General features: G+C 41.7%; 1 protein-coding gene across 3 annotated transcripts; it reads left to right on the forward strand.

Moving 5' to 3' along the window:
• The first annotated feature begins 435 nt into the window (after positions 1 to 435).
• On the forward strand, positions 436 to 25,385 carry LOC138366636 (peroxidase-like). 3 transcript variants are annotated; one of them, XM_069327815.1, is made up of 16 exons: positions 436 to 590; positions 4,053 to 4,225; positions 5,195 to 5,366; positions 5,859 to 5,993; positions 7,447 to 7,601; positions 8,813 to 8,960; positions 10,821 to 10,932; positions 11,415 to 11,550; positions 13,565 to 13,671; positions 15,376 to 15,562; positions 17,787 to 17,913; positions 19,397 to 19,517; positions 20,902 to 20,992; positions 22,635 to 22,810; positions 24,562 to 24,652; positions 24,773 to 25,013. In XM_069327815.1, the coding sequence occupies exons 1-16, from the start codon at positions 545 to 547 to the stop codon at positions 24,875 to 24,877; spliced, it is 2,082 nt and encodes a 693-aa protein (XP_069183916.1). In that variant the 5' UTR covers positions 436 to 544; the 3' UTR covers positions 24,878 to 25,013. The 3 variants fall into 3 exon arrangements, with proteins under 3 accessions (XP_069183916.1, XP_069183915.1, XP_069183914.1); XM_069327814.1 differs by having other exon boundaries at positions 11,433 to 11,550; positions 24,562 to 25,385; XM_069327813.1 differs by having other exon boundaries at positions 24,562 to 25,013.
• The last annotated feature ends 46,704 nt before the right edge of the window (positions 25,386 to 72,089 follow it).

A 72,089-nucleotide genomic window follows, 5' to 3' on the forward strand; every position in this document is an offset into this window, starting at 1 on the left:
ATATATATATATATATATATATATATATATATATATATATATATATATATATATATATATATATATATATATATATATATAAATAACAACTGTTTTCTTAGTTATAAATATTTAAATATTTAGGATAAACTTGGTAAGAGAAGAGAGTATATTCCCACCTTGCCCGAAACACTGTTCCGGACCAAAGAGCCAAAGCTCAACCCCCGCAAGCACAATTAGGTGAGTACTGTGAATATTAGTGGCTTTAGGTATTGTACATACTAACTATATATCTATAAATCCAACATTATATTTGTAACTCACCTATTTATGTAGTTTTACATGAATAAACATTTTTATTTGATATTTTTTTTGTATTAGTAAGGCAATAATAGGGCGATGAAGTAGGTGAGAATTAGTAACATTCCCCGCGCCTGACTAACCATCACGGGCGTGGGGTTGAGAGCGGGCCTTCCCCAGGGCGGGTCACTCACTGCTGTGGATCAAGACGGCGCCGCTCCTGTCTCTCTCTGTCTCTCCCGCTGCTTCTGTCAGTGTGGCCACCATGCTTACGCCCTGGGCATTAACGTTGTCTCTGTTAATAATTCACGGTAAGTGCCGTTACAGTTGTGAGCGTGGTGTGTTATAATGTGTGTAGTATAGGCAGGTGCCGGGCAAAAATGGTGGTGCTGGAGACTTCAATGCTTCGGCAGGAAGTAACAGGAACAGCAGCAAGTGGGGAGGAATTTTTCACCCTATTTGATGTTTAAACTAGAGGCTGAGGCCGCCTTCATGTGTGGCAAACAGCCCATTAAATAGAAGTTAAGAGAGAGAGGGAGAGACGCCATGGCATCCTCTACGAGCGTCTCGGGAGGGTGCAGATGTTCGATGACTCTTGAGGGAAAGTTTGTGTTTGTCAGCATTGTTTACAGTCTGGTGTTGTCTTGAACAGCTGTTGTGTACACCGGGTGTGTACACCGGGTTATATACCGGGTGTGTACAGCGGGTGTGTATACCGGGTGTGTACAGCGGGTGTATATACCGGGTGTATATACCGGGTGTGTACAGCGGGTGTATATACCGGGTGTGTACAGCGGGTGTATATACCGGGTGTGTACAGCGGGTGTATATACCGGGTGTGTACAGCGGGTGTATATACCGGGTGTGTACAGCGGGTGTATATACCGGGTGTGTACAGCGGGTGTATATACCGGGTGTGTACAGCGGGTGTATATACCGGGTGTGTACAGCGGGTGTATATACCGGGTGTGTACAGCGGGTGTATATACCGGGTGTGTACAGCGGGTGTGTATGCCGGGTGTGTATGCCGGGTGTGTATGCCGGGTGTGTATGCCGGGTGTGTATGCCGGGTGTGTATGCCGGGTGTGTATGCCGGGTGTGTATGCCGGGTGTGTACAGCGGGTGTGTATACCGGGTGTGTACAGCGGGTGTGTATACCGGGTGTGTACAGCGGGTGTATTTACTGGGTGTGTACAGCGGGTGTATATACCGGGTGTGTATACCGGGTGTGTATACCGGGTGTGTATACCGGGTGTGTACAGCGGGTGTGTACAGCGGGTGTGTACAGCGGGTGTGTACAGCGGGTGTGTACAGCGGGTGTGTACAGCGGGTGTGTACAGCGGGTGTGTACAGCGGGTGTGTACAGCGGGTGTGTACAGCGGGTGTGTATACCGGGTGTGTACCTATACAAGGCGTGTGCACCCAGCTGACACCACTGTTAAAGTACAGTTAGTAGTTGGTTGAGTACTCTTGGTGGGGGGGTTGGGCCGTGACGGGTCAGCTGTGGTACTCGCCTATTTGTACTCGCCTATTTGTGCTTGCGGGGGTTGAGCTCTGGCTCTTTGGTCCCTCCTCTCAAATGTCAATCAACAGGTGTACAGGCTTCCGAGCCTACTGGGCTTCTATCATATCTACACTTAAAACTGTGTATGGAGTCAGCCTCCACCACCTCACTGCCTAATGCATTCCATTTGTCAACCACTGACACTAAAAAAGTTCTTTCTAATATCTCTGTGGCTCATTTGGGCACTCAGTTTCCACCTGTGTCCCTTATGTTAAATAACCCGTCCACCGTCTGGTGGGGGGGGGGGAGAGGGTGACAGGTCTGCTGTGGTGGGGGGGGGGAAGAGAGTGACGGGTCTGCTGTGGTGGGGGGAGAGGGTGACGGGTCTGCTGTGGTGGGGGGGAGAGGGTGACGGGTCTGCTGTGGTGGGGGGGGAGAGGGTGACGGGTCTGCTGTGGTGGGGGGGGGGGGGAAGAGAGGGTGACGGGTCTGCTGTGGTGGGGGGGGGGAGAGAGGGTGACGGGTCTGCTGTGGTAACCGGTCCCAGGGTGGGGAGGACGGGTCTTCTGTGCTAGACGGTCCCAGTGGGAAGGGGGGGTTGGGGTAGACGGGTTAAAGTATGTTCGAGACAAGAAAATACATCTCAAAGGGATAGAGTAGATTAGGCTGGTTCTACCCTCCCTTTCCAGACGGGTCTTTTGTGCTAGACGGTCCCGAGGGGAGGGCGGGTTTGCTGTATTTACGGTCCCAGGGGGTGGGGGGGAAGGGCCGGTCTGCCGTGTAGACGGTCCCAAAAGGGAGGAGGGTAAGAGAACTGCAGTAGTGTAGGTCCCAAAAGGGGGGAGGGTAAGGGAATAAAGGGTGAGGGACTGCTGTATGGATGGACCCTTATCTCCCTCCCCCCCCCCCTTCCCCGTGCACACAGTCATTTTGCCTTGCCACCAACCCGTCTAGTTGCTCTCCCCTCCCCCACCTAGTGACCGTTCATTCTCCACACCCTCACAAAGTCAGCCCCCACAACTTTCGCATACAGCTATGATGAGACAGCAGTTTGCTGGGTTACATAGCAAACTGCCGCTGTGTGACAGTGTAACTGTTCTTGCCGCCTTACTGTTACTGGTAGTTTCCAATTGAAATCATGCATACGAACATTTTCTCTTGGACTACTTTTTCAGGAAGCCAAACTATACATAGGTGTCGGTTCCTATGCCGGTATCTGGAAAATGACAAGGCATTTTCCAGTTTAGTGCCTACAGTAAGCCTATGGTGGCAAGGCATATTCTCGTAATTGCGACATACCTCTCCGGTATGATAACGATTTAAGCTCGCGTCCTGGGTAAGGGGGTGAGGGGGCGGAGGATACCAAGGTAATCCAGAGTAGTATCGCATTGGTGCCACTAATACTATATAAATCACAAAACTGCTTTGAAATGAAATGTCAAATTTCGTACGTAGACTTGCACATAGGCCTATGTCAATTTCCATAAATTTAAGTGGTAAATAAAGAAAATGCCCTTTCGAAGGTTTGTGAAATGTCTGAATGGGATTATAATTTTTTTTAATAACTTTTAATAATTTGAAATGTATGAAAATATTAAAATATACATAGACAAGAGACTGAACTTCAGCACCAACATAAAACACAGCCAAAAAAGTCTCAAATGATCGGTATACTTTCTAAAACCAGATGTTATGTTCCAAACTCTGATTTTCTCTCATTATACTACGCACTAATCTATCCCTATCATACATACGGTATCTGTGCAGGGGGGGGGGGGGTTCAACCACTGCAAACTACCTCAAGCCCATCATAACTCCCTGATGAAGTAAATAATAATAAATAATAATAAATAATAATAATAAATAATAAAAATAATAAAAATAAATAATAAATAATAAAAATAAATAAAAATAAATAATAAAAATAAATAATAAAAATAAATAATAAAAATAAATAATAAAAATAAATAATAAAAATTAATAATAAAAATTAATAATAAAAATTAATAATAAAAATTAATAATAAAAATTAATAATAAAAATTAATAATAAAAATTAATAAAAATAAATAATAAGTAATAATAATTTATTTATTATTAATAATAATAATAATTACTGTATTAATATTATTTATTTATTTATAAATAAATAAAAATCAATAATTAAATAATAAATATTAACATGTTAGTGATGTAGAAGGCATTATAGGCTAATTTTACTTATCATTTAAGATTTAAAAGATTTTACTTAAAAAATGATTGTGTTGCAGGAGTTGCAGCAAGTCGAGAGAGTGAATGCATCGAAGTTGGATTCGCGCGAGCGGCGGGGTCCAACCTGAACCAGGGGTTTGATGCAGCCAAAGAGGCAGTGGTGGCCAGGTGGGCTGAGGAGGACACTCAAGGACGACCCAAGTACACCTCTTTCTCTCCTCTCCTTAAGAATGTACGTAGCCTAGGAGTGGAAAGCACAGCAATGCTGTTCAGGCTGGTTGTAGTCCTCAATACTGAATTGTCACAATATTAAGTAATCGGCTTAAACAGGTTTTCTGTACTAGTTTATTGTGAAAGTTAACAGCGTTAAACTGTACTAGTTCTTTCTTCAGTTACTGTATTAGTGTATTGATGCTGGAGAGTAGAGGTAATGATTGGATTTCTATATATATGTACTGTATTTGAGAACAATTACTGTAGCCTTGTATTTACCTTCCATACAGGGATTAAAGTTGTAACAAATTGGTTAATTTTTTGTAATTAAATTTAATCTTAATTAGTCCTTAAACTGTGTTACACAGCTTTACAAGAAATGATAAAGACTGTTATTTGTAGCCAATCCCGGTTTTACCATAGGCTGCATGGCTTGGTATTCACAGGCTTTCTGGCAAGTTAAAGAATGTAAATCAAGCTTTCTTTTTAAATATCTTCATACAGAATATTTATACTTTTCAGGATCAACTTTGTCATTCTTTGCCGAATGCATTCTAGTAAACTCATTCATTCTGTAGTACAATAACCAAAACTGAACTTGTTAATCTAAATTGGGCCCAACATAAGCATGATATATCTTAAGAATGACACTTGACATTTTATTGCTAATGCTTCTAGAAATAAATCTCAGTATAGTATACTGTTTGCCTTACTTCAAACATTTATGCAGTGATTTTTTGGCTTTAAATTCTTACTAATCAATAACCTCAATTTTTTTTTTCTCCAATTGAACCTCACACTTTCAAAACCATCCAGCTGATATCATGTAACACTCATCATTGGCCTCCATGTACTGCAAAAATAAGCAGATGCCACCCATACCTCTGTACAGCTCTAAATTATTTATCATGATTGTAATTTTGGTGTTTAGTTAAAAATTGTTTTTTCCTCCTATATGCTTGGTGTTGGTAAGTGCTGCTTCTTGCAGGTGACGCGGACGGCACAGCTGCTGGAGGAGGCGTCGAAGGTGGTGGTGGAACTGATTCGTAAAACCCGGGTGGGTAAGAGGTGTCGGGGCGTATGGCTGCTCACTGGCCTCGAGAAGCATGTCATTCCCCTCATTAATCTCGACAAGCCTCTCGCCGAGGATCTGGGACTAGGCAAGTGCCAGGGGTTTGTAGTAGATGAAGGAAGGAAAATAAAGTATTTGTCCTAAGTAAATGCCATTTTTGTCGCTTTATTTTTTAATTTGCCATATTAGATTTGAGCACAAATGCACGACACTATAAAAAGTATTTTATATACTGTAGATGTTTTGTTGATTTAAATAAACAGCTGTGCTTTGTACAGGGTCTCTCAATGTTACCCAACATTAGACAGTTTGCTTGCTGGGCATGAAGGCGAATTTCACGTGCAAGTTTAATGCGGATGAAGTCATAGTTGATATACTGTACAGTACCTGTAATAATAAAATGTCATTGGGTCTCTGAATGGAAAAACACCAATTAAGAGTTGGCAGACATCAAAGTATGGCTATGTTTTGGCACTTTGTATGTTAGATTGCAAGGCTTTAATATACTCTATTAAGTTGTGCATGTATAACCTAAGCTGATTTTGAATGACAGTGTAACTTTTGGGTTATATTTTTTCAGTAATGTCATTTCGTTGCATGGTTGGATCACCATACCCCAACGTGGATGGTTCGTGTATCAGCCAGGAATCTCCTGACCTGGGGTCTGTTGGATCAAAGTTCCTCAGGCTCCAGCCAGCTGTTGCTGCCAAAGATGGTAAGTCGAGAAATATGGTTAATAACCGGAATAACTAGCTACTTGGTTTGATTACTGAATGTATCAGCTATGACTAGTTCTCGGCTCAGTTTTATGGTGTAGCCTTAAAGTTGAAAGGCCTCCAAATGCCAGTAGATTATTCATAATTTACTCTCATTTATGGTTCATTGGGCTCCCTTTCCCTTGGGCTCCACCTTCCCCTCTGTATGGCAAAATTGTCATTAATTCTGCCTGTTAACATGCTTGTCAGATACCCACAAAACATGCCAACCTCATCGCCCAAGCATTGCTAAATTATTTCAGTCAACGATATGTTAAATTTTCCTTGCTTTGTCACATTCTGCATATCTATTAGTCTTTTCCTTTCTCAGCACAAGATTTGTCTCATTTCTTTTAAAACTTCACTCAATGTTTAGTTCATCTAAACTGGCTTTGAACTGGGGCGGGAAAGGGGGAATTATTTAACATGACAATGCTGACAGTGCAGAAATTGGACCATAAGCAATTCTGGCTGTTACTGGACAAGTTTCATTAGAATATCTTGCTGGATTTAAATAAATCTCTAAAAGTTTGCATTTGCTGGGAGCACTTGTAAAATGAGGCATCACCAATCACTTCATGTTGGTATACTGCACTTTCATTCTTGCAAAGCCACCAACACTCATAGCATTTCAGGCAGTTCCTTAATCTAACAGAAGGTAACCTTATTAATAGGTACATAGTACTGTAGCAAAATTTGAGTTCATCATTACAATATAAACGCTGCTTTCAGAAAACACACGGTCCTCCCTCCTTAAATCCCTAAAGATGAACCCCCCCTCCACACACTCTTGTGCCATTTACATTTACAAAACCGTTCTTAAATGCAAACCGTTCTTAAATGCAAACCGTTTTGAAACTTCCTGGACTGATGTAATAGGAATTATATTCACCACACCAGAAATATATATCTTTGATACAGTATACCCAGTCAAAATTAATCTGTGTAAACACACTATGCAAATAAAGGGACCTAATCTATGGAACTCACTCCCTATTGAATTGAAAAACTGTCCAACTTTTGCCTTGTTCGAAAATCAAATCAAAAGGTACCTAATTTCATCTCCATAGTTCCCTACCTAGTGCTTTAAACTCACTGTAGCTAGTACTTCCCAATCCCCCAATATATGTACCTTAGCCATATAACTTTACCATTGTAATCATTGCCATCATCACACATCATGGTTGTTATATTGAATACTTATTTTACTGCTTTATACCTTGAAATAATCCTCATTATGCTATAATGTACCTGTTGATAACCCTCAAATTTTACTTTAATATACCTACTAAACTTTGTCAAATTTTTTTACAATGTACCTGGGTCTCTCAATGACCCCAGGTACATTTAAATTTTTTTTTTTAAATTTGCTAGAAATTATCTACTTAAAATTATCCAAAACTCTGCCAACAGGATTTGCTCCTCGGGAGTCTGTGAATGAGGAGAAGACGCTGCCCACAGCCCGCCAAGTGGCGCAAGTGCTGAGGAAACACATAAAGAAGCCACCTGTGACTGGCATTTTTTCTGAGTGGAGCCACTTCATCCAGAGAGACATCTTCAGCATCCCAGTAGGTTTCCCCAATAAAAATATAAAATTTTTTGCTTTCCTTATGAACTAATTTTTTGACTTGGCATAATCAGTTTAGCACTCATTAAGAAAACTTTTTCATGTAAATAGTCTTGTTTTCTGGGTTGTTTCTTAACTGGTGCACTGTTGGTTCAGCAAGGAATAATAAATGTACATTTCAAAATAAATTAAATTTTAAATTTTCTAATGTTGATCTGACTGTGACAAGTTTATACCCAGTAGATATCCTAGGAAGCATTTCTCCTCTAGTTTTAGCACCAGAGGTGGGAGACGTGTACCTGGTAACTACATTATACAAGTTTAGTGATGGATATCTTGGAGAGGACCAAATTTATGTAGTAGCAATTTTGGCTTGACAAGTTTTTTCATGAGGTATTGAACAGCTTGAGGATAAATTCTCCACCTTGAGGATTGCCTCCACTGCCTTATCACATGTAGTAAGAGGTTGTTTGCTACAGTTGCATTCTATCAGTGCTCCTCTGTTTCCTTTTTTTTTTTTTTTAAACCTTGTCAGTAATGTTGTCCGACTCCTCTAAGTCTCAAAATGGGGTACACCAGAGATTTGTGCATATTTAGGTATTTGTTAGATAAGGTGTTTAGGATCTGTTGGCAATTATTTGTATTGCATGGGTGAAGCATTTACAGCATAGTGGTTCGAACAAATCGGCGAACCCCTTGTTCCGAAAGTGTTTGGACGTCATTAGTTGGTAGTCTTGAGTAAACCATTTTTCATTTGAATCCCAAGTGGGACAGAAATTGTCTGACTCCCTTCCTATCGGCTAATGCCCTGTTCACCTAGCAGTAAATAGATACCCAAAAGTTGACCTGTATCCTGTGGAGGGTTAATAATTTGACCTTTGGTAGGACTTCAATAAATCTAACATGCACATACAGTATACATTGGCTGCCTGACACAATGAATTATTTGGTAATTCGGATGTTTTCCAAGTAGTATAGGAATGCAGTAAATTTAGCATGTCAAAATCTCTCGGCAAAGAACCTGGCCATTCCTGGTCCTAAATTGAATTCGTGTTTGGGAAATGGGGTCATTTGGAAAGGGCAGGGAAGTGAGGGCAAAGTGGGAGCCATAGAGAGAACATATAATTATTGTGTGTAACAAGGGTGATAATAAATAATTGCATGCAAAGTATGTAAATGAGATCTAATAATCTTCCTGACCATTTTACCCAGGAGTCACCATTGGCAGAGGATGTGGACTGCTGCCTGTCTCCAGAGGCAGAGGATTGTGCACCCATTCCTGTTGGCAAGGAGGACCCAATCTACTCTGTCCTAACTTGCATAAATTTCAGAAGATCTGCTCGAGCACAAGCAATCCTTGGTTAGTCATTGGGGATTTAAGGTTTTGACACAACCCATCATGCTTGCCTTGCAAACCTGTTTTTTCCAAATGGAGGGGGGGGGGGGGCTACAATACTGGTAGTGTGAATTTCTACTAACAATAGTTTTGTTTTCTGGAGGACTTTTTTTTTTTTTTTTTTTTTTTTTTTTAAGTAATTTAAAAAGTTTCAATAATACAGCTAGGAAATCTGGGTTCGAAACCTGGGTGCGACAGAAATTGTTCGGGTTCAAGATCGGCCAAAAGTACAGTTTCTAAATTAAGCAACAGACATGTGGAGAGCTAGTGTCATAATTCATAATTTTTTTTCTTGCACACTGGCCCCCATCCAGTGGGCAGCGGTGGATTTGTTACAATCACTTACCTACTACCTACAGTTGGCAAACTGGGGATACTTGACTAAAATTTCTGGTAGCAGATCATTTTGAATGAAGTATTTACACATCTTCAGAAAATTTGTTATAGAATTCTTTGAAATCGGGTATCATTTTGCACTCCATCCCATAGTGATGTAGGATGTGTGAATAATTTTGTTGACACAATTTACATTTGGTCAGGTCTACATCAGCAGATAATGAGAATTCCTAGAAATACTTGTAACAGTCGGTCCCAAAATTGGCATTTCATTACATTTAATGCTAAAAGAAAGGAAAGGAATATTGATACAAAAAATAACAATTTACTCTATTACATACAATGATAAACAAATAACATGAAATACACACAAAACTCCCCCAGCTTTAAACACTTGGTTAACACACACAAGCAAGATTAATACATATAAACTTTTGTTAACATAAAAATATGGGCGACACTGAATATATATACATTGAACATTACAACATGAACACAAAGCATCAGAAGAAAAGTGTCGCGATGAGGCCATAATGTGTAATCCCCGAGCACCTGAGAGACTGATGAGATGACTGGGATCAAGGGTACTTGTACCCCTGACTGTGATGTCGCATCCTTTATCAAGGTGGGCTATAACGGATCACCTGGCTGCACCTGCAGTGGGTTTACGAGCAGGGTGGAGAGTACACTGGTAGGGTTGTCTAGATATTCATCTGGAACTTGATGGCACTCCATACCAGATGTTCTATTGGGTAAGTCAGTCCAGAGGAAGTATAGTAGTCATGAGTAACCTTCCAATGACGAAAGTAAGAGAAGAGGCAGTTTTCCCAGCTATGCAGGGAAATTGTAGCAATAAGAAATGCAATTGTGCATAATGCCAAATGCATTGATGGGAGATCACACTGAGTGGGAGTCATATTGCATGTGTTCAAACTAATGCTAACCGTGTAGGGTATATTTTTAGTACAGTTAGTTTGATAATGGGTTTTAATTTTCCCCTTTAATATGGTGACCTTTGGACCACTTTGTATTATATTGTCATAAACCTTGTATTAAAACTTTATTTACAGTAAGTAGACTCTTCCCAGGAAAGGTTGAGAGCCTCAGGTCTAGAATATAAAGCTTGATTTTGTAGGACTTTCAAATTATGTATTAAACAAATTGGGAGACATTAACTACATACTTAAAATTTCCAATGTAACTTGCACAAGGTGGGTGGGGACACCTTGAGAAATCAAAGTTAATGTAGGATAGGCAATGTAAACTTTCCTACATTCGTTAATAAATCCATGGAATCTACCACCATCTAAGTAGATGAAGTACATGCATCACCATCTGTAGCCGTGTTATCTTCTGCCATATCATTCTTACCCATTATCTTAAACGTTTACTTGTACCCCCTCCTCCCTCCAGGCTGCACTTTATCCTCCAAGTTGTGTTTATTTCCTTTAGAGTTTTGTAGAGTGAACTTTCTCCAACCTTTTGCAGGACATAGAGAATCTTTCTCTTTCGTCTCAACATACTTGGATGCTACGCCTCTCTATGGACCTACAGACAGGGTTGCCTTCAATAGGAAGACAGGATACTTTGGTTACCTCAAGTAAGTTGGCTTATTATGTTTTGGTTGATCCATGACATTTGTTTAACCAATTGGGAAGGTGTTACTGTGGTGGGATGATTGGCTAGAGGGATGGTTGGATTAGTTAAACTAGCAAAGCTAATACTACTTGTGCTTTTTCTACATGGGTACAATAATTCTAATGCAATGGTACTAAAAGATTGTCTAGTAGTTAAATTCACTAATGTCACTACACTAGCACTAGCTTTGAAATAAAGAATGCTAGGACCTGGTGTTAAGATTATGAACATACTGTTGGCACAGCTTGTGCCAGTTTCACAATACTAAAATATCTGCCATGGTTAATGTCCCTCACATGTACAACCTGCCACATCTATGGTTGTGTGACTGTAATTTTGTGCTGTGGCCTGGGCAGTGACCCCTTCTGCTATTTCTGAAAATAATTATAAATTTCTTAGTGGTTTTATTTAATTTTTTTTTGTATATACAATGTCAGTTTGCAGTCCCTTTTTGATCCTCAGGGGTCCCGAGTCTGACGAGAAGACGGAAAAGGATAAACAAGGGGGAGAGAAGAATGTGAAATGTGCCGCGCCCGAGAACATGAAGGGATGCTTCCAGCTGCAGGAATCCGATGACTTGGCAAGTTCAAAGCTTTTCTAGTCTAACTTTAGCATGTTTAACTACTTGTTTTGTAGTGTGGCTTGTAGAGGCAAGTGTCCTTTCCTAGGGAGTTTTTTTTTTTTTTTTAGTCAACTTCATTTATTATGCACCCCATACTCATCTTGTGGGCGGCAGTGGAAAGTGTTAGAGGCACATAATGGGCTCAGGGACTGAACTCCACAATTCATTTGGCTAAAAAAGTTACAATCTTGACGCGCTAGTTACAAAATTCAGTAAAAGTTGTCACATCAACAATGGGTTCGAGATCGACCACAGGTTTCATGAATGGCTCATCAAAATAAATCATAAAATACTTGCCTTTAATCATATTTTCACAAGAATATGGGAAAATGTCTAACACCAATATTCATATCATAAAATGTATGCATTTCTGGTATAAAATTGTCAATCTTCAAACACAAGAAAACCTCTGCTGCTTGTGGTCCACCACAGCTCCATCTTATGATAAAACTTGGTTGGCTTGGAGATGAAGCGGTTCTACTGTGTATAGGGCAGCCATGAACAGTTAAAATTGAGGCCACTTTTACCTCTATTTCTCCTGGCTCATCACATGCCAGGATAAACCTTTGAAAAAAAAAGTTTGCTTTGCAGGGCGAACTACTAACACTGTAAACCTCAACCTAGTAACACAATGAGAACTGCTACCACTAGCTTCATCTATGCTACTATTATCTGAACCAGTCAGTCTGAAAAAAGGAATCATCATCCATGTACTTAAGAGTGTAGAGGAATGGCAGGTGGCACAGATGGTGAAATGGAACTAGGGCAGTGGTGTTGATCTGGGACACAGTGGCAGTAGTGTAATCCTCACACTGGACATGCTCACTGTATGGTGTTCATATCACTGATATCCAACCTTTAATAGATCATTAGTCTCCGTGGTGTAGTGGTAAGATACTCGCCTGGTGTTCTGCGAGCGCTTTGTCATGGGTTCGTATCCTGGCCGGGGAGGATTTACTGGGCGCAAATCCTTAACTGTAGCCTCTGTTTAACTCGACAGTAAAATGTTTACTTGGTTGTAACAACGATTCTTTGTGGGGGTCGTATTCTAGGGACCTGCCCGAAACGCTACGCGTACTAGTCGCTGTACAAGAATGTAACAACTCTTGTACAGAGATATGCTAGGACCTGTGTTGTCTTGTCTATATCTCCAAATAAAAAAAAATTGGGTTTTGTATTGTCAACATCACTGTCAAGGTTCAGTTTTTAAAGTACTGTACCTGACATATTTCATCCTCAGTAATTTTTCTTCCATGTTACCTAAGTTTGACCAGGAGCTAGATTAATGTTAATCAGTCATGGTTGCTCAGTGCAAACTAATCCTGCCTGCAGCCGTAGGGTAGGGTATGCTGGGAATCTCTCTCAAGATGGTGGATGGTTACTGGAGACCTCAGCCTTCCATTGGCTACCCAGGCCATTGCAGGAGTTATGAATTGTGTGTTATACCTACAAACAAGTTTTGTCGGTGCGCATACCACCTGTGAACCGAGACATCTTGGTGAGCGCAGTACGAGGGGGGGAGGGGGGTTAGAATCTCTTCCTCCAACTAAACAAGCAGACAATTAAATCACAAAAATGTGGCTGAAGATATGATGACCAAACCACACACAAGAAGCAGAGATGACGATGACGACGTTTCCTCGTCATCAATCTACTAGATATTGGTCCAGGACAGACCGAAATGTCGTCTCCTCATCTTCTAATGTGTGGTTTGGTCATCATGGCTTGAAACAAATTTTGATCAACAGAGTTTAAAAGTTTTTAAATTTTATTTCCATTAAATTTGCAAATCTCTCATTTGGTTTGATACTTTGATACCACATTTTTAATTGTAATACTGTGGCCCCTAACCGTAAAATTTGCTGGCCATAAAAGTTGAAACCCAGACTTGAGTTAGTGCTCTTCTTGTAGTCCTTAGCTTTGATAGTCCTCCAAGTCTCTAAAACTAAAATTGTTAATTTTTGTCTCGTAGATTGAAGACTTGAAGCTGCTGCTTGTACTAGAGCATAACAGACTAGCCGATGCCTTGGCCGAAATTAATCCTCACTTCGATGATGCTCTTCTGTATAATGAGGCAAGGTCAGTATCAAGGTGGTGGTAACTGTTGTGTATCTATGCATTACATAAACCAACAATAACTATGCATCAACATGCCAGATGCATCCATTGTAAGATGTATTTGCCGTCAAGAAGCAATTTTGTCATAAATTTACTGGAAATTGGAGTTTTGAATTATGAAAATGGTGAACATGTAAGAAATTAGATTTTTTAGGTACTGTATTTAAACTTTATTGATTTTTATGCAGGTCCTTAAGATGACTAAAATGTAAGTGTTACAGTGTAGCAGAATTTGAGTTCAACATAATTAATATAAATTGCTTGTATAGATTATACTCCTAAAGTTGCATGTCTTTAGGTACAAAAATTAGGCTAGTGGGGTAGTGCAAGATAATTTCCCACCTTGTGCTCAAAACTCTAAAGAGAATGGACTTGGGTACTTTTTGGTTTTACTTTTGAAGGAAGTACTGTAAAGGTTGGACATTTGTTTGAATTCATAAAGACAAACCCTCATAGACTGGGTCCTCTTATTTGCATGGAGTGTTTACAGATTGTCAGACTCTAGGAACATCAGATGTTTATTTCTGGTGTGGTACTCCTGGGTTCTATTACATCTATTAAGAATTTCAAATCACGATTAGCATTTGGGATTAAGGTTTTGTATAGTGTTTTGTGTATGTGTAAATAGCACAAGAATGTATGGAGTGTGTTTAGCAGGTTCAGGGATTTATACAGGGGGTGGGGCTGTGTTTTCTGAAGTGTTATAGCTCTGATAGCAGATTGTTGCTGGGGGGGACGATGAGTTTGAGGTAATTTTCAGTGGTTGAACCCCATGCACACATACCATATGTTAGATATGGATAGATTAGTCAATACAGTAGTATAGTGTAAGAAAAGCAGGATGGGGAATATCTGATTTTTGAGTACCAATTTTTTTTTTTTTAAGACTTGGCTGTGTTGTATGTGGTTGCTGAAATATAGTGTCTTGTCTATATATAGACCAGAAATTCCCTTATTTTTAATGTTGTTGACATTACCTCTGAAGGTGGATTTGGTTTGATTTACTTCCAAATAAAATGTAGTACGTCTTTTCTATGTTTGGTAAGTTTGTTGGTAGACATCCATGAGTGGAATATTTCTTTAATTCATTATTTAAGATATTAGTGTGTGGGGGTTGGGGGTCTGAACAGATGAAGGTACAGTAGTATTATCAAATAGTATAGATTTAAGAATGTTAGAGACGGTTGATAAATCATTGATGTACTAGTATTTAAGAAATAGGAGAGGTATAAGATGCTGTCCTGTGGCACTCCTACGATTAATGGTAGAGTTGGGCAGGTTTGTTAATGGATACATATTGGTGTCTGTTAAGATATGATCATATGTACAGTAGTTCAGAGCAATACCTCGGATTACATAATGATAGTTTGAGTAGGAGGTATTTATGGTTTACGGTATCAATGGCCTTTCTCAGGTCAATGAAGAGGTCAATTGGAAACTCATTTTTGTCAAGGGCTGTGTAGATTATATCGGACTAATAATGGGATTAATAAAAATCGTTTTGGGAACAGAAGCCAAACTGGCCAGCACTATGTATGTTGAATTTTACAAGGTAGGAGTATAGCAGTTTGAAAATAATTATTTCAAATATTTTTATAGTATCGGTAGGTTTGATACTGGTCTGTAATTGGTTTAATGACTACAATTAAACTGTAATGTATGCAGACGGATCCTCATAGCGGAGTATGACCACATCACCTATGGCGAATTCCTGCCGGTACTAATGGGGAAGGAAGTGGTGAAGAAACACTCCCTCAACCCTGGTGCTGAAGGAATAGCTGCTGGATACATTAAAGAAGTCAACCCAGGCATTCTTAACTCCTTCGCCCTGGCCGCCTACAGGAATCCTTCTGTGAGTGTTTTGTCGAGGTGCTAAGTTTTATAACAATATCTTGGTTTTTATTAGTATGTACACAGTGAAGTCATTTTTGAGAATCGGTAGGAGCCGTGAGCAGGATTTGAATCTCTGCTCTGGGTGTACTACCAAGTAAATGCTCTAGACCACTATACCATGACAACATAAGCATTGCAACTTGGGATTCAACTGAATTCTCTAGGATTTTTAAGGCTTCCACTGAAGCCTCAAACACTAGAGGCTTCAGTGAAACCTTGCACCACTACAAAATATGTATCTAGAACCACCTTTAGATGTAGTTATCAGAATTTTTTTTTTTTAAGTTTCTCATAATTTGTAGGTTGTGTGTGATCTATTTTCTCCTATTCCACATTCCATAACATGGCGCATATTCACCTTAAATTCCATTTGCCAAATGGTGCTCCATACGCTTATTTTGTGTAGGTCTTCTTGAAGGGCATTACGATAATAGTAGTGTGTTCTCAAATTGTTAAAATGTTGTCTCCGATCACTGGAAACTAAAAATATTGTATGTGACATACTTTAGCTGTGATGGAGCTAAAAAGGTGAGCAATTTATTGGCACTGAGGGAGTAGGGGCCTGGACACGCTCATCCCAGCCACCCTATGGGGCAGTAGTGGGGCTGCGAATATAATGCTTCACAATTATTTCGATGTCTCGTTCGTTTCTTCGCAGTTTTTTTTGCTGTAACATTATTCAAAAGTGTGTAATTCATGGAATTTATATACAATAGTTAAATGTGTGGAACATGGCTATGCTAAAAAATATGGGGCTCATATATGTTGACACATATATTATATTCTTAGATCAATCAAATAGTGTTCTTGCTGTTTTTTACGGTATATACACACGTTGTATATAACTACCGCTATACATTTTTCTGCACCATAATGAACCACAAACATAATGTATTGAGAGTTTATATACAGGTATACAGAACAGGAATCCAAGGTCAGCCTTGCAACAAATAGCCTGTCGGTCACTGCCGACAGGGTGCGGCAGGGACTGCCCCAATACATTTTTATACACATATTTCGGTGTCTGTAAATGGTTTTATATCTAGTCTTTTTGCAGTGATATTATTCACTAGTGTGTGATTTATGGAATTGATATAGTTAAATGTATGGAACATAGGTATGCTCAAAAGTATTGGGCCCATATATATGGTGACACGTATATTCTAAGATTAATAATTTTTTTGCTGTCATTACATTATATACTGTGTACACATTGTATATCACAATCAACATTTATATGCACCATAACAAACTAAGCAGTTCTGGTGGGTATGGGGATGAAATCAAAATACAGCATGGAGCCACATGATATGAGCAAATGATATCAGTAGTTACATGATGCATGATAATGCCTCCATTATTCTACACATCTTATGACTAGCTACAAAAATGCCATTATTACCACATTCCTGTCAAAATCCTGAATAGGAATCCATTTCCACAAGGTTACATTGTGAAAGAACATGGTTGTTTCATGGTGAAACAATGGGATGCAGGATGTAGAAAACAATAGCTAGGTGCTGTCTCTATCTCATACTGTGAATATCATAGCATTGTGTTCACCGATATCTAAATGTTGTACAGTCTTTATCACAGTCAGGATCATCTATGATACTACAAATGGTAAATGGTTAAATTACCTAATTTATTCATCATTATTTAGTGGTGCTGTGGCTCCTGCTGCATGTACCAGCCTTGGTTGCTTTCTCAGTACCGAGGCTCTCAGTCAGCATGGATGCTGGCCATTTTTTTTTTTCAAAAGCTGGCATCTGTTTACTGGTACACAGGATGCCATCCCTGTGTACTGCGGGACTTTTGACTTGTTTCCTATACTGTACTTAAAAGCGTTGTATAGGGAATATGTATAAAGGTGGCTCTGTGCAGTGCAGTGGTTAAATCATTGTGCAGGCTGCCACATTTTTTTTAGGGTTGGCATCTATCTGCCTCGAAAATTAAGTAATTTACCGTATCAGGTGTGCAATTGGGGTAGCCTGGTGGCAATACTTCTGTGGGGAGTAGAGCATGTAGCAGTGACTGGCTGACCAGCCTTCTCAAAATTGCATCTTCTCTTTGCTTCGCTGCTATACGCTGCAATACAGGGTGGAGACCCTGTATTTTCAAAAATGGAGTGTGGATATCGGGGTTTAATTTTCAATTCAAGCTAATATCTAGGTTTTCTACAGATGCACACAGAGTGGCAGTCAGAGTGGGGACGGAGCAACATCATGGAGTCGATGCACTATAATTCTATCCGTGAGGACCCTTACCAAGACCTGTTGGCCATGGACGTACAGAGGGGCCGTGACCATGGTTAGTATCGAAGTAAAATGGTGGTGGTGATATGAAGAGATGAGACAAGTGGGGGTGTGATTATGGGGATGCTGTAGATTATTGTAAGGCAGAGAGTAGTTGCCTACACTGAAAGCACTCTGCCTTCCAACTACAACTTTGCCATGCCTACTACAGTATAGTTTTGAGTTAAGAAAGGTTTTTCTTTCTACGAAAGATTTTTTGGGTAATGGCTAAGATACCGAGATATGGAGTGGAGAAATCAAATTTGAAGGAATATTAGAAGTGCAGGTAGGATAATTTGTGCTAGGTTGGATGTAAAGAGTGTCTGTGGATCTATCGGAAGTTATTTGAGGGATGGCAGGCAGTTAAAATTTGGAGGTATTGTATCGAGATAGAAATATCTTTAGCATGTATATGTAAACTATTCATATGGTGAATTGAAGCCAGTACATTTTAAATGAATTGATAAGTGATGAAATTACTAATGCCAAAAGTACCATGAACATCTGACAGACTAGTCACTTAAATAATTCAGTTTCTTAATGAGTCTTTTTCATTTGTGTTAAAATGTTGACTATTTTTTAAATTACCTTCAAACCAACTCTGGGATATGATATCTAGACAAAAAATAAATACCAAATATGAATCATTAATTGTATTCAACACACTTTTGTATTAGTGTTGTATTGCTAATTTTTCTTAGCTTTATAATGTTCAAGGTCTGACCCCAATGAGAAATTTCCCAAAAGTTTCAGTAAATTTGGTTTAATAATAAGTATGCCCATTACAGTACCTGTAGCTCAAAGTGACTGCATAACCTCCCTGGTAGGAATAAAACTGCACAAAAATAACAGCAAATAAGTTTAATACTTGTAATTACATCAGTGATTTAAATCACCCCAGTGTCTGGTGAACATTACAGGCAGGTTTATTCAAATAAAAACATCACTAACATAGTCATTACCAAACAATATCAAAGACCACTGGTCTAACAAATCAAATTTATTGTATACAATTCATTCCTGTAAATATTAATGTCTATTACTTGGTATGATCTAGTTACAGAAAGGGTCTTGGTGTTTTTTTAGTCATGAGCTCACGGCCATTTTATCCTTCCATAACCAGCATCCCGACCCAACTGCCACCTTGTGGCTGCTTGTTGCTACTCGTACAGGGGTCATTAAATAAGAACACTTTATGTACAGTAAAAACACTGCAATATGTTTTTACTGCATATATTACTTTACTGCATAATTACTACACTAGTAATTACAATTTCATTAAACATGCTATTTACACACTTCATATAAATAGTACCACATTATTCAGCTTCTGAACTCATAGGCTAATTCACTCATATTCCTAACAAATTACAATATGGTCTTAAAAATCCATAACATTTGGATAGTTAAAATTGTGTATAGAGCCAACTTCTCTTGGCCTATGTTTGAACCACTAGAAAATGTGTTGGTTGTCACTGAATCTGTTACTGGGTTTACAGGTCTGGCTGGGTACAGGGTGTGGCGTAAGTTCTGTGATGGTGACCACTCTTACGATTCCTTTGAGGACCTTAAACGAGGACTTCCCAAGGAGCTCGTAGAGGATCTTAAGTCCCTCTACCAGTAAGTGCCCAACCCATTTCCTTGACATTTTAATATTCTTATTATGAAACTTGTTTTAATTTACAGCATATGTGGATGTAAAAATTATTTACCTGAATTTACCAGAGGGGCCACTAATGCTAGTGGCATTGACAAGGACAGGAAATAGATGGCTTGCCTAAGGGCCCCTTCACCCTTCCCCTCCCCCCGCCATTTACCCTGATCTTTTCCAGTTGGATTTTAAAATTTAACGGTTTTGGCAATTATGGTTTCAGAGGTAAGGCAGTTTCATGGGTTTATTACTGTGGTGAGAAAGCATCTCCTGTTCTCAGTCTTTGAGCCGAGTTGATCTCAGTTGTAGAGCTTGAAATCGTTGCTCCTTGTTCGTGTTGCATCTGACCTTTTGAAGAAATTGTCAGGATCAACATCCTCCAAATTGTTCAGCATTTTAAGTTTCAAAGAGATCTGCCCTGTCATGCCTGGTTTGCAGTGTTGTTAGCCCTGTTGCCCTTAACCGTTCTTGATACGAGAGTTGGCTTTGCTCTGGAATGATTTTTCTTGTCCAGTGTTGCACTTTCTCCAGAGCAGCCGTTTCTTTCTGAAGATGCCTCCATGCCTAGATGCAAATAATCCATGTGGAGGCACACCAGAGACTTGTACAATTGAATGACAACCTTCATTTCCTTTAAGGTACGCTTGATTATTCCCAGGGTTTGGTTAGCTTTTTATATTACAGTATTTTACTGCTGCTTGCACTTGTGCAACATTCGGTGAATGATGAATTTTGACTCGATGGTCCTTTTCTACATCAATCTGCTGCAAGGTACTGTAATGCTGTTAATTTGGTAGTTGTGATGTGGATTCTAATGCCCCACATGCAAAGTCTTGCATTTATTTATATTAAAAAGCATTTGCCAGTCTTCTGACCATTTGTGGAGCTTGTGTAGCTCTATAAGGTCTTGATATCATTTTAATTTAAAAAAATTAATGAATTAAAAAACAGCATTCAATGCTGTTTAAAAAAAACAGCATTGAATGTATTGAAAAACCAGTTTCTGGGTGTGCCCCAGAGTCTCTATGAAGCTATCTATACTGATATAGTCCTACAGTATATTAGTTTGTGTCATCAGTTGCAGAGTTCTTGCTGAAATACATGTTAAGAACCTCACGCTTACAACTCCCTGATAAGAGAGAGAGCAAGCTTAGCTGCCAACACCCACTCATTGTCAGCAAGGCACACAGCCCGCCTGCTTTCATGACTCGCTGTTTTCCATTTTTAAACTTCCCTTCACTTATGTCTTTCCATCCTTTTTACTTACTCCCCCCCCCCCCCCTCCAAAAAAAAAGTGGTGGTTGAACTATTGTTAATGTTAGTATATGGATTTTAATGTGGTGTGACTTTCAGAGACGAGTTGGACGACCTGGACGCTCAGGTGGCGCTGCTGGAGGAGCCCACAGATGGAGGCATCATAGGAAAGACCTACACCTGCATTCTGGTATGTCTGGTTATGTGGCTGGGTAATATGGGTTTACTAGATACTTTTGTAAGGTCACGAAGCTTGTAAGCTGTACCCTAGAGTACAAACTCATGAAAGCCCATGAAACCTGCCCTTACTTTCTTATTTACAGTCCAAGACCTGCTTGATAGGGTTCTGGGAGGAGTTCTATTTCCCAAGCCTGGCCCTGAGGCCAGACTTGAGAGGTTGGTCCAACAGGCTGTTGCTTGGAGCAGCCCGCAGGCACGCACCCTGTTAGTTTGGTTTCCAACCAATTAAAAAATATGGTACCGGCCCCAAGTGTTCACCCTCGCATTTGAGGTGTTCATAGTAACACTTGTTTTATATTTCCAATTTAAAGTGGAAGAGGTGTCATTTTCTCCATAACATAGTTTTACTGTGGTTTTGAAATGGTGATGCTTTCGCCTGTCGGCAATATTATTTGTATCATAGACTGTGTAGAATATTGGTACTCTGATACAGTATTCGTGTCACATAGTAACAAGAATTAACATTGTATTCTTTGAACAATAAATCAGTTTTTGCTTTTATTGCATTATATACACACAACCTATATACAGTACTGGTATATAATTTTTGATATGGTGACACGTTTACGTATTCAATTTTTAGATTAACCAAACGGTGTTCTTGCTGTTATTGCACTATATATGCATGTTAAATATCACTATCAGCATATATATGCACCATAACAAACTAATAAGCAGTTCTGGTGGGTATTGTGATGAAATCAAAACACAGCATGGAGCCACAGATGCCAGCAGTCTCATGACGCAAGACGGTGCCTCCAATATTCTTCACGTCTTGCTATGACTAGCTACAAAACTGCTGTTATTATTACATTCCTTTCACATAATCCTGAATATAAATCCATTTTAACAGGGTTATATTGTGAAGGAACATAAGGTTTTCATGATGCGTAGATGCAGAAAACAATAGCTGGGTGCTGTCTTTACCTCATGTTGTGAATATGATAACTAGCATTGTATTCACCGATATCAGATTGTTGTACAGTCTTTATCACAGTCGGGATCATCTATGACACTATAAACGCATAATAATTTCGGTTACCAATTTTTTTATTATTACCGAGTGGTTCTGTGGGCCCTAGCTGCACAGAGGTGCTGTGCACTGTTGCTGCATGCATCAGCCTTGGTAGTTCTCTCAGTACTAAGGCTCTCACTGCCAGCATAGATGCTGACAATTTTTTTCAAGGTGGCATCTGTTTACAGGAGTCCTGCCTGTGGCACAGGATGTGAACCCTGTGTACCCACGGGAGTTTTGAATTCGCTCCCTATACCCAAGTGCGCCTTATGCACTCTGCACACCCCCCTGATCGGGCGACTTATGGCGCTCTGCGCAGTGCAGGGGTTAATGCTATACTTGTTACAGTAAAACGAGATTACCTTAAAAACTGGAACAAGTTCTAAACCTCGTGGTCAGTATTTATAAAGATTTAAAACATACTTTTGGTTTTGCTTGTTCAATTTAACTAATAACAAGGTTAAAAGTTTATTAACAAGGTTTAACAATGCTTAAAAGGATAAATACTGTGTACTGCAAATGTTTTTTAATGAAGTGGAACAAACTGAAAGTGAATGCAAATTCTGTACTCCCGTAGGCTGATCAGTTTGCCCGTCTGAAGACTGGAAACCGACTGTACTGGGAGCATCCGAGCAGCCTCTTCACTGTAGAGCAGAAGGACTACGTTAAGACAGTGACATTGGCACACCTACTGTGTTCGAATTTGCATCTTCATGCTGTCCCCACCAATGCCTTCCTCCCTCAATCTGACAGGTGAGTCAACTTTCTATATACTCTGTACCCATGTTCCCAGAGGGGAAGGGCTCTCCAAATATGTCTTTAATATATTTTCAACTAGGGTCAAGGAAAAATTCTCAGCTGCTTACCTTTATAAAATTATTTCACTCCTTGTATAATCTTTCACTAAGGTAAGGCCAAATACTGTATTGCCATACTTCTAAATATTGCCTATAATCTGGAGGACTAGATCCACTTAAGGGGTATCAAACTTCATTAAATTGCATTTTGGTGGTTTTTATATTATACTTTGATCATTATTTTTGATGAAGGTGGTAAGGCAAATGCTTGGAGGAAAGTAGAGCAAAGCAACTGGCACATGCCCCACTGCTTCAGAAAACACTGGCATTTTTCTGATGTCATTCTAAAATCCTTGTTCATCTTATCTTCAACCGATTGCCTTATAATTATTCCCTACCATTTCTAGTGTGCTGTTCACATATGCTTCCTGCTTAATAAATTCCTCATGTTCCTTTTTGCCTAACAATTATGTTCACCTATTAAATTCCAAGTTAGATATTCTCCTCAATCATAAAATTTAAATTTTTTTGCACGGTTTAAATATACATTATTTAGTCATTCTGCAACGAGCAACATTGCATGTTGCTCACTTCTACTGCTCAGATGTAATGCTTAAGGCTTGATACTCGTGTTCATTTATACAGTACCACCCCTTTATGCAGCACTCAAGCTACATCTCTTCGTATGTTTCTCTTAACCAGGGCTTTCATGATGCCATGTTCCATTTATAACATATTTTGAACACTTTTGTTAAAGGGCCATTATAATTTTTTTTTCATAACACAAAGAAGTTTTTAACTATAGCTTGTAGTTTATTTGAAAGAAATAAGGCAAACCTAAGCAAAAATTGTCATTGACAAAAGCATTCAAAATAGCATAATATAATTATAGTATAATAAAATAAAATATAATATAGCAAAACAGTATAATGTGAAATTTTCCTATTATGAGAGGAGATTCAAAGCAGCAAAGGGAAACGTGAAAAGCACATGGAAAGTCATCTCGAACATCCTAGGATCTAAACAGAAATCTCATAAGCGAATAACTCTCCAAGGATGGTTATACACCTGCAACAGATGTAAAAACGGCCACTGAATTTAATGGGTTCTTTTCATCAGTTGGTGCTAACTTTGCCAAAAAATTCCAGACATGACACATGTTACTACATATCTTGCCAGCAGCTCTCCTAACACTCTTCTTCTTTTACCAGTCAGCCCAACATGTTATGTCTATCATTCACTCGCAAAAAACTAAAGTTGGGAACTTTAGTGAAATACCGTCTATGGTATACAGGAGTGCTGCCCTTGCACCAACCATAGCTCTGCTATTCAACATATCTCTGTCATACTTTCCCTGATATCCTTAAAAAAGCAAGAGTAATGCCAGTTCATAAAGGTGACTCGCAATTGCTGCCTCTATAGATTGTATAAGTGGTAGTCGGGTGGACCCACCACCACCTGACCACCCTTTCCATTCATATGGAAATTTCTGTACCAACAGTACCGTTAGTGCCTTCAGCCGAAAATAATAATTTATTCATCGGCGCATAACAAATTTCAAGCATTGAGTTCTGAGGAGCTTAGTGTTTTGCATATTGTCTGCTACGTTATTAAATTATAATTAATTTAAGCAAAAGGCCTGCAATAGTAGTAATGCAATATCCTCTTTAAGCCAGTAATGTAATGAAGAAAAATTTAATCTTGCAGTAATCCTCTGGTGAAGTGTTCCGACTTGCCAGTTGGCGACCTCACCCCATGGAAGGACACGGCACTCATAGAGAAGATGAAGAAAATGAAGGCTGGGCAGGACAAGGCTGGGCAGGACAAGGCTGGGCAGGACAAGGCTGGGCAGGACAAGGCTGGGCAGGACAAGGCTGGGCAGGACAAGGCTGGGCAGGACAAGGCTGGGCAGGACAAGGCTGGGCAGGACAAGGCTGGGCAGGACAAGGCTGGGCAGGACAAGGCTGGGCAGGGAGAGCAGCAGGCACCGCAGCTGAAGACCACCTCCAAAGAGGAACTGTAAATCAGCTGTTGCACACCTGATTCCTGAAGACACAGCTTTGTTATTCCACTTCTCACACATCCAGTGCTGCAGGGACTCGACTTGTTTAATGAAATTTCTAAGCTAACTTAATGGAATTACAATAATTATAATTGTAAATACAATACTGAAATGTTTCAGGACTAGTCGCGTTTAAAAAGTGCTAATGAGCATTACGATGTACTGGGTAGTTAGACGGGACAAGACACATTTGTCTCTTGTATTGTAAACCTTATGATAAACGCGAGATTGGTTGCAACACTGTAGCGTCAGTTTCCCGTGTTTGCTGTTGGTCGGTTGTATCACTGTTTTGTTGCTTGTATGTTGTAAATGCAGTGCCTTGTTACAACTGTGTAATGTTCAAATTTATTTTTATACTTATAACATTGGTTGACTAAAATATATTTTGGTGTTAATTGTTTTGACTGGCAACAATGGCTCGCTAGTCCATAATGTTCGGTTATAATATTAAAGATTTGTTATTGTTGAACCATTGTTTGAACATATTCTATTGGAAATGTTTCTTCAAACTTACAGCTGGATCAAAAATCAAAAGCTGGTGAAGAGGGAAGTAATTAAAGACATCAAACAAGACTATTCACTTCCTAAACCGGCTAAAGAGAAAAGGCAAGTGTCTGCTTGCTTGTAGTAGTTTCTTGTCCAAATTGCATTGTCCCTCTTACGGTCATGCATATCCTTGTTGAATGTCCCCCCTCGTGGTCGTTGTCATCAGATCACTTTTGATAGTAGGTCTCTTCTGTCCTCCATAATTCTTGCTGGTGCCAGATACTCCGGTCAGCAGTACATTCCCTCTCCTAAGCTCTGCAATAGGTGCTGGAAATTTGGGCATGGTCCCCTCAAATGCACACGTGTGGTGTGTAAGTAATTATCAAAAAAAGGCACCAAGCCGGGAAGGCTATGTAGCACCAAAGTGCGGTGTGCGTGTATGCTGCTTGTGTGGAGAGACTGGACACTGAGTGCTCTTCCTCCCAAGCTCTCTGCATAAAGTGCGGTGACATCCACAATGCCTTCTACCGTGCATGTGTGCCCTACAAATTTGAGAAAGCCATCCTCAATTTGAAACATCATGACCCTTTATCTTTTATCTTGAGCAAGATGTCAAGTACGCCGTCTCCCCTCTTGTGTTGCCATGTCTTGTGTTCGTGAGTTGCATTCCACTTATAATTGCCCTCTCTCCCATCTCATTCTCACAAACGTTTCCAGGCCTTGGACCTGGACACCACCACCACCACCTCATCCGCTCCTTTTCGTTCTGAGCCAGAGGGTCTTTCCCCTTTTTCTCCGTCTGGTGTTTCCTTCCTTCCTTCCTTCCCAGTCTTCACTGTCTCCTGTGCCCTCTTTCACTCCCCCCCCCCCCCCCCCCATCATCCTCCTCAGCCCTTTCCCTGTGTCTTTTGGCCCTCCACACTGCCTATCTGTCCAGGCTGTTCTCCATCCTCCTCCTGGCAATCTTCGTGTTGATCGCTCCCGTTCTCCTCCTGTTGAGACTATGGAGGCTGTCGCCCATTACGTTGTTGCTGGGACGCCTGTGTCCAAGTCAGAGACGTAAACCTGGCTCCATGCTTTTCTCCCCGGTGGGTAAGAAGGCATCGCTCTCTTCCTCTCCTTCCGACTCTCTCCCTGCGTCCCCTCCCATTTCGGTGGTAGTCCCTCCTGTCCCAGCTATGGAGGTTCCCTTGGTCCTCAATTCTCTCGGTTGCTGCTCTTGAGGTGCGCTTTCCCTGTTTGCCCCCTCCCTCTGATTCCATTGACTGCCCCTCTGCAATGCCTTCTCCCACTCCAGACTTTGTCCCTCGCTGGTCCATCCTACTGGTCCTTTGCTTCCATCATCCTTGCTAGATTTGCCTATGCCCCGTAACCCTGATTTCACTGATCCTGATTTTACTTAATATACTGTGTTGTTGTTTGTCTTTGTTCCTTCCTTGTTCTCTGTCAAAAATACACACACCCGAAACAATGTCTATTCTTCAAAGGAATATTCGTGGAGTTTATACCACCTTCCATGAACTCCAATTTATGATGACAGTTTTCACCGCTTTGTGTCAGACTCCATGAACCGATGCTTGGTGCTCGTCCTGGTCACCCCCGTGGTTATTCCTTTCTCTTCCTCCCCCCCACCCCCCCTGCTTTTGCGGGGCCCATAACTACTACTACTCTTGATTCATACTGAAACTCCCTTCGTCCCCCTACTTTTTCGGTCGCCCATTCAGTGTTCTGCGGCCCATATCTGTTGAGAAAATGATATACAGTCTGTTCCATTGCTATCTGCCCCTCACATGTCCCACTTTCTCCGTAATCTTACACCTATTGAACTCCTTACCGGAGCCTGTGCTTGGGTGATTGTAACTGTTGGCATACCCTCTGGGGTAATGCTCTAACAGAAGAGTCAAAATGAGTCAACCCATGTTGATTCCCGTACTCTCATCCTCTCCTGTCTTTGATCTCTCTGCTCGTCTCCTCTCTGTTTAGATTTCACATGGCGGATTCATGACCTCCATAAGTGACCATTTCCCCATCCTTGTTACATTTTCTTCTCTTTTTTTCACCCTTCCCTATCCTTCCTCAGGTGGCAGTTTGCCAAGGCTGACTGGAATCTATTCGCCTTCCATACTGTTCTTTCCGATGTCTCCGCTCTGCCTCTCCCTCTCCCTCGAGCCCTCCTTTTTCATAACGCCGTCTTCGACGCTGCCCCCTGCTCCCTCTACCTCCCGGGGCACTCAGAAGTGCGTTCCCTGGTGGAATGCAGACTATTAAGTCCGGGGCTGTTGGGGGTCCGGGGCTGTTGGGGAGGTCCGGGTCTGTTTGGGAGGTCCGGGGCTGTTGGGGGGGGGGGGGGGGTCCGGGTCTGTTGGAGGTCCGGGTCTGTTGGGGGGTCCGGGGCTGTTGGGGGTCCGGGGCTGTTGGGGAGGTCCGGGTCTGTTTGGGAGGTCCGGGTCTGTTGGGGGGGTCCGGGGCTGTTGGGGAGGTCCGGGGCTGTTGGGGGGGGGGGGGGGGTGTCCGGGTCTGTTGGAGGTCCGGGTCTGTTGGGGGTCCGGGTCTGTTGGGGGGGGGGGGTCCGGGTCTGTTGGGAGTCCGGGTCTGTTGGGGGTCCGGGGCTGTTGGGGGGTCCGGAGCTGTTATCAAGACATCGTATACAAAGAGCATCGCAACAATAACAAATACTGTACAGTACCTTGTTCTCGGACAATTTCCCAGTTTGTATTCAATGCAGAGTTGGAACACGCATAAAACAATGATTCCGTTTGATCAAAGATCTTGTCTGGTTTATCTATTACGATGTTAGAGTGGAAACGTTCCATACGTGAGGAATGCCTCACTCTGCCTTGAGCAGAATGAGGTCAGTCAGTCATTCCAGTCAGCCTTGGTAAACTGCCACTTGGGGAAGGAGAGGGAAGGGTGAAAAAGAGAAAAAAAGGTGACAAGGATGGGGAACGGATCTCCCCCCAGCCACAGCGTGGGCATCCCCCCCCCGTCAAGCCACAGCGTGGTCATCTCCCCCTTGAATCATTGCGTGGGAATCTACCACAGCAACAGCGTGGGCATCTATTCCCACCCGTGGCTTTGGCATCTCCCACCAGCCTCAGCGTGGGCATCTTTCCCACAGCTTCAGCGTGGGCTCCACCCCAGAGACTGCATGGGCGTCACCCAGCCTCACTCAGGGAGGTCATCAATCACCACCCGTCAACTATTAGCCCGTCATTCATCTCCCCGTTGATGTGGCACTAATGATGGAGTGAGCAATAAATTCCCTCTTAAGTGGCTGTTTCCGTAACTGCTCGAGGAACGATTCCATCACCATTTCAAGAAGAGAATCGTGTTCCTGCGGGAAGTATGACCCGTAAACACACTCCAAACTTCCTACCGCTTCCAGGGCAATGATGGGCAAGCAATGGTCCAGGAATTATCATGGCCCAAGACTGATAATGGTCCAGAACTGATAAATTGGTCTATAATAGCGATCAAAAGATAACAGAACAGCAACATATCCCAATACATAGTGTCGTTCCACCGTTTGCTAGTTCCCACCACTGTTGTAATGATGGCTTTGAGCCTCACACACTTCAGCTTCACCTATTAAGGAAGTAATGTAATTTTGCTCATATTGTATAGGACGTAGAATGAGGCTATCGGAAGCGAAGTTTTGCCTGGATAGTATTCAATTATGCAAATAGCTTTCATTATGCAAATTGGAGCATTAATATTAGCAGCGCTTTGCCATTAGCGCGGTTATCTAAAATACTGGGTGCAATTTCACGGCCTGTGATTTATTGTTGCGAGGAAAAGGTGTTTTGTAAATATGTGTATATGTAGTGATTTGTGTGGACATTATAGCAGCCCTGGTGATGTGTGTAAGGATGTGTGAGGGGTCTTGGCAGTCAGAGAGAACCAGCTGTGATCCTTCACTGACCACCTGGCAGGTACAGAGAGCCAGCTGTTGCCTTCTCACTGACCCTCTGCCTGACACACACGGACGCACGCACGCGAGAGGAGAGACTACGGGAATTAAACCTCACGTCACTTGGAAACAGAAGAGTTAGAGGGGACATGATCACCACATACAAGATTCTCAGAGGAATTGATAGGGTAGATAAAGACAGACTTTTTAACACAAGGGGCACACGTACTAGGGGGCACAGGTGGAAATTGAGTGTCCAAATAAGCCATAGAGATGTTAGAAATAATTTTTTCAGTGTCAGAGTAGTAGACAAATGGAATGCATTAGGAAGTGATGTGGTGGAGACAGACTCCATACACAGCTTCAAGTGTAGATATGATAGAGCCCAGTAGGCACAGGAACCTGTACATCAGTTGATTGACAGTTGAGAGGCGGGCCGAAAGAGCAGAACTCAACCCTCGCAAGAACAACTAGGTGAATACCCACCCACCCATCTCACGTCCTCTGCAAGTTACTGTCAGCAATCAACTCTTGCTGGCAAGCTGTTAAACCAGTATTTGATGGCAAGCTCTTAAACCGCTACTAGCTATAGCATGCTGCTAAACCAGTAATTGGTGGCATGCTGCTGTTAGTGACAAGTTTTGTCAAAACCTTTATTAAAGAGTTTATAGATCCGCTACATATTTTAAGTATATAACACCATCTTGAGCCAATTTGTTGGAGCGGCCTTACCACTAGATCCATTTTCTCCCGTAGAAAGCCGGGAATTTGGCCCATAACTCAATAATCCAGAGGGTGGAAATATATTTTATGACGTTTAGATTCATCCAATTTTATGGCTGAATCCTGGGAGATAGAAGGAAATATTTTGGGTTTGGTGTAGTGTACAAATAGAGGTGAATTGTTGTACCTTTCTTGTGTGATTTTAATCTTGTGGCTTATTCCCGTGTCTTTGTTATTCATCACGTTTTTGGTTTGTATGAGTTTTACTCTATTGTTTTGCTTGGTGATGTAGCTCTGGTTATTATTAGGTGGTGTGTGTGTGTGTGTGTGTGTGTGTGTGTGTGTGTGTGTGTGTGTGTGTGTGTGTGTGTGTGTGTGTGTGTGTGTGTGTGTGTGTATACTCGCCTAATTGTGCTTGCAGGGGCTGAACTTCGGCTCTTTGGTTTGTGTGTACTCACCTAGTAGTACTCAACTAGTTTTGCTTGCTATTGGGTTGAACTTCGGCTCTTTGGTCCCGTCTCTTAACTGTCAACCAACTGGTGTATATACAAGTTCCTGAGCCTATCGGCCTCTAATATATCTACTTTTAAAGCTGCGTATGGAGTCTGCCTCCACCACATCACTGCCTGATGCGGTTCAGTTACAAACTACTCTGACACTGAAAACAAGAATTCTAATGTCTCTGGGACTCAATTCAGTACTAAGTTCCCACCTGAGCCACTTCTTTCGGTTCCTCCCATGCTAAATAGTTTGTCCTTGCTCGCCTCCTCCCACTCTTACAATCACCCTCCCACTTACAATCTCTCTCCCACTTACAATCCCCCTCCCACTGCTACAATCTCCCTCCTCCTTTCCTCGACACAATCTCACATTGTTTCATCTATTTACTTTCCCTGTTAGCTCTTCTCGTTGGCAATATTTATATTCTCGTCGTCCTCTTTATTCCCAGGGAATATTTCCTGGGAATATTCCCTCTTTACTTGCCCCTTTTATTACCTAGGAATATTCCCTGTCTTCTCGCCCTAAGAAATTCATACAATGCAAAAGAAGTTTGTCGTGAAGAAATACCGAGGAAATGGTGTCACCTCTGGGTACACTGTAATGAACTCAGTCGCCTACTTACATGTTTATAAATTCAATGTGAAGTTTTATTTGACGCGCTATGGTCGTCTAGGTTGTGTGTGTGTGTGTGTGTGTGTGTGTGTGTGTGTGTGTGTGTGTGTGTGTGTGTGTGTGTGTGTGTGTGTGTGTGTGTGTGTATTCACCTAGTTGTGCTTGCGGGGGTTGAGCTCTGCTCTTTCGGCCAAAAGGCCACACACATACCTTCCTTGTGTGTGTGTGTGTGTGTGTGTGTGTGTGTGTGTGTGTGTGTGTGTTGGGGGGATGAAAGGGTGCATGCGTGTGTGTTGAGTGGGTATATATGAGTGTGTGTGTTTGGGAGGGGGGGAATGACTGTTTCCTCTTGTCTCACTTTCAATTTAAGGAGGCTGTCTTTGTCCACCTTGTCTATTCCCCTCAGTATCTTGTATGTTGTTATCATATCTCCTCTATTCCTTCTGTCTTCCAGGGCTGTGAGATCCAGTTCCTTCAGCCTATCCTCGTAACATAAACCTCTAAGCTCTGGTAATAATCTAATAGCAAACTTCTGATTTTTTTCGATTTTAGTTTTATGTTTTATAAAATATGGATTCCAAGCATGTGCTGCATATTCCAGTACTGGTTTAACAAAAGCTCTGTAGATTGCTTTGAACGCGTCCTGTTTTAGGTTTGTAAACAGCGTTCTAATGTTTACCAGTGTCTCTTATGCTGCTGATGTTACCCTGTCTATGTGTGCCTCTGGTTTTAGGGAGGGAATTATATCCACTCTCATGTCTCTTTCTCTCTCAGATTCCTGCAATTGCCTTCCATGAATGGTGTTGACACCTTCTGGTCTTCTTTTTCCCCTTCCCCATTTCCATTACCTTACACTTATTAGGATTAAACTCCAGCAACCATTTGTTTGTCCACTCCTGGAGTTTGTTAAGGTCCTTCAATAACATTGTCCAGTCCACCTCTTGATTTTTACATTCTTCATTATTTTGGCATCGTCCGCATCCATTGACCTGTACGAGCTCCCTAGGATAGTTCACTAACATCAATTAGGAGTGAGTAGTGGTCCCCAGGTCCCAGGAGTAGTGATCCTTAGTGTGTGTGTTTGTGTGTAGACAGGTATACCAAATGTCAAGAGACAGATTATTATTATTATTAACATCTTTATTGACAAAATTAATTACAATTTTGCCTAATCTCAGGATTTTGATAGGTCTTATTAAAGTGAGGATAATGCTAGTATTCACTGTCACGCAGGACAGAGGGTCATACATAAGACAATAGGTCTAAACTGTAGGCTGAAGCACATATATATCATTGTTACAATCAATGTTTTAATGTATGGATACGTGAAAACAACTTTCTATTGTGCACAGAGACAGAGAGATAAATGCAAGGTGTTAGAATACACACACGTGCGTAAGAGAGCAGCAGCAGCAGCAGCAGCAGCAGACGTTATGAAAAGAAATATTGGAGAGCTGGGTGTGTTGTGGAGACGAGCGCCTGGGGAAGGTGGTGCTCCACGCAGACCCAAAAAAACACGTTCCAGAAATGCGAGGAATTTCGGGTTTCGTGGGTAATGATGTGTGAGTCTCCCGGGACGTGTGTGTGGAATTTCTCCCTTGCTTTATTCTCATTCAGTCTTAAGCATCTTTAATTGGTTTTGTGTTGTATTGATAATATTGGGCGTGACCAATTTCCAAAAAAACAAAAACAAAGCCGCTACCCATTATTGGTATTCTTATCTACCAAGTAACCATTACATATCTTATAAATATAATATCATTATTGTTATCGAAATGATGTTTTCCTCTCTATTTTTGTATTATGATTTCCGACTGTTTTAAAGTAGATATCTATTAATATTACAAATAATAACTTACTTCTTGTTCACATTCTAACTAATTTGTCTACGTTCATCTCTTATGTTAGCATTTTAAGTTCAGTATCATTGGAACTCTCTCTCTCTCATATATATATATATATATATATATATATATATATATATATATATATATATATATATATATATATATATATATATATATATATATCATTCACCTTGGGCTATAGGAGGCTCGAACACCCGTCCTGTGACATGAGAGGCGAATGCTTTACCGACTGTACCAGTTAAGCCTTAAAAGAGAAGGTTCTTAAGGCAACTAACCGCTACCCAGATGGGAATAGCCAATCTCCGTGGTTGCCACTGAAGCACAGAAGGATTGGGAGATACCCCACACTGTATCATATAAACTGTATACCACACTACCGTGGATGTAACATCCACATTGTGGATGTAACATCCATATTATGGATGTACAAGTGGCCAAGCAGCGAGGCAGGGTTCCACTATATGGTTTGAGTGGACACCATCAAAGCTCATCAGCGAGGCAGTGTACCATCACATGGTACAGATGAGTGAGCTGCTCGATGATACGACACTCAAATATATATACAATTTACTAATTAAATATTCTACACCCAGCTAATTTTACCTATGATTTGACTGTCAGTGTCCCATCAACTAGAAAATAATTGGAAAAAAATAGGATTGAATGCAAGGCATGAAAGGTAACATTTGACTTAATTTTATTATGAATGTATGAACTGGAGTTTTGTATGATTATCTCTGAAAGTGATTCATAGATTATCTTTTAAGACGAATGTGGCATGACTTCCATCACAAGAAGAGAATCAAAACAATCTAATTTCACTCTAATGTCACACACTATAACTGTATCACAACACAAAAAAAAGATGGAGAATGATTAACTATGGTGTTTTGGTTGTAAAAGGTTATATGGTCATATTACCATAAAATACAACGAAGCTCCCATAACAACACTTGTATGGCTTGACCATATATTCGAAATTCAACCATAGTGCCATATAATAAGTTAGTTATTAGAATAGTTAAAACAGGTCTATTAACCAGTAGGAACCACTAACCCATGGGTCGAGACCAAGTCAGCCTCACTCGGCCAGTAGGAACCACTAACCTATGGGTGGAGACCAAGTCAGCATCACTCGGCCAGTAGGAACCACTAACCCATGGGTCGAGACCAAGTCAGCATCACTCGGCCAGTAGGAACCACTAACCCATGGGTCGAGACCAAGTCAGCATCACTCGGCCAGTAGGAACCACTAACCCATGGGTCGAGACCAAGTCAGCCTCACCCGGCCAGTAGGAACCACTAACCCATGGGTCGAGACCAGGTCAGCATCACTCGGCCAGTAGGTACCACTAATCCATGGGTCGAGACCAAGTCAGCATCACTCGGCCAGTAGGAACCACTAACCTATGGGTCGAGACCAAGTCAGCATCACTCGGCCAGTAGGAACCACTAACCCATGGGTCGAGACCAGGTCAGCACCACTCTGGCCGGGAACAGCCGCCTGGTGATCCACAGGTCAGCGTAAGGGCCCACAACTCCTGAGAATGGCAGCAGTCTCCTTCCTCTACTGCCTTACGAGGTCAAGTTCTTTGTTTTCTAAAGGAAATGTACGGTAGGTGGCCAGGTGTGGCTGAGGCAGCCCAGAGTACTGAACTGTGATGCCTTTTACTTGATATTTGTTTTAAGAACAGAACACGAGAACATATAAAAAAACTGAGAACATAAGAACACGAGAATAGAGGACTACAAAAAGCCTATTCAATCCCCCATCTATTACGTTATGTTGTAATTTGATCTATTTTTATCGGTAATTCGTTCCATTTAACCCAGTAATTTAGCAAGTTTCATTGTAAACCCATATTTATAAAATTTAATCAGATTGGTGCCATTTATGTAGGTCTCTAACTTGAATACGAATGTGTTGTAATTTGGGAAGCTGGTAAATCATTCGTGAATATATTTTTAAAATCAAGAAAAGTGAAATTTCAGAGTTGGGCCAGAAAGATAAAAGTCTGTGCTAATTATATGTAATTTTTAACAGTTAAGTGACACAGAGAAGTGACGGGTCTAGATTACCCATCACCAACTGGTATAGAGTATACCCCATCACCCACTAATTTCGTTTTCAGAAGTTTCTCAACTATTTACATTCATTTTGATAAATGAACCAATTCAATGACCCGTCAATAATTAAACATCATAATTATTTTCCGTATTTCAGAAATACATTATCATAATATCTAGCCTACAATCGCAATGATAATTTTTTTCCACGTCACTGAAGATCCTTTGAGGTTTAAAAGCTATAATTAAACTCTTTTTGACCACTTACCTGTAGCAATGACTATAATGTAAATTTTAGTCAAATACTATTGTGTGTTATTAGCTATAGGGTATATATATACATATGTACTAGATTTTTGCACAGGTGAAGTTGCGGTATATTATGGTCCCAAGCCTATTGCCAAAATGCATTCCATATTTTTTTGCGTATTTCTGGCGGCAAGAGGCTAGCCACAGCTGTGTATGTGCGAAGGGAACATCTGGCTGATTGTCGTATACAGGACCTTCTGTTTGATTCATTATTCCTCATTATCCTTATATATAAAAACTTCAAATTTCACTTTAAAATAAAAATATTTTCCAGATGACACAAGTCAGCTAGGCTTCGAGCTGGGAGAGCGCTCGAACTAAATGCTCAAGTTAATTGAGAGTTTGTTGAGCTAGCGTAGAGTCGCCTTTCTAATGTCCGGATATAAACGCATCGCATAAGCAGAGTCTACGAGCGGTTGTGTGTACTGGAGCCAGGCTGGAGAGGCTTAAGACCTAAGAACCTCCGTCCTAAGATTACTTGTGGTAAAGGTCACGACTGGCTGAGACAGGATGGAGTGCTTCGTAAGCTAAAGTGGTTCGTAGAGTGCCAAGATTAATGTTGCGCTTCTTACCAACGTTATTACATGTTAATATATGACATGACCTCAAGTCGACTTGCCAGCTCTTGAAATTTATGGTGCAAGAATGATGAAGGAGCTTAATGTAGAGCCTCATTGTTTCCCCCTAGAGTGGAATATGAGCTCTATGGCCGACCTCTTAGAGCCTCCCACTAACAGTGTTGCTCTAGGCTTATCATTTTCTTGTCCCCACTCATGTTTAAGTCGCTAGAATGCTCTACTCAATGAAAAATTGAATTTCTGCCTTTATTAACAAACTGTCCTTTAAGATATTAGCAATCTATATAATACTATAAGAAAGAAAAGTATATACTATTTTTTTGGGTTTCATCTGTTAGAGATGATTGATCATTCCAGGCAGAGTGAGAGTGTGAATATCTCATCAGGGTGGTGGAGTGAGAGACATTGAATATCTCATCACCAGTGCGGATGACTCTCGCTTTCAAGAATATCAAAGAGACAGTCACTTGGGCTGTAGGAGACTCGAACTCTGGACCCCACGCCTGTGAGGCCCAACCTCTATCAATCTATCGACCGAAGCTCTATGTCTCTATTTTAGAGACAGTCATGTCAGCATCCAGTGATAGAGGTGGGAATCGGAACTTTACTGAATGGCCTATTGGTCGGCCAGGAGTCGTAGCTGGCGTTACGTTCAGTGGACGACCTTCCTGTATGGTCTCCACACTGCCAGAGGTCGTTGTATGGTCGCCTTGCAAGAGTAAACACATTGATCACTACGTCTCCCTGGATATTAACATGAGAAAACAAAGGAAAATTCATTATTTTGGAGATTGTCAATGCAGTATCAGGAATGGACGGAAAAAGTTTTTGTGAATACGTAGTGCACAATATAGAAGCCTATTGTAAGTTTGTAAAGGGATCGAAAGATGGATACCAGGTTCTAAGGGGGATCGATAGACAGATATCAGGGTGTAAGGTGTTCTATAGATAAATTACAGTATTTGTAATTGACGAGATAATATATATTTTGATAATTAGTTGATTATGGGCCCCACACACCTGTCGGGGGTGAGAGACAGAAGGGTTGCAGTCATATAAGGGGTTCAGGCTTGGAACCCACTGTGATCTTGAAGGCTAAGCAATTTACAATTGTGGCTAAAGAGTTGTATATCATTTTCTATTTGCCTATCATGCACTGAGCGACGGTGGAAAGGTTACAGTGACATGCATACATTGCTCACAGTAGGTAGGCTTAGGGTTCACCGTTTAGGTTTTCTGGTAGTATAACATTCTGAATTAAATATGATTTTTTTAAATATTTAAATTCGTGATTTTGTTTTCTTTCAAGAATTTAAATATTTATTTTTCTGAGAAAACCAAACAAAATTGTCCTTTTGAAATTGGCAAATTAATAAATCTTCCGAGGATATGCAATATATATATATATATATATATATATATATATATATATATATATATATATATATATATATATATATATATATATATATATATGCGGAAAATCCACAGAGAAATATGAAATGAGGTGTTCATTTCATATTTCTCTGTGGATTTTCCGCATAAAATGATCAGTGTTTTGTGATCGTCAATTGCATATATATATATATATATAATATATGAAGTGAGGTCTAGCTCTTGTACCCCGCCTCCTGGTCTTGTTGTTCCCGCTGTCTTACAGTTGAACTATTCTGACGTTCAAATTCTTGGTCGAGTCTGACCTTAAAGCTGTGGTAGTCGAACCAGCGAAGCGAATGACAGAACTCTACCGTCCTAACTATACGAGCTCCCACTATAAGAGAGGGTCCTAGAGACACCACTGGTATACAAGTGGTACTTTCAATCTCACCTGGAGTGTCCCTTGAGTCTGGAGGTATTAGGGGTGCCAGCCATATCAACTGCAAACCCTAATAGTCAGGTCGATCTTGAGTTTATAATTGATATGATTGGTATGTGGATCACCCAATACCCGCAGAATCAAGCGACACCTCGAGCAGTGCCACAATCGTCGTGTGGGGGTCTGATTGTGGCCCCTGGCACGCTGTTTTCTGTTGAAATCTGGCGAAACCAACCAGCCTATGTCTGTTCCATACCTCAGACCATTCCCTCTGTCAAGTTACGTGAGACTAGCCCCAACCGTGTGGGCTCCAACTTTAAGCAAACAGACTCAGAAATTCTCTCTTATACTCTCTCTCTCTCTCTCTCTCTCTCTCTCTCTCTCTCTCTCTCTCTCTCTCTCTCTCTCTCTCTCTCTCTCTCTCTCTCTCTCTCTCTCTCTCTCTATATATATATATATATATATATATATATATATATATATATATACACACACTCTCACACACACACACACACACACATATATATATATATATATATATATATATATATATATATATATATATATATATATATATATATATATATATATATATATATATATATACCTTTAGCGATATATCTGAAAATGGATGGAGTCAGGTGTGTAGTACACACAGTAATCCCTCTCCTTGTGCTCTCACCCCCACTATACACAGGACAGGAACAATATACACTCAATGTTAACACAGAACAAAGATCCAAACATATGTTCCAGTTATTGCAGAACAGTGAAGTTGGTCGCTAGAAAATTAAAAAACAAAAAATATCTCCAGAACTATTATTAATTTCAGAACATTCTCTATATATTTTCTAATTTAATATTCTCAACACGGGCATATAACCGAGAGGTCTACCCCTGGTTTTCAATGCATAAACACACAGAATTTACTTTTGTTCCTGACTTTGTCCAGGACTATAAAGTATATATGCTGGTTGGTCAGTGGGCATTCCCTTTTTGGCTTTACTCTTCCAGAAGTTGATAGACTTAAAGCCAACGCCAAGCCCCCCACCCCCCCCCAAAAAAAATCTTCATATTAAATAATAATTTTATCGCACGTGTCCCTTTTCTTAAATCAAGCGCATACGATTTGAGAGAAAAGTTATTGTCAATTATATACTCGCCAGGGATAGGGCGACGGTCATGTTTAAATATGGAAAAGATCTATATAATAAAAACAGAACGAATAAATGAAATATAATATGTGGAAATTGTGGTGAGTTCGTACTATCGAACACAGAATCCCACCTCTTCCACGTGAGAGAGAGAGAGAGAGAGAGAGAGAGAGAGAGAGAGAGAGAGAGAGAGAGAGAGAGAGAGAGAGAGAGAGAGAGAGAGAGAGAGAGAAAAGACTCTCACCTCTCTCACTACACCGGCCAAACATTACATACCTCTCTGTACGGCGATAAAGAACTTGAGGAATTTAGACATACGATATTCCGGTCCGTTTAATCCACTATAGCCGAATAAAATCGTTCGGAATGTCACCAATTACTATCGGATTGCTTCAATAACAATCAGGCATGTTTTTGAAGTGGCTGCAGTTTTAGGGCGAATAGACATATTCGCCAAGAAAGAAAGAATATTGAGTTTTAATTGTATTTATGAGTAAGACAAATGTATCAGTAGTGACGTCAGAGTTTTGTACTTTTGTAAACGGTATTTGAACAACTGAAATTTGAACAGCTGAATGTTGAGCAACGGAAATTTGAACCGCTGATATTTGAACAGTTGAACAGTGTGGTAGATTATTATTTGTTGATGGGGTTGATGGGGGAGGGATACAGGCATTGCCCTGGTCTGTTTGTCTGTATCCCATCCGCCCATCTATCTATCTATTCATCCATACACTCATGTTTCCATCTTTATACCTGTCTATCTATTCATATAGATATTGAGCTTACTTTTGAGCTCTTCTCAGAGCTCGAAAGTAACGTCCTGCGTCAGTCAAGTTCCTGCAGGTCAGTAACGAGGAACACCAGCACAGCCCCAGCTGCTCATTACCAACTGTGTAGAACAACGACACTTATTTCCCTCTCTCAAGGTATACTTAATAATAAACTAATAAACACATAGTGACATCAAAAATAGTTGCATGGCCAGTCCGCGATCAAGCAGACCCAGGTAAACAAGTCTTCACTAGAAACTCAGTTTTTGAGGGTCATGTCATGGAGCGGATGGGTGACCTCCCGTGCTCGCTGGGTGGGGGAGGGTACAGGTACATCACTCGTCAATTGGTCAGGTCACCAATCGCCGTAGACCTCCACCAGTACATTTCCATGACGTCATAGAACTAGTTGACTTGTGTATTGCATTGTTATCAGATTAGGCCCCTGTGCTTGCCTGCTATTGGTCCAGTCGTAGACCAGACCATTGGACAAGGGAATGGTAGTGGTCCCTGGGGTATGCCAAATATTATTCTGCTCCGGGAGGTTACGCTGAGCAGACGTGCACCGCGCTATTAATAGCCAAGTTAGTGTCGCTCACTTCGTAGAAACTCGTAAGAACGTTAAATTCCCTATCCTTACACCGAAGTTAACTGGCAATCGTCTACAGAATCGCAACCATGTAATTTATTTGATTCAAAGTCGGGAGAGTGAGACACAAAGTAGTGAGAGATATAACCAGGTGACCACCCATCAGGTGTAGTAGACTAAAGACCAGTGCGATCAGGTGTAATCTGTTCCATCCGTGTACGAAGTGAAGCGTTGAGATTGAGTGATGTGTTACCTGATAGTCAGATCATCGTCACTTGATTCCTAAAAGATGTGGAGTGACTCTAAACTTGGCGCCCTGACATTGTGTTTTATCGAGTAAACACCAACCATGAGTGTCGCACTTTAGTCCACGTGAGTGTGTGTTAAACTCGCCGCCCCGAGCTCCATTGCTGCCTCACATTCATAGACGCTGCCTACATTGTCTCCACCACACGAGCGCCCCACCACCTGTGTCACTTATAGCTGTTCCTTAGAGCTGCCACGTGTGTTCCTTAGAGCTGCCACCTGCTTCTTAGAGCTGCCACCTGTTCCTTAGAGCTGCCACCTGTTCCTTAGAGCTGCCACGTGTGTTCCTTAGAGCTGCCACCTGCTTCTTAGAGCTGCCACCTGTTCCTTAGAGCTGCCAAATGCTCCTTAGAGCTACCACCTGCTCCGTAACATGAGTAATGTTGCAAGGATACCAAGTGTGGAGTTATTGCAAGAAGATGCAGCCGTTTGTGTGACTCGAATATTCTACCACACGCGGTAGTGCTTAAGAGTGATAAGAGAAATGACAACCATCTACGTATCCTACAAACCCAACTACCCTCAGCCTGTTGGTACAGCCGTCAGGACAGCGTCAAGCTGTATAGACATGTGAGTGGATGTGCCAAGACCGGCCAGTTACTGTAAGTACAAATCTCCACTATTTCCTTTGATTTGCCTTATGTTGATCTAAGTGATTTGTCAACGATTTACCTGATGCCTTATACCTCCTTGCGACCCGTATCTGGTGAGGGGTTTGAACGGTTTAGGTGATCCATACGTGTCAAGACGTTTACCTGAGTGGGAAATATTCTGGATACCTGTCCTTGATATAAGGGGATTAACATACACTACACATTTATTCTCAGTGACGTGTATATTACCGTATGCAATTCATGGAGCCACTGGTTATGTTAATGTGTATTTCAGGGTATTGTTGTGTGCTGCCTGAGTGTCTGAGTCTCCTGTAGGGAACTGCAGTTAATGTTCCTTGACCCAGCAAGTGCCTAGACATAGTAATTGCCTCGTGCCAGAGGGTATGACTAAGAGTGTCTCCTCACACTAGTGTATGAGTGAATAGTTTTGTTGTGACGCTCTTGGTTAAAGTCAAGTTCCCTGTGCATTAGTAAGTTTATTGAACAAACCTGTTATTAATACCAGTGTTTTTCCGGCAACATTTCCCTAAGTACTGCCCATGAAGCTTATTATATCTTGGTTAAAGATTAAACAAACATTATCTCTTATATCTTATAGATATAGATTATGTGATTGATATGTCATCTTCTTAAGGTTATCTTGAGATGATTTCAGGGCTTAGTGTCCCCGCGGCTCGGTCCTCGACCAGGCCTCCATCCCCAGGAAGCAACCCGTGACAGCTGACTAACTCCTAGGTACCTATTTACTGCTATGTAACAGGGGCATAAGGGTGAAAGAAACTCTGCCCAATTGTTTCTCGCCGGCGCCCGGGATCGATCCCGAGACCACAGGATCACACATCCAGTGTTCTGTCTGCTCAGCCACCGGCTCCACCGAAATCTTGAACAAATTCATAGTTTTGCTACAAAGAAAACAGACTATAAGCTTCTTCGATCCTATTAGGCATTTGTATACATATTATATTTTCCATATAAGTTGCAGGCCTCAATAGCAACTCTGATGCAACATCATAACAATATCAATATGATAACAAGCGCTGTGGTTACGTCGCCTGATGGACACATACTAACGATACAATTCTCTGTGTACTTTGATACATTTATTTTTTCTTTTTACGGCGCATAACAAATTATGGTAAAAATTTTGTTTCTCATTTTTTTTTGTGTGTGTGGGCAAGTTTGAGGTGTGGTGCGGTGTCCTGCCGATAGGGGGCCACCAGGTCGTGCATTATTAAATATGACTCGGCGCCGGCTTCCACCTCACCAATCCCGAGGGGGGATACGAACCGGGTGTATTACGTCCACTCTCACCCGTTCTAGTCAACATTTTTACATCGGTTCAGTTTACATTATTCTCTCTAAGCATTTTAGAGTATTTAACACGCTATTGTTTGGTATTGAAGGGCAGCGAGCACCAGTTTCCATTAACTGACACACATGTTCACATTTTTTTTACACTAGCATGTTAACTTTTATCTCCAGATCAGAAAATACATTTTTTTTATCATTTTTTTTAGAAGAGTGTCTTCTGAAGATTGACAGTTTAATCTCTCAAATCACGAATTTAATATAGAAGTGGACAGGAGCTTTGAGCTGCAATTCGGTAAAAAAAATATGTTAATGTGTACTAGAGTTGCTTGAAATCTCAGCCTGAAGTATTAGTGGAAGATTCTCACCCTTCAATATCACAGTTGCTTGTAAGGTCGACCTTGAGCATGACGGAAGCATTCACTTGAAATATCAAGTTACTGTTAGGAGCTTCTTGTACACAACGTCATATGCAGTCCATCGTCCTGTTTTGTTAGTACTTATAGTAACGACGAGCACCATAGCACATATACCGACTTACAACGCAATTAGAAAGTAGAAATCGGACATAGTGAATTTGGACAAAACGGAAACGGTTTTATATTAATACGGCAAAGACAAACTAAACTAAACTAACCTAACCTAGTCTTCCTAGGTGTAATACACGCAATCTAAGGCCTAATATAGTACTATATTATACTATACTAGGCCTCGGAATGTTTAAGATTGATTTTTAGCTTTATTTTCTCCGGCCTCTTAAACAGTAGTAGAAGAGACGAAGTGGCTCACTGGCGGTCCATTAAAACATATTGATACTTTCCACCAAATAGTTACACAAGTAAATTCTGACGGGTCGGTCACGATCTATATAATTAAACATACCGTACCTGAGAAGAAGTTCTGTGCACGTATTATTTTGTTCAGAATGTTACCGGGTGACACACATGTGCTTCGCTGTCTTGGATTCTGTCCAAAATGCGCTCTGTCAAGACCGGGTGACATCTGTGGCGATAATAAACACCTGTGGCGATAATCACCTGTGAATGACGGACACGTATTACACTAAAAACCTGTGAAACACACACACACACACACACATACACACACACACACACACATTATAACTCACTTATAGCATCACAAAGCACCTGTGAATCACGCACACACGCTTATATCACACTTGTAGTGATATTAAAACACATCAATTCACACAAATCTCAATTCTAGGGATTCACCAAACACCTGCGAATCCCAAACACGTATTAAACACGGCCACTTGCCGTGTTCCTCTTCTCTAAGCATTTCTCACACCATGTAAAGTAGGACAAAATAAATAATGAGATTATCTTATGGAATACATTATCTCTTGGAAAGCCCATTAGCCGAGCGGATCCGAGCTCATTACAAGCGGTAGCCTCGTTAACTAGGCTATTACCACTAGAATTGTGGAGGTTCAGGCTAATTACCCTCCCCAGGTCAGGTCGTCTAAGAGAAGCTTATCTAAATTGATCAACATTTCATAGTCGAGATTATTTGCATCTTGTTGAGCTCCAAATTCAGTTAAGTTACTGAGGAGTTAAGGCAAGTGTTTCTGGTTAGGTGTTATGGTGTTGGTGATGATAAGGGAGCTGTAGTGTGTTGGTGATGATAAGGGAGCTGTAGTGTGTTGGTGATGACAAGGGAGCTGTAGTGTGTTGGTGATGATAAGGGAGCTGTACCGTGTTGGTGATGTACCTCTCTCTCTCTCCTTTTATAACTCGTAAGAGCTCAAGTAATCCATTTCCCATCTATTATGTAGCAGTGAGCGGTGACGCTGACCCCTCCGCTGCTCTGCTCCGCGCCAACTTGGGCACTAATGTCCAAAGTTTCTCTCTCTTTTTGTGTATCTGCATTTAAGCGACTTTCCACTCTTTTAGCCCTTAACATTTTCTCAAAATGTTGTTTTAAACGTTTTTATTGCAGACGTCATTGGGTTCGGTTAATTGTTATCGGGTTGATTAGTTGTTATCGGGTTGGTTAGTTGTTATCGGGTTAGTTAGTTGTTATAAGGTGATTATATATTGTTTTCAAAATTTTCAGTATTGATTTTGCGATACTGAGGAAGCGATGAGTCACAATAACGTGGCTAAAGTATGTTAACCAGCGAATCCCAAAATCGCTGGTTAAAATCGCTGGAATCTCTCACCTCTCAGAGTCCTGACCCGTATTGTAGAACTCCATGCTGAAAATTGCTATGTTCCTCAGTATGTTGACCAGACCACACACTAGAAGGTGAAGGGACGACGACGTTTTGGTCCGTCCTGGACCATTCTCAAGTCGAAACGTCGTCGTCCCTTCACCTTCTAGTGTGTGGTCTGGTCAACATACTGAGGAACATAGCAATTTTCAGCATGGAGTTCTACAATACGGGTGAGGACTCTGACAGGTGAGAGATCCCTCACTTCTGAGTGGAGGAGATGGGCTTCATGCTCCCTCTCTACCTTCTCACCGAGCAATATGAACACTACACTACTACTACCACCTGTTGTTTAATATGAACACTGTTGTTCAAGGGACGACCACGAGTGAAACTCACTACTTGAATACAGACATAAGTTCTTTAAGGTGAGGGCGACAGTGTCTTTGCTGCTAAAGTATAGCCATGGAGAACACGTATGATATCTGGGTCTCTGCGTTTGACTAATTCAGTGAAGGTAGACCAGGGGCCAGATTCAGGAAGCAGTTACGCAAGTACTTACGAACGTATACATCAATCTTTGACGGCTTTGGTTACATTTATTAAACAGTTTACCAGCATGAAAACTTCCCAATCAACCGTTGTTATTGTTATAAACAGCCTCCTGGTGCTTCGGAGTTCATTAACTGTTTAATAATTGTAAACAAAGCCGCCAAAGATTGAGAAAAGATGTTCAGGTTCTTAAGTGCTTGCGTAACTGTTTCTTAAATCTGGGTCCTGGACCCTACTATGGCCGGGGCGCCAGCCACGCAGACAGACCCTACCATCTCCCTCTTGATCTGGTGCTTCTCAGCAAACTCGTCCAAGAGTAGGAATATATCTGCTGCCTTCATTGTTGTTTGCTAGTCTTACAAAAGAGGAACTCATGTTCCGGATATAAACTTATCAGTTGATTGATGTTGGGAACCTCAGTTGGTTGATGCGGGTGGAACCGTCCTTAATCTCCAGACAAGCCTGGTCCAAGAATTCGCTACTCATATCTGAAACTTTTCTCACGATAACATCGTTGGGCAGATTTACTTCATCTTCTTAGCTGCCTCTGTACTCAAGTTCCACCATAGAAATGGCATAAGGCTCAACTATATTCTCCGGAGGTAAATGGGAAGCTTCTCCCTGATGCACTGGTCGACCACTCACAAGAAGCTTGAAGGGGCTGTGGTTGTGGCTCGATTGTAAGTCGAGACAATGTACCTTTCTGATCATATTTAGTTCTGGTCTTCAAGCTTACGAGAATCTGTTCCTGGTCTACAGGATGCTCTGCTTGGAGCTTTCGAAGTCTAGCAGGCTTCAAATTCGAGTTGCAAGTAATGAAATATCAAGTGACACATTGCGCCCGGTCAAGACTTCCCCCTATCATCTAAGAGTGCAGTGAGGCATAAGTGATATTCATCACTCTCTTTGCGTGCTTTGCTATGTTAGGAGCATAGAGCACCACCCAAAACAAGACAATAACCATTCAAACTTAACTGATTTCGTCTTAAGACCGAGGGAACCTTCCGCAAAAAAACGACAATCCGACAATAATGATAAGAGAGAAACAAACAGACATATATACAAACACTATGAAGACAATCTCCCACCTTCGAAGGCAGTGGATGCTGGAAGCAGAGGGTTGAGCTGTTGAGCAGCCAGTGGATATGGGTATGGTTTTCAGCCATATGGACTCGGACCTTGATCCCCCCTATGACCGTACCCTATCACCCTCCCGTCACCCTGCAGAGTCTGATGAGGTTGGCTCTAAGTGTCTGACTTTGTGGTGGGGTTTTCTGATCCAAGTAAAGGTTTACTCCTTATCTTAGGCAAGTTTAGCTCCATATTTTGCATGTTTATTAAACCCCCTGGCACCTCCTCGTCTGTCATGTTGGCACTGATGCCTCGCCCTCTGTCATGTTGGCACTGATGCCTCGCCCTCTGTCATGTGGGCACTGATGCCTCGCCCTCTGTCATGTGGGCACTGATGCCTCGCCCTCTGTCATGTGGGCACTGATGCCTCGCCCTCTGTCATGTGGGCACTGATGCCTCGCCCTCTGTCATGTGGGCACTGATGCCTCGCCCTCTGTCATGTGGGCACTGATGCCTCGCCCTCTGTCATGTGGGCACTGATGCCTCGCCCTCTGTCATGTGGGCACTGATGCCTCGCCCTCTGTCATGTGGGCACTGATGCCTCGCCCTCTGTCATGTGGGCACTGATGCCTCGCCCTCTGTCATGTGGGCACTGATGCCTCGCCCTCTGTCATGTGGGCACTGATGCCTCGCCCTCTGTCATGTGGGCACTGATGCCTCGCCCTCTGTCATGTGGGCACTGATGCCTCGCCCTCTGTCATGTGGGCACTGATGCCTCGCCCTCTGTCATGTGGGCACTGATGCCTCGCCCTCTGTCATGTGGGCACTGATGCCTCGCCCTCTGTCATGTGGGCACTGATGCCTCGCCCTTAAATTTAGGTACGTTGCTGAGACAAAGTAAACAAACAAGCTGTTGCTGCCAGCATAGTACATCTACAGAGTCGCCTTAGACCAACAAACTATTGCTGTCAGTAGGCTATATCTATTAGAACCTGAGGAGACAAGCAAGCTGTTGCTGGCAGCATAGAGCACATAGAGCGAGCCACTCATGGCCCCACACAATTGTTGTGTGGCAGAGTAATTAACTCATTGTTTTACATCACCAGTGGAATCATTTTTCATCTCTAGCCAAAAAAATGAATGATAAATAGCCGGCCGCTTCACAAAGGTTCGGTATTTAAGTGTAATCACGAAATGAAATGAATATAATTCCGCATTCCCTGCGGCCCTCGGGCAAAAATGCGCTCCGCATTTACATTTCAAGTGGGGTCCTGTGAGCTAAAATGAATGCTGGTTGAAAAAAAAATCACGGAATATTTTTCTTTATTCCTAAGAGAGTGTGTGTGGAAGGAGAGGGGGGGGAGATAGTATTAACTCACACTGCATAACAGTTATGCATAATTTTACACTTTCAATATATTTAAGAAAAACTGTGGTGTGTTATGTATATAAATAACCTGGATTTTTTTTCAGTCTGTGAATTGAGATGAGCCACGACACATGGGTACTAGGAGGGGGGGGGGGAGTATACCTTTGTTATGTTGTGTATCAGGTACACAGGTCTCCTTATATCCCCTCTCTATCTTCCTCCCTCCACTACACATACTCCCCATCTTCCCCTACATACACTCCCTCCCCATGTCCTCACAAACACCTTCCCTTTGTCCCCCTCCTCCATACACCCTCCTACATACACTCCCTGTCTCCCCCCCCCTGCCCACAAACTCTTTTTCCCCATCTCTCTTTCCCTGCCCACACACTCTTACTCCATCTCCTCCCTCCCTGCACACACACACTCTTACTCCATCTCCTCCCTCCCTGCACACACACACTCTTACTCCATCTCCTCCCTCCCTGCACACACACACTCTTACTCCATCTCCTCCCTCCCTGCACACACACACACTCCCTGTATATGGATTAAAGGAACTAAAAACCACCGCTGCATATTTTACGTAGTGATAATGGAGGGGACAGACTAAAGCTGTCGCTGAACTTAGTAAATGTTTAAACTATCGACAGCAACGTTAACATTGGGGTGGTTCAGGGGTCATTAATTCACCACAATAATGACGCTTCCTGGGACAAATTCGTATCGTCTCTGGTTAGCTATGTGGGTAGTGTAAGCTGTTATACATCTGATCAGTCAAAACCGTTGTATTGTTTACGGAGTGGTGATCGAGAGAACGTGTACTAGGCGGTAGAGCGATGCCTCACTTCGTACAGGGTCGGCGTTCAATCCCCGATGGTCCAAGTGGCTAGGTTTAGTTCCTTCCCTCCTTTCTCATATCCAACTCCTTGTCTCCATATCCCAGCTCCTGGTCCTCATATCCTAGTTCTTAGTCTTAATATTCCAACTCCTATAAATCCTCATATCCCAGAACCTAGTCCAATATCCGAGCTCCTTGTCCTCATTATCCTGTTCCTAGTCCTCATTATCCTGTTCCTAGTCCTCATTATCCTGTTTCTAGTCCTCATTATCCTGTTCCTAGTCCTCATTATCCTGTTCCTAGTCCTCATTATCCTGTTCCTAGTCCTCATATCCCAGCTCCTAGCCTCATATCCCAGCTCCTAGTCCTCATGTCTCATCACACTGCTAGTGATACTCGCTTAGCTTTTTATCCTGATAATCCCCTTTCCATCACTGGATATACTGGATTTATCGTAGATAACGAAGAATTAGAATTTGAAGATATTTCAAAAGCAGGAGTGACAGAAGAAGCATTGCGTACATGATCACGATGTACAAGATACTGAATGGGCCAAGACAAGGTGGACAAGTACAGATAGGCAAGTAGCGTTGCTGCCAATTGATGGCAAAATCGGAGGCGACTATCGAGCATGAGAGAGAGAAATAGCCAGAGGCTGAAAATCTCCATTAATCCTTTGTGATCGTTTGGCGTCAATATATATACAGCCATTCCCACAACTGTAGTGTTTTATGGAGGAACATCGTTCATGCTGGTGTATTGAAGCTGTAGTTGTATATTGTATCGCTCTCATGATTGTGGCTGTGCATTGTATCGCTCTTATGCTGTTGGTGTATATTGGGGTTTAAGGCACCGTGTACATCAGGTGCAATGTGCTCCTGGCGGTCCGGGTTCGAGTCACTTCTGGGGGTGTGGAAGTTTTCATTCGCATATATGCTTGTGGACCATTCAAGCTTGTTGGCATTGGTGTTGCTCACGTGGCCCCATAAAAATGAGGTGATAGGATGAAAAGCTATGCCCAAGATTACCATCAAAGTGCCGTCGGGGTGGTGGTTCAAATAGCCTCGGCTATCACCACTTTTTGTACGGTCACTGATGGTCGAGTGGTTTAAGGCACCGTGTACACCAGTTGCAATGTGCTCTTGGCGGTCCGGGTTCGAGTCACTTCTGGGGTGTGGAGTTTTGATTCGCATATATGCTTGGGGACCAATCAAGCTTGTTCGCATTAGTGTATATTGAATCACTGTTAGCATGATAACAGCACAACACAGGTACCTCATGATAACAACACAGCATAGGTATATCACGATCACAACGGTAACACAGGTGTTGGAAGCCTCAGGAGACCGAGAAAAACACCCGCAACATGAGCATAATGACTGCACCTCGTGTCTGCGTGTACCTTGGATTATCTCCCAGCCTCTGATAGAGATTCATCTCGTCTCTCCTCACCGGGTTCTATAAGCTCTCGGCGCTACTAAATTTGCCATATTTACGTGGCCAATGAATTTCACACTTATGACTCGGGCCAAGCAGAAGAATTTGCATAGTTCCTGAATGAGAGAGGCAGACAGGAGTCCATTGATCCCCCCTTCCTTGTGGAAGAACAGTCTGGGGGAGGAGAATATCCCCCAGGTGAGGCAGCCTGGGGGAAACAGGTGAAACAGCATAGCAGTGAAAGCGCGAGAAGATTATGTTAATACTCTAGCGAAATAGTCTTCAATAAGCAGGAGAGCGTGGGAGAGTTTGCAGTGAATGTGAGAACAGATAAAATTACCATTGGAACTGTCTGCTTTAGTGTGACGGAGACGTCAAAACGAGGAGTGAACAGAAACGACACGTAATAAGCATGATATCTGCTTCTGTCAAGTTACTCAATAACTTGGAACACGTTTTCCGTTGTTCATTTCGGGAGGCGGGAGAACTGTTCTATTGTCCTCTCGCTGTATTCTGCTTCAGTCACATCTTTTCCCTGTAGCTTCAACTACACACACCACATAGCATCAATACGGTAATACCACATGGCGCAGACCCACAAGGCATCATTGGTTTATGTGGGATTACAAATCTTTGTTGGAATTATGCACTAACAGCTTGAGCAGAGCCGTCGTTCGAGCCCCGATGGTCCAAGTGGCTAGGAATCGTTCCTTCAATCCAACTTCGCATCCCAATTCCCCTTCCTTGAGCCATGAAGTCCCTCAAGGAAGTGACTACATGGCTTCAAGTGGCCCTTGGCGTTCTGTCTCCTGGTGATTACCTAACTTTACCAAAATGCAATTTTCTTGACTTTGAACATCATATAATATACAATCAACTACTTGACCAGGAAGAATACATATAAAAAGACTATTAGGAGACCATTTGAAGCTTTGATCCGTCCCAAAATCCCCTGTCGCCATGGGCATAAAAATTGCAGTTTGTGAGGACGCAAGAAGCCTCGTTAGTCCGTCATTATAAGAGTTGGCGGGAAACTTTGCCTTGAGGGGTTTTTTCCCCATTGTCAGCGTCCGCCTCAAGTTTCCCACGAGGTGTGGACGCAGGCGGGGCTTGGCTTCTGTAATATTGCAGGTGTAGCCGGGGCTTGGCTTCTGTAATATTGCAGGTGTAGCCGAGGCTTGGCTTCTGTAATATTGCAGGTGTAGCCGGGGCTTGGCTTCTGTAATATTGCAGGTGTAGCCGGGGCTTGGCTTCTGTAATATTGCAGGTGTAGCCGGGGCTTGGCTTCTGTAATATTGCAGGTGTAGCCGGGGCTTGGCTTCTGTAGTATTGCAGGTGTAGCCGGGGCTTGGCTTCTGTAATATTGCAGGTGTAGCCGGGGGCTTGGCTTCTGTAATATTGCAGGTGTAGCCGGGGCTTGGCTTCTGTAGTATTGCAGGTGTAGCCGAGGCTTGGCTTCTGTAATATTGCAGGTGTAGCCGGGGCTTGGCTTCTGTAATATTGCAGGTGTAGCCGTGGCTTGGCTTCTGTAATATTGCAGGTGTAGCCGGGGGCTTGGCTTCTGTAATATTGCAGGTGTAGCCGTGGCTTGGCTTCTGTAATATTGCAGGTGTAGCCGGGGCTTGGCTTCTGCAGTATTGCAGGTGTAGCCGTGGCTTGGCTTCTGTAGTATTGCAGGTGTAGCCGGGGGCTTGGCTTCTGTAATATTGCAGGTGTAGCCGGGGCTTGGCTTCTGTAGTATTGCAGGTGTAGCCGGGGGCTTGGCTTCTGCAACACTGCAGGTGTAGCCGGGGCTTGGCTTCTGCAACACTGCAGGTGTAGCCGTGGCTTGGCTTCTACAACACCGCAGGATGCTACTATTGTGATATGTTCACTCACAGGATGACTGGCGCTGCACAATAAACTCGCCCTTCGGGGCAAAATTTCCAATACATTTAGTTATACTTCTGGTGGAGGAAGTTATGAGGAGGTGGTTGGGGGTTGGGTGGGGGTTGGGTGGGGGTTGTTAGTGAGGTGAAAGTGCATGAGAGGGACGGGGGAAGGCCTAAAAAACGAGGCTCGTCCCAGAATTGTGAGGAATGAGGGAGTATGATGAGAGACTGAAGGAACTAAACCTGACGATGCTAGAAAAGAGAGAGAAGGGAAGACATAATAAAGATGTAAAAAAAAAAACTTAGATGGATTGCCAATGGAAAACGAGGAAATGTTCATAATATATACCAATAGAACTCATAATTCATACTAATAACGTGAGTGGAAGCTTAAGAATCAAATGAGTCATAAGAGATGTTAGAAAGTTTTCTTTTAGCAGAAGAGTAATAGGAAAACTGAATGGACTAAAGGAGCAGGTTGTAGAAGCAAACGCCTTTCTAAATTTAAATTATATATATATATATATATATATATATATATATATATATATATATATATATATATATATATATATTTATATATATTTATATATATTTATATATATTTATATATATATATATATATATATATATATATATATATATATATATATATATATATATATATATATATATATATATATATAAAGATAATAATGCAACCTGTGTTAGATATTTTAAAAGAAAAAGTCATACTTTCGCAGAGGCTAAAAATTTCTTGAAAATTTTATCGGTATATCCATAAGAAAATGAAAAATGTTGGAGTGAAGACGGTCAGGGCGACGAGAGATGCTGAATTCGAATTTATTCTATTGAAGAAGAGGTGAGATTGAGGAAGTGCAGAGATTTTGAACTCTATTTTGTTTTCCGTTGCCACATGTAATATGTTCATATGACTGTGCTGTGTTCATACTATATGTATCCACACTGGTATTATGTGCCGTGTTCATCAGTATGTGATATTGTGGGTTAACTCGTCTCTTTTTCTACCGTGATGAATATGTATATGAATGGTGACAGAGACTTCACAGTAATTCACCGTAGTTCAGACACTAAGGAACTCTCATAGCAGCTCAGAGCGCTGCTCATACGGTTAAAGTGGCTGCCAATCAGCTCGTTATGATTGGAACAACCCATCAGCTCACCTCTGCTCTCACCACTAACCCAACCCATCCTTCATTACTGATAGTACTTATAACAACTATTTTCTCAGACGTACAACAATGTCCACGTTGTGAGTTATTTAATTAGTCAAATGACAAACTAAAACATTTGAGAAGAAAAATAACTTAACCTAATTTGTGCCAGGACTTCTAGGCCTAATAGATACTGAGGCAAAATATGGTACATATTTGTATGTTATACGAGGCCTAGAAATGTTTCAGTTTTATTTTGTCCTCTGCAGAATGAATATTACATACAAAATGTAATCCTTATTGGCTGCCACAGTCCGTTTTTGTACGTTCAACCAAATAGTTTCTATAAGTACTATCGTATTACGTCCTATATAACAACAGTAAATACAACGGTAAAATGAACGGTTTGGTAACAACCCTGTTACCGAACCAGTATTTACCCATGTCTTTCCTAAATCTAAACTTATCCAGTTTATATCACGCTATTAGGTAAATTGACGCTATTGACCACGTCGTCATAATTCCTGTGGTCTAGGGGTTTTAAAACGACTGTTGGGTTGACCATGCTCGAACCTTACACACAGAAATCACAATAGCGTGATGCATCAAATGAACAAATCCACAAGGGCCGTGACGAGGATTCGAACCTTCGTCCGAGAGCATCCCAGACGCTGCCTTAACTAGACGCTAGCTCAATCGATTAAGGCAGCGTCTGGGATGCTCTCGGACGCAGGTTCGAATCCTCGTCACGGCCCTTGTGGATTTTTTCATGCTCGAACTCTTCTGACTAGTCAAAAACCACTTCACATTTGTGGCTTACAGGTACAAGTGAGCCGAGAGAGCAGCAGCAGATGGCACCTACAATAATCAGGAGGTATGACTATTGAAGCAGTACAATGGGATCGAACCAGCGTCGCTAGACTCCCGAAGTACAAGCACTACCAGCTGACCCACAATGACTTCTCCATATACGGTCTTAATTAGGATATCAGATTCTTGTGAGTTCATTGTGATTTAGTTGGTAGTTTATATGTAGACATTAAGAGCTGGAGCCTGTTTATATGTAGACATTGAGAGCTGGAGCCTGTGATCTTGCACAACCTATAGGCCTCTTGACGGCTGGATGAGGAGGCGTAGTGTGACACTAGTCTGAACCACACTCGTGTGTCAATGAACAAATCCACAAGGACCAAACCTAGGAACCTAGGAACCTACGAACCTAGGATTCGAACCTACGTCCGGGAGCATCCCAGACACTCGTGTGTGTTTAATAAACAATATGTATCATATAACTTTTAATATATTTGTAGTGAGTGTGACGAATATTATGTGTGTACATTAAATCATTGCAACGTATTATTTTAATAAACGTAAACATTATATATTATTTAATTATTAAAATTATTTAAAAAAGCCCCATTCATTACTTGTGGCATTAGTGGATAATTAATTGTCAATTAAAAAATTCAGGCCGTTGGACATTATATCCTTACTGGGCTGAGTTCCAAATTGGCCACACTAAATATATATATTTATATTATTTATTCATTTTATCAACATTAAATTGGTTTTATTTGTGTGATTTATGCTGAGGATGACAACAATATGTCCTCTGAACTAATACGTCTCATTTTGCACGCAATGGTCCTAAATATACACATTAAAAAGCACTATGAAAAGTAGCAGGGATACAAATATTCACATTTTCTGTGTGAATAGGTTAGGTTAGGTGGGTTGTCCGGGTTAATGCATTTATAGTACCCTTTATTTTTGAACGTGGTGACAAATCAAGAGGAATAAGGCAACAGGCTGGTAATTCTCTAACGAAGGAATTCGTCCATCTGTTATGAGACCTCGTTATTCCCCGTTTTCTTTCACGAGAAAGCCTCTGGTGATACAGCAACCTGTCCTCATACATAATAGGTCACATTTTTTACGGAATCAACCAAATCCTTTTGAAAATTGCCACGTGTTAATACAAATGAAAACACGGTAAAATAGACGTTTTCTATGCATCAGCCTCGATAGTTCAGGTGGATTACTTGTACTCGAACACAAAAACAGTGTGTAAACACACGAATGTGTACTTATTTGCTTATATATATATATATATATATATATATATATATATATATATATATATATATATATATATATATTAATTCCATTGCCTCTTTCACTGCAATCTGACAGGGGGCGTAAGAATGTGAACGCCATTACCAGGCAGGTTAGGAGGCATGATGGAGAAAGGCAGAAAGGGAATAATCTTTGTGGCGTGATATAGTTACTATAGTTACTAGCCACAAGGCTGGCTGTGTGTTAGCAGCCTCGCGGTTAGTGCTGTCTATAAAGCGTATGTCTAAGTACGTCCGGGGCCCTGAGGACGGGTTGAGACTCTTGACCTTTCCCCCTGTGACACTCCCCATTAGGTCACCTCTAATCCTATCAACGTTTAAAGAGGTTGGACCCGAGTTTCTGGCCTCCAACCCCTCGGAGAGGCAGACACAGACATTCACTCTTATAGATAGCTGTGTGTGTGTGTGTGTGTGTGTGTGTGTGTGTGTGTGTGTGTGTGTGTGTGTGTGTGTGTGTGTGTGTGTGCGAATATATACATACGGATTAGTACCTTTGTGACTATTATATACATGTAGATTGGTATCAGTGTGCACATGAGTGCGTGTTTCTTTCCTAATTTCGCAGTTAGAGATTACAAGAATGATCCTTATCCTCAGTACTTGACTTTCCAACACCAAATACCAACGCCCCGCCCGTACCATATGGTATATTGTAGAGCTTCAAATCCATCTGAATCCACACACAGAGCTTCGAATCCTCCAGGGGTGCCACACGAAGCATCAAGGCCACACGGGGCCACCCCAAAGCTGGCAGTATTCAGCACAGTCTCGTCCCCACCACCACCACAAATGTGTCGATGATGGAATGGTCGCCTTTGATGCCTTTGGAGTCTTTGTACCTCTTTCCCCCAAGGGTCTATATACTTTTAGGCCGGAAAAGTGGGTTTCAGTAGAGACTGGTAATCCTGGAAGAGTATCGCAAATGGATCTTTACTATTGAGAAATAAATGAGTTTATCGTACATACGTTCAATTATTATCGTACATCCGTTCAAGTGGGATTATCGTACATCCGTTCAAAGGAGTTTATCGTACATACGTTCAAATATTATCGTACATCCGTTCAAGTAGGATTATCGTACATCCGGTCAAGTGGAATTATCGTACATCCGTTCAAGTGGGATTATCGTACATCCGTTCAAATGAGTTTATCGTACATCCGTTCAAATATTATCGTACATGCGTTCAAATGAGATTATCGTACATCCGTTCAAATGAGATTATCGTACTTCCATTCGAATGAGGTTTCTCATCACCGTTCTCATTTACATTCAATCTTATTTCAATTACTTTCACTTTTTCTCAAAGCCTTCCCATATTAATGCGGCGCTCCCCCCCCCAGAGACACCGAGATTACTCTCCTGTTCTTAGTCCCATCTCATTTCCGCCTCCAGCAGCCGAAGGCTTCTGCGCCCAATCAGTCCCACAGACAAGCCAGATAGCGACTTTGATTTTACGAATTCTTTCTTGAATAGCTTCTATGTGAAACTAGTTAGGAACTCCAAGGCCTTCAGTCAATTTCTGGCCTTGCAATTACGGAAAGTAATTACAAGGTCAAATATCAGTCAGTAAATCCATCGTGTTGTAATTCAGAAAGCTTATGAGTCAACGAGATCTCAGGAGCACAGATCATGAGTTGTGAGATCAGAGGAGGCTTGACTTGCTCCTCTTCCCCATATGCTCTTTGAAGCTTTTTATGCAGATTTTAATTGTTTATACCACAAACAGTAAACCATCAACTTGGTATAGCCGCAGTACCTCACTTGACGTAACACATGACAAATGTAGATATGATAGAGCCCAGTAGGCTCAGGAATCTGTACACCAGTTGATTGACAGTTGAGAGGCGATACCAAAGAGCCAAAGCTCAACCCCCGCAAGCACAATTAGGTGAGTACATTTTTGAATGTTGCACCTCCAGACAGCTTTATCCTGAGTATTGACCTTCCAGGAAGTTTCATCTTGAGTGATGAGCTTCAAACAGCTTCATATATTGCGTGTTACCTCTAGACAACATATTCTTGAGTCTGGACCTCCAGATAGCTTCGAGAGTGTTGATCCTTCAGACAGCTGCAGCTAAAGTGTTGTACCTCCAGGCATTCTTGAGTGTGGCGCCTCCAGACATCCTTAAGTATTGCACCTCTTGACAGCGTCTTCACATAGTGAGGTGTTTCTTGCCCTTCTCAACAATATCTCATCACACGCCGGCTGGCTCCTGGCGCGAACCAGCTGTACTGAGTGACGGGCTTAAAGATATTGTTAGACTGCCTCTAGGCACTTGAGATCCTGACGAGTCACGGCTTAATGGTCATGAGGGAGGTGACGGCTGGAAGATGGATTGAGACGAATGAATGCAATGTCTTACACGCACGCACACACACACACACACACACACACACACACACACACACACACACACACACACACACACACACACACACACACACACACACACACACTTATAGGGGTCTGGTAGCTGAGTGGAGAGTGCGCAGGACTCGTAATTCTGTGGCCCGGGTTCGATTTTGCCTAATCAGAGTAATTCATTTAGGTTCTATTACAGTGAGGATGCTGCTCATATTCACTGCCGCACAGGACAGTGAGGATGCTGCTCATATCCAGTTATATATATATAACTAAGCTGAGTTCAGCTTAGTTTCAAAATATTTAACTACTAAAATATTTCTGCTGAGTGAAATATGTAACTCATCGCTAATTATCCCGCGTAGACCGGGGTGGGGGTGGGGGGGGAGAGGGGGAGAGGGGGGGGGGAAGGGGGTTGACTATTGACACTAATTTTCTCCTTGGGTAGTAAGGGCCAGTTTCTGAGTGCTTCTGTCTCCAAAGTACTTTCAAGACGTTTCGGCAAGACTTGAAGGGAATAACAATCATTTTGAATCTTTTTGGAGGCATAAACAATCAGTAGTAACATTTAATACCCAGGAACAAGAGCAATACATGTAAAAAAATATGTTACAAGAATGTAATTTATCTTGAAAGAAAATATTATTTATCTCCATTTACTGTCCATTTATCACTCAGCAGACCGTAACGACAATCCCTCGCTGTGCAGTATATCATGTCTTATTCCTACATATACAGTATATATATACTATATTACATATAGTATATATATGTTTACATATACTCAACAGTGTGTGAACTACGATGGTGTTTATGGCCGTAATAACCTTGGGATGTCAAGAACGGCCGCCCTTAAATGATTTAAGAATTGTAAACAAATCCGCCATAATTAAGGAAAGATGTAGAGGTTTCGCAAGTGGTTACGAAGGACGGTCCCCCCATAGCACGTGTTGAAGGGCGGACCCCTTAGCACGTGTTGAAGGGCGGTCTTCAAAACACTTGTGCAGCACGGCATACCTTATAGCACGGTTAGTACGAAAATGCACTTAGCACGTATAACAAGACGGGCTTCCTAGCACGTGCAGCACCATGGTCTTGCTAGCACACAAGAGAGTCGAGAACCATTGCACTAAACGACCGGCGAGAGAAAGGAGGAGCCCATGAGCTGAAACTCGGCCTGACAATAGATGCGGGAATCAGTATTGTACATTGACAGTAGTTTATCCTTAATGTGTGAGCCGCCTCTCCTTGTCATCACTTTCGATCATTTATTCTCCTCTACATCAATTGTGATCAATTATTACTCCTAGTCATAAATTGTAATCAACTATTAAACCTTGACATCAACTCTGATAAATTTTTAATCTTTGGCATCGATTGTTATCAAGTAATACTCCATAACATCAATTTGGATCAAGTATTTCTCCATGCCATCAATTTGGATCAATTATTACATCTTGGCATCAACTGTGAATAATTAATGTATGAGTTATTTCCACTGCGGTTCTACCTACAATGAGAAACCTGCTAAATTATCTCCAGCATCAGATTTTTGGGTTTAACTACAGATCAAATCCTACGTAAGTTTTAGAATATGTTCTATTAACAGACGCATTTCGCATATCTGATATTCTAAAATATCTCCCACGCTTGAAATTGGTATATATATATCCGATGAAAAGAATGGAATATATGATGTTTGAGAAGAAAACCCAGTGAAAGATTTCTACAAATTGAAGAAAACTGCTTCGTGGTCGAGACGAGCTTTCAAGCCAACGCTGTGGCCCAGGTGGAACCAGGAACCCGGAATAATTACGTGCTCTTTCCCCTTGCTCACTGGCTCACAGGATTCCACTCAGAAGATTAGAGATTGTAGTCGAGAGCAGGAGAGGGGAAGCTTCAAGTACACGGGAATATAGCAAAGCTCTTATATTCAGTCCAATGCTTCCTGGCATATTTACCCTGCGTATAGGAGATATATGCCGAGACTTTGATTTAATGGGCTCGATATAATGTTAACAACTGGGTAACTAGCCCTCACAAGATTGCTACATGGGGTGCAGTTCCTGAACCGATTATGTGCCTTTGTGACCCTTCCCACCACCGGCTGCCGGATGGGCATGGGGTGCATAATAAAGATTTGAATAAATAATCTATATAACATTCTGATAAATAAATAGACATTTTTAAAGTGATTGAGAACCTTACATTAAACAAATCTCCCAGTCCTGACAAAGAGTTCGGAAGAGACCTAAAAGAATGCAAGGAAGAGCTCACTGGGTTACCACCCAGATTACTTAATCATACGAAACTGGTGTCCCCATTGCCTGGAGGGTCGCTAACGTGGTCCCAATTTCAATGAAGTGGGATAGAGCTTTTTGGTGGTAATTACTGACCTATTTCGATCGTGGGAAAGTTTCCGGAAACATTATAAGATTCTAAGAAACATTTATGATTCTAATAAAGATCACATATACAAATATACGTTGATAAGAGACTCCCAACACGGGTTTACAAGGGGTCATTCCCGACTCACTAATTCAGTAATTTGAATTAAACGTGGTCCCAATTTCAATGAAGTGGGATAGAGCTTTTTGGTGGTAATTACTGACCTATTTCGATCGTGGGAAAGTTTCCGGAAACATTATAAGATTCTAAGAAACATTTATGATTCTAATAAAGATCACATATACAAATATACGTTGATAAGAGACTCCCAACACGGGTTTACAAGGGGTCATTCCCGACTCACTAATTCAGTAATTTGAATTAAAGCAGGTTAGAACAGAGGGCAACAATTACAAATATAATGCAATATATTTGGACCTCCTGAAGGCCTTCGACACAATCCACATCAAAGGCTACTTCGGAAGGTTGCAGCACACAGCAACGGAGAAAATATACTTAATAGGATCAGTGCAGGGTTGAAGGAGAGTTACCCGAGGGCGGAAGAGAGATGAGTAAGAGAAGTTGGAGGTCACAAGTGGTGTGCCGCAGGGCTCTGTATTGGGACCACTGTTTTTCATAATTTTCATTAATGATTTAAATTCTTGATCTCTGTAATATCAGCAAGTTGGCGGTTGCCGCAAAGATAGCTTAGGTAGTGAATATAAAAAAAAATTCGTATGAACTATACCCTGGGGAAAGATAGTGATGTAGTGTACCATGAACATAAGACAGTAGATTGGAAGATCAAATTGTGAAGGAGACTTGGAAGTTATGGTTAGCAAATAACGGAACTTGGATTTATAACAGGAACATTCAGCAACAGGAACAGGAACATCACCCTTCAGGTATCTTCAGTATATGTAACATAGAAACGCCCCACTTGGACGTTGCAGTACAGTGTAGTCACCGTGCTACAGAACGAATATAAACTCTACACAAATTACAAGACAGGGTGATTTAGCTAATACCTGTTACCAAATGACCTTTTCTGCGAAGTTAGATTGAAGAGTCTCCAGTCTGCACTCACCTGAGAGACGAAGGACAAGAGGGGGATATGAATATGGTTTTCAAGTGGGATAGAGTCACAAAAAAGGAGCATATAAATGGTTATGAAATGGTCAAAACCCACAACAAAGCATTCAAGCTCGAGAAAATTCCGTTTTATGAACGATATAATAGGTGCAGGCGATGAGTCACAATAACGTGGCTGAAGTATGTTGACCAGACCACACACTAGAAGGTGAGGGGACGACGACGTTTGGGTCCGTCCTGGACCATCCACAATCGACTTATGAATGGTCCAGGACGGACCGAAACGTCGTCGTTCCTTCACCTTCTAGTGTGTGGTATGGTCAACGAAATAATAGGTAATAGTTTGAGAATAGGGTTGTGGGTCTGTGGTTTGGTCTGGAGCTGGCCTTAAGACCAATCAACCTCTGGAGGGTTATTAAGCCCGTGGCACCAGATTACTGACCAGCCAGCAAATACAATTTAGCCCTAAACGTAGTCCAGGATTAAAACAAACTCGGTGAATAGACCAAGAAATGGGGTATAGCAAATATATTCACAATAGGGAGATTGGAATGGGCTACAAACTGTACATATGTGCTAAATAGATCTTCATCTCCAATTTCTCTGTGGCGTAGCACTTGAAAATATCGTAATCCCACGAGAGCGCTCAGAGTTCTCGCTTCTCTTTCCTTGTGGATACTTCTGTGTAACTGAGTTACAAGAACGTTTTGATTATACATGCATGTTGTATTTGTTGTTTAAGACCATTAGTGTTTAGGCACCACTTCTGTGTAACATACTTACTGGGGTTACAGGGCTCTGTGGACACCTGGTGATGGTGGTGGTGAAGCCTCTGTGAGGGGTACCCGCATATATGGTGGTGAAGCCTCTGTGAGTGTACCCGCATATATGGTGGTGGTGACCTCTGTGAGGGTACCCGCATATATGGTGGTGGTGGTGGGGACCTCTGTGAGGGGTACCCGCATATATGGTGGTGAAGCCTCTGTGAGTGTACCCGCATATATGGTGGTGGTGACCTCTGTGAGGGTACCCGCATATATGGTGGTGGTGGGGAGGACCTCTGTGAGGGTACCCGCATATATGGTGGTGGTGGGGAGGACCTCTGTGAGGGTACCCGCATATATGGTGGTGAAGCCTCTGTGAGGGTACCCGCATATATGGTGGTGGTGGTGGGGACCTCTGTGAGGGTACCCGCATATATGGTGGTGGTGGTGGGGACCTCTGTGAGGGTACCCGCATATATGGTGGTGAAGCCTCTGTGAGGGTACCCGCATATATGGTGGTGGTGGTGATGCCTCTGTGAGGGTACCCACATATATGGTGGTGGTGGTGATGCCTCTGTGAGGGTGCCCGCATATATGGTGGTGAAGCCTCTGTGAGGGTACCCGCATATATGGTGGTGGTGGGGAGGACCTCTGTGAGGGTACCCGCATATATGGTGGTGGTGGGGACCTCTGTGAGGGTACCCGCATATATGGTGGTGGTGGGGAGGACCTCTGTGAGGGTACCCGCATATATCATGGTGGCGGTGACAGGCGGCAGCCCAGAGCGAGCCAACGGCCCCTCTGGCTGCAGTCTTGGCCCCGCTCAACGACCTAACGACCTGGTCTCTTCCGCACTATCTATGGTTTATGGATACTTGTTGTCTAACCGGGGACCTCAACAATGCTAACTTATTTTCTCTGTAAACAGTGTAAAACTGTTCTATTGTCAGTGAAGTGTGGCTTACCACTGGGTCGGAACACACACACATAACATCCCAGTTATACTATTTGTTCTGAATACTATGCAAGAGCTGAGGTACGAGCAACATGGGCTTAAATATCAGCTACTGATCCTCTCGATCCAGTCCTTTTTCCCCGCTGATGCTCTTGCCATTTTCCCTGGAAATATCCCGGATGGTGCGTCTGGTTAATGTCTCTCTGCCAGGGAAAGATTTCGTGATTTTTCTGTGAGAGGGTAAATGAGTGAATGTTTTTCCCATGAATAACTTACCTTCGAAACTGCTTTGATGGAAAGACACACTGGCTCAAAATTTACCGTGAAATATACATTGTCGGTCAATTTCAGTACGTTTCAATTTTTTAGTGGGAATGTTTTTGTTATTTAAACTAATAGCTGCAATCATTTTAAATAAAATTCCCTGACGTAACACTTCCAAGTCATCAGTCTATAAGAAAAAAATGTCTGTTATGTGAAGTTGGAGGTCAGACGCTTCAGGCTAGCCTGAAAACACTTTGCATGATGACTTATCATGGTGTGGGGAGTGTCATAGGGTGGTTAAGGGTCGACACGAACCCCCCATGCCCCTCCTGAAGAAGGATCGACTCTTATTCCGAATCTCAGCGAATCTCATGACGCCTGGAATATGGGTTTGAGTGTCCAGAGAGTGTTGCAACAGAATTTTAAGCTGATATCAATGTTGAATCATCAATATCGTTGATTAAACGTTATTTGAGCTTCTTTTGCCTTATGTGGGGGAGAATGGAATTGAGGGAGAGAACGCGGGAGAAAAGGAGAGAGGGAGGAAGAATGGGAGAGAGGAAGGAAGGAAGGAAGGAAGGAAGGAAGGAAGGAAGGAAGGAAGGAAGGAAGTAGCGGAAGAAGTGAGAAAGTATGATTTTACAAAATACAAGGGATATATATACACAGAAAGATATACCGAGTATGCCACAGTATACACACTGACATTTTCCTTTAGCCTAGGCTATATTCAGGACTAAAATATACTTGCTGGTTGGTCAGTGAGTTATTGAGGAGGGCTTAACTACTACTCTCCCGCAGTTGATAGGCTTTAAGTCCAACATCAAATTGGTAGTTAGACAGCTATGGTGGTGGCTTTCATTACCCTCCTGGAGTCTTCATCGTTGAAATCTATTGAAAGAGAGTTTGATATTTGAAGTATATAAATGTATGTATCCTGAATGATGAATGATTAGTTCACCGATCTCACTGGCTGGAAAGCTGCGAACGGCTGCTCAGACTACAGCAGACACTGAACGAATGCTTGAAGTTTGTTAACTCTTACAATCAAAGAACCGTGTGAATCTTCACTCTCACAGAACCGTGTGAATCCTCACTCTCATAGAATCGTGTGGATCCTCACTCTCACAGAACCGTGTGAATCCTCACTCTCATAGAATCGTGTGGATCCTCACTCTCACAGAACCGTGTGGATCCTCACTCTTACAGAACCATGTGGACCTTCACCCTCAAAGAAGAAGCACAGCTGAAGCAAGACCTAAGACGACCTCATCTCCATGTGGTATCTAAGAAGACTGTCGACACAAGCATGCCTGTGTTAAAAGACCTTATATGCTCCTTTTACAAGCACAATTAGGGGAGTATACACAGAGGAAACACAAAATGCAGAGAACAGACCAAACATAAACACAATAGAAGGCAACACAACGCATAAGGACACTCAAATGTAAGCACACAATCACACACACAAACAAAGACACTGACACACACACAGGATATAAAATTCTAATTCTTGTATCTTACTGGTTATGCTGTCTAGTCATCTTGACCTCTCCCGTTGGGTTCTCTTGCTGAATCGGTGACTTTTGTTATTTTGTGGGTTAAGGTTACTCTTGATACCTAGTCTCTTGTTTATGTTATGAATGCTTCTGTAGCCTCTCACTGTGTTATCGTTGATGCTATGGAGTCTGTGGGGGATATCCTTTTACTGTTGTATGCAGGTGTGTGTTTTCTGTTGATATATGCATGTTTTTTTTTCTGGTGATATATGCATGTGTGTGTTTTCTGGTGATATGTGCATGTGTGTTTTCTGGTGATATATGCATGTGTGTGTTTTCTGATGATATATGCATGTGTGTGTGAGATTATGTTAGCAGCAAACCTATATGCATTGAAGCAATATAATTAGCGTGTTAATTCTCCCTCTTTCTTCATCTCTATTGTTTCTTTCCTTCTATACGTCTCTAGGTTCACTCTACTGTTAATCATCATCTATCAATCAACCAATCATCTCGTGTGGTTGAGTCAGCTCTTTGCGACACAGCTCGTTCCCCCATCCCACTTTATCTATTATGCATGTACCTTAACCTGCCGTTTGCCTTAACAGCTTTGGAGACTACGGTATTTACCACACATTTAACCCAAACATTTAACTCAAACGATTTCAGTCTGGGCGGTTGGTGATAGTCGGATGAGCCTCAGAGTAATTAGTAGAGACAATTCGTGTTTGGGACAAGAAACACTCGTCTCTCAGTAATTTAGATCAAAGTTCTCTATGGTGTTGTCAATCCTTTGAACTCGGAGGGCCAGAGTCCAGGCAGTGGAAGCTTGTTACTGTGTCAACAATCAGTTACTGTTGCCGATTGTTGTTATATTGTGTTTAATAAATGAGTATATTTGTTACTAATAAGCTTGGGTGCACAGCGCTGCTATATTAATGTATTTTAACACGTGACTTTAAATATATTTAAATCGCTCAAAATCGCAGGTTAATGTTTAAAAATTTTGAGTGATTTTAACACGTGACTTTAAATATATTTAAATCACTCAAAATCGCAGGTTAATGCTTAAAAATTTTGAGTGATTTTAACACGTGTCTGGAAATATATTTAAATCACTCAAAATCGCAGGTTAATGCTTAAAAATTTTGAGTGATTTTAACACGTGTCTGGAAATATATTTAAATCACTCAAAATCGCAGGTTAATGCTTAAAAAATTTTGAGTTTTTGTAATAATAACAAAATTTCCTATACCAGTTCGACCAATCCGTTCTTAACTAGTGCTTCTCATTTTGTACCATATGGTCCCAAACGTGCAAAATAAGGGCTATTAGGAAAAGTATCGGGTCACACATATCCACGTTTTCTATGCTTAGGTAGATTAGGTTAGATGGGTGGCTTAGGCTCGTACGTTTTAGTACCCCTTATTTCGTACGTTTGCGAAAAAGACCTGGGCGTCATGGCAAGTTGGGGGTCTTAAGCACAAAAAACAATGTACAAAAGAAGGTAAAATATAATACTGGAATTAATACCGATAGTATCAATATTAGTATTAATATTGCTATTATCTTGCTATCTTAAGCGTTAGCAAGATAACAAATGTTATTATTGTGCATTATCTTGCGCTTGTTAGGCCCGAGCTAGATATGCAGTCAAATTTTGGTCACTGTAATACAGAATAAATACAAATTTAAAAGAGAAATACAAAGTTTAATACCAGGAATTAGAAGCCTTCCCCGAGAAGGTAGAGACATTTAAATAGATTTAGAGATCTAAATTAAAATACTCAAGAAAGGTCAAGAATTAGGGGTGATGTTATTTAAGTATTCAGATGGATGAACGGGATATAACAAAGGGGGGTTATTAATATGGTATAAATTACATCAGCACAAAGTAGAACTCGAAACAATGGATATAAAAATGGGTAAATTTATATTTAGGAAAAGACCTGGGTAAATATTGGTTTTGAAAGTGGGTTGTTGATTTGAAAACAGATTACCGGGTAGCATATTGTCTTCTCCTTCTTGATATATATATATATATATATATATATATATATATATATATATATATATATATATATATATATATATATTAATCAGTTGTGTTATGGGTCCACTACTACTTGGTATTCATGAGGGAGCTGCCAGGCTGTCCACACTGGCAGCGACAGGGGGCTTCTCCTGCTCTAATTCCATGACTTGCCCGAGACTCGACAGGGAAGAATTCTTTGGCTATCCATTTTATGGTGCCGTAAATCCGTCACATTCCCTGGCCGGCCGGCCGGCAAGTGTCTTATCTCTCGTCCTCTGGGTCCCCAACATTCACATAAACCTTCACATGTGGACACACATTCACAATAATGACTCTAGCTTCATTAGTTTTCACATTAAGTTGGATCTAAAATAACCTTTCATACACGCTACAAAAACAAACAATATCTCCTAGACATTTATCGTTTTCATTTTTTCTCCGATTTTTAGCAAACAAGTTTATTGATGAAGATAAGGGAAGTGGTATGAGGTCCAGACTATCGCCAGCTCCTGTCAACTTAGTCACGGACCTTGTCGATGTAGAGATTTCTGTCTTCCATAAACCTCATATATGGTCCGAAACTGTGTGCTTAGGACAACACGTCAACAAACACACACAAATTTTATCATCAGTGCTGCTAAAGTGAGTGTTTTATCTTCATACTGAGGCCCAAGTGAGTGTGTTTTATTGCATAGTTGTTAGTCAGTATTGGCAACCATTGAAAATATATACACTTATCTGGAATTAAATAGTTTCTAATAACGATTACAATGCAAGAAATATCTTCATTGTAGTCTCGTGCAGTCAATATATAATCTTTAATCATTGAGGAATTTACGTTTAATTTTTTTTTATGTGTAAGGGAAGCTTACAGCACGTATGAGGATTCTCTTACCTGCGAGGTAAATAGTCTGCGCTCCCAGCCATGAAGGCAGCGATGGAATGGGTAGGAAATCGGAAATGGCCAATCCTAAATCTGCTTTTGTATCGAGAATGGATCCTGTCAGTATTAACTGTGTATCGAAAACTCTGCCACTCTGAGACTTATTTCCAACTTTGGTACATCAATCTTATCATGCATAGGTATTCCCAGAGATTACACACACACACACACACACACACACACACACACACACACACACACACACAGAGTAGAGTCCAGTAGGCTCAGGAATCTGTACAACAGTTGATTGACGGTTGAGAGGCGGGACTAAAGAGTCAGAGCTCAACCCCCGCAAGCACAAATAGGTGAGTACACACACACACACACACACACATACACACACACACACACACACACACACACACACATATATATATATATATATATATATATATATATATATATATATATATATATATATATATATATATATATATATATATATATATATATATATATCAATTGTAATACCTAGTTGTGCTTGCGGGGGTTGAGCTTTGGTTCGTTGGTCCCAGCTCTCAACTGTCTATCTACTTGTGTTCAGGTTCCAGAGCTTATTTAGCTCTGTCATATCTACATATGAAACTGTCTATGGAGTCAGCCTCCACCACATCGCTGCCTAATGCATTCCATTTATTAACTACTCTGACACTGAACAAATTCTTTCTAATGTCTCATTATGTACAACATATACAGGGAATTTCATTGACCAAATTATTCAGACAGAAATTGTTCAGGCTATAATGAAATCTTCGGCTATATTATTGACGACTCATAGAGAAATTCCATGTTACAGTGACCGGTTGGTACAGACACGAGACAAGCAGTGACACGAGACAAGCAGTGACACGAGACAAGCAGTGACACGAGTGACAGCTAGGCGCCATGTTATTATGCAAGCATTCATGAAAGTTTAATATACTGTTGGTGATGGTCAAGGCTGAAGAGATACAAACACTGTTGGTGAAGCTTTGACGGTGCATTATATTGATGAACAATGGTTATAATAATCATATTGCTGGTTGATACAGTGGCTAGTAGCAAGAGTTAAGAGATTGTTTAAACTGATAACTTTTGCAAGAAGTCTGCGGACAGAGACACCCACGTTTCACTTACTCTGGCGTATGGAAATTAAAAAACCCAAAGACCAAGACGGTTAAACTTGACTAGAATACAGTATAAGAGTAGAACAACTCCTACAAGGAAACCGAAATGGACTTTAATGATTAGTTGATTTCCTTTACATATTAGTAGTCAGAATTGTTTGAGCCAACAGATGGGAAAATCTTAATGGGAACTTCTTAATGGGAAACTCTGGTGCAGGAATGAAGAGAAGCCCCTTACTGCTGAGAAGAATAGTAGCAGACATCCATCAGTCTCAGACTGATGAATGTCTGATGGATGTCTGGTATCATAGACCTTTTCACCACATCACCACTCTTTTAAAGAGTGGTGATTTTAAAATGCGAGAAAGATGCCATTGATTAAGTTGGGTTTAATTAATTGATTACGTTTTGAATGATGTAAAATTTGCCGTCATTGATCAAGTTGGTTATGACAGTGTTTGGTTTACAATGGGTAAATAGTCTACCTGTGGAATGTGTATATGTTTAACTGAATAACATGTCCTGGAAAGGCCTTTTTGTATACCAGAAAATTACTGAATAAAATGATGCTGATGCGAGAGGAGGTGGTGCTTTAGTAAATAAAGCATGTAAATACTTAAATGAGTTAAAGAGCACTGAGTGAGAGATTAATAAGCTGACTTAGGATGGAGCGATGGTGGTAATTCTTATATAGTGTCCAAATAAACTGGACTACCAGTGGTCCAGAGAGGAATGATCGAAATGTCCAAGGCATCATAGCCCTCTAGAACTCAAATTTATACTCATGTGGCAAGGATTAACCAATTCAGATAGTGATAATTCAATGGTTGTAACAGATACAGGGGGCCGGTCGGGCGAGCGGACAGCACGCTGGACTTGTGATCCTGTGGTGCAGGGTTCGATCCCGGGCGCCGACGAGAAACAATGGGCAGAGTTTCTTTTACCCTATGCCCCTGTTACCTAGCAGTAAAATAGGTACCTGGGTGTTAGTCAGCTGTCATGGGCTGCTTCCTGGGGGTGGAGGCCTGGTCGAGGACCGGGCCGCGGGGACACTAAAAAAAAAAAAAAGCCCCGAAATCATCTCAAGATAACCTCAAGATAGATATGACAGCGCAACATATGCTTTTAATTGGTTGCACCATGGCTCTGACAGCTAAACACACATTAGGATTTGTTCATTGTTCTGACAGCTGAAGACACATTACTAGGTGCTCCATACATCTGACAGCTTCATATATCACTAGTCTCACCATGAATCTCACAACTCAATACATATGGTTAGTTGCAACATAAATATAGGGCAAACTCACACATCCGCATTTGAAATAAAACCTTTATCCAGTCACATTTTACAGGCAGAATGTCCTCCATTCTCGCTGAATCGACGCGCTCAATAATTTTCTAATGTTTTGCTTACACGGTTTAGTATCTCACTTGCATCCCCAGTTTATCACAACTTACTCTCAACACCACCCAATAAAACACCAAATGTAAGTCTCTGTATTATCCTTCAGCGCCATGACTCTGGTTTTCTCCCATTCTCACCGTCATCACGTCCTACAAAACTGGTTGAAAGAGCTTCATTGAAATTTAATTCACTGAATACAGCAGGAGAGGTTTCACTTGTAGGCGGGTAAGGCACAATAATAAGAGATTTATGGGGTTAATGGCGTCTGAGGAACTGGATTTTCTGGCATTTGTGTGTTTTCCTAGGCTCGTTACCAGGCATAAATAGCATTACACAGGATTTAAAGACTGCTCATTATTGTTTTAAAATGCAGTAAGAGAGCGATAAACGTACGAGCTCTGTGTGGTGATGGGCGGCGGAAGGGGGGGGGGGGGGGTTAACCCCTCGCTAACAGGGGTCTTTGGCCACGTATCATTTTGGCTCATAATTACTAATATGTTTAGGGGGTTTTCAACTCTTATGATCGTGTCTTTCTCGTCTCTGCTAGCGTGTCTAACGTCTCCGGCTAGAGTCTTACACGACCCCGGCTTTCATCTTACTTCCGCCACTACAATCTCTCACATACCCTGCCACAGTCCCCTCATGTCTCCTGCTACATGTCCTCACGTATCTTGCTGTAGTGTCTTCCGTTCCCTGCTTCTGTCTCTCACGTCCTCTCCATCTATCTCTCACGTTCCCTCGGTCTCTCTTTCCCACCCCTAAGGTCTTTCTCCACCTCCCCTCGATCTCTGGGTTTCTTCTCTCTCTCTCTCTCTCTCTCTCTCTCTCTCTCTCTCTCTCTCTCTCTCTCTCTCTCTCTCTCTCTCTCTCTCTCTCTCTCTCTCTCTCTCTCTTTCTCTTCAGTCCTCCACGGTCCGTTACTTCGGCTTTTATGTCTTATCTCTAAGGTAATTTCCAGACTCAAAGGCAGAATTACATTAGAGTTCCCAGAGTAGAAGATGGTTTGGCGGCGTTACGCTGGTCAAGTGACCCAGCTGCAGCAGAAGCAGCTGTGGACACGGTCTTACCAGCAGCAGCAGTAGGTAGGGGACACTTCCTTAGCAGTAGCAGGAGCAGCAGACGACACTTCCTTAGCACCAGTAGCAGTAGGGAGGGGACACTTCCTTAGCAGTAGCAGGAGCAGCAGGCGACACTTCCTTAGCACCAGTAGCAGGAGCAGCAGGCGACACTTCCTTAGCACCAGTAGCAGGAGCAGCAGGCGACACTTCCTTAGCACCAGTAGCAGGAGCAGCAGGCGACACTTCCTTAGCACCAGTAGCAGTAGGGAGGGGACACTTCCTTAGCAGTAGCAGGAGCAGCAGGCGACACTTCCTTAGCAGCAGTAGCAGTAGGGAGGGGACACTTCCTTAGCAGTAGCAGGAGCAGCAGTGGACACGTCCTTAGCAATAGTAGTAGGGAGGGGACACTTCCTCAGCTGTAGCAGTAGGTAGGGAACACTTCATCATTATCAGCAGCAGGAGCATCAAGGAACATTTCCTCAGCTACAGTAGTAGAGATAACATAAACCACTCTTCTGAAACGTAGATAAAGATACACATAACTTACCTTAAACTTAAAGAAACCGTGGTTGCTGAGGTGGCTTCAGATCTTACTTATCGGAAGTACCAAGAGGTACTACAAAGGTTTAAAAAAAGAGTAGCGATTTCAAAATGATTTCAGACTCAAGCGCTGGAAGCTGGAACAATGATTTCGACTCCTTGCGAAGCAAGAAGTGTTCCACCCTCCATCCACATTCCCATCAATCGTGGCTGGGACAGAGTGACGTATGGCAGTTGTCTACTGTGGTTGAGTGGTGCTTGCAATTCCTCTTGCCTACAGGGAAGGTTTCCGATCCTTCCACCCAAGTATGCCGCTCATGTTGGGATTATTAAACCTTTCATGATAATTGATTAATTATATTATATGTATTTTTAGTGGAGAATGTAACACGAACTAGGAGGAGAGATGGAGTCTCCATTCCCCTATCTCTTCTCTCTTCCCACTTCTTCTGTACATCGTTCTGAAGAGACGAGAGACCACTTTCCCTACAACTCACTACCTTCCTTACCTTTCACC

The sequence above is a fragment of the Procambarus clarkii genome, chromosome 20, assembly GCF_040958095.1.
Source record: "Procambarus clarkii isolate CNS0578487 chromosome 20, FALCON_Pclarkii_2.0, whole genome shotgun sequence".
Lineage (NCBI taxonomy): Eukaryota > Metazoa > Arthropoda > Malacostraca > Decapoda > Cambaridae > Procambarus > Procambarus clarkii.

Bases quoted from the DNA above. Each gene is read 5' to 3' on its own strand.
- LOC138366636 (XM_069327813.1), top strand. From the start codon at position 545: ATGCTTACGCCCTGGGCATTAACGTTGTCTCTGTTAATAATTCACG. The intron at 5,994-7,446 runs GTAAGTCGAGAA...CTCTGCCAACAG, and splicing joins AGCTGTTGCTGCCAAAGATG to GATTTGCTCCTCGGGAGTCT. The intron at 13,672-15,375 runs GTCAGTATCAAG...TAATGTATGCAG, and splicing joins CTTCTGTATAATGAGGCAAG to ACGGATCCTCATAGCGGAGT.